At 71.8% G+C, this 60,722-nt stretch overlaps 7 protein-coding genes across 11 annotated transcripts; 4 read left to right on the forward strand and 3 right to left on the reverse strand.

Moving 5' to 3' along the window:
* The first annotated feature begins 4,105 nt into the window (after nt 1-4,105).
* On the forward strand, nt 4,106-11,333 carry SLC5A6 (solute carrier family 5 member 6). 4 transcript variants are annotated; one of them, XM_062571255.1, is made up of 17 exons: nt 4,106-4,176; nt 6,440-6,620; nt 6,817-7,295; nt 7,427-7,492; nt 7,579-7,630; nt 7,740-7,807; nt 7,877-8,031; nt 8,132-8,272; nt 8,365-8,494; nt 8,596-8,684; nt 8,762-8,874; nt 8,959-9,026; nt 9,150-9,236; nt 9,324-9,487; nt 9,572-9,675; nt 9,780-9,901; nt 10,914-11,333. In XM_062571255.1, the coding sequence occupies exons 3-17, from the start codon at nt 6,966-6,968 to the stop codon at nt 11,097-11,099; spliced, it is 1,875 nt and encodes a 624-aa protein (XP_062427239.1). In that variant the 5' UTR covers nt 4,106-4,176; nt 6,440-6,620; nt 6,817-6,965; the 3' UTR covers nt 11,100-11,333. The 4 variants fall into 4 exon arrangements, with proteins under 4 accessions (XP_062427239.1, XP_062427237.1, XP_062427240.1 ...); XM_062571253.1 differs by having other exon boundaries at nt 9,324-9,675; XM_062571256.1 differs by lacking the exon at nt 8,132-8,272.
* Nucleotides 11,334-11,447: 114 nt separating this feature from the next.
* Nucleotides 11,448-12,734, reverse strand: TCF23 (transcription factor 23). Its single transcript, XM_062573137.1, has 2 exons — nt 12,417-12,734; nt 11,448-11,753 (listed from the first exon to the last, which is right to left on the reverse strand). The coding sequence occupies exons 1-2, from the start codon at nt 12,732-12,734 to the stop codon at nt 11,631-11,633; spliced, it is 441 nt and encodes a 146-aa protein (XP_062429121.1). The 3' UTR covers nt 11,448-11,630.
* Nucleotides 12,735-16,376: 3,642 nt separating this feature from the next.
* On the forward strand, nt 16,377-20,154 carry PREB (prolactin regulatory element binding). Of its 2 annotated transcripts, XM_062571257.1 has the most exons (9): nt 16,377-16,524; nt 17,687-17,882; nt 18,033-18,244; nt 18,472-18,552; nt 18,642-18,766; nt 19,121-19,294; nt 19,365-19,437; nt 19,638-19,797; nt 19,934-20,121. In XM_062571257.1, the coding sequence occupies exons 1-9, from the start codon at nt 16,390-16,392 to the stop codon at nt 20,026-20,028; spliced, it is 1,251 nt and encodes a 416-aa protein (XP_062427241.1). In that variant the 5' UTR covers nt 16,377-16,389; the 3' UTR covers nt 20,029-20,121. The 2 variants fall into 2 exon arrangements, with proteins under 2 accessions (XP_062427241.1, XP_062427242.1); XM_062571258.1 differs by lacking the exon at nt 19,638-19,797 and having other exon boundaries at nt 19,934-20,154.
* Nucleotides 20,155-21,542: 1,388 nt separating this feature from the next.
* CGREF1 (cell growth regulator with EF-hand domain 1) lies at nt 21,543-23,150 on the forward strand. The gene is made up of 5 exons (XM_062573138.1): nt 21,543-21,587; nt 22,034-22,131; nt 22,541-22,611; nt 22,699-22,823; nt 22,902-23,150. Exons 1-5 carry the CDS (start codon nt 21,543-21,545, stop codon nt 23,148-23,150), a joined length of 588 nt encoding a protein of 195 aa, XP_062429122.1.
* Nucleotides 23,151-23,984: 834 nt separating this feature from the next.
* On the reverse strand, nt 23,985-30,504 carry KHK (ketohexokinase). The gene is made up of 7 exons (XM_062573139.1): nt 30,383-30,504; nt 29,428-29,562; nt 29,009-29,081; nt 27,085-27,231; nt 24,399-24,487; nt 24,166-24,323; nt 23,985-24,079 (listed from the first exon to the last, which is right to left on the reverse strand). Exons 1-7 carry the CDS (start codon nt 30,502-30,504, stop codon nt 23,994-23,996), a joined length of 810 nt encoding a protein of 269 aa, XP_062429123.1. The 3' UTR covers nt 23,985-23,993.
* A 4,031-nt stretch (nt 30,505-34,535) lies between these two features.
* LOC134138949 (cGMP-dependent protein kinase 1-like) lies at nt 34,536-43,961 on the forward strand. The gene is made up of 19 exons (XM_062573140.1): nt 34,536-34,855; nt 35,863-36,029; nt 36,505-36,618; nt 36,707-36,812; nt 37,461-37,524; nt 38,127-38,204; nt 39,027-39,115; nt 39,718-39,783; nt 39,893-39,940; nt 40,258-40,302; nt 40,914-41,052; nt 41,142-41,272; nt 42,337-42,426; nt 42,495-42,636; nt 42,723-42,886; nt 42,958-43,074; nt 43,542-43,604; nt 43,685-43,760; nt 43,875-43,961. The coding sequence occupies exons 1-19, from the start codon at nt 34,536-34,538 to the stop codon at nt 43,959-43,961; spliced, it is 2,106 nt and encodes a 701-aa protein (XP_062429124.1).
* Nucleotides 43,962-44,043: 82 nt separating this feature from the next.
* EMILIN1 (elastin microfibril interfacer 1) lies at nt 44,044-59,377 on the reverse strand. The gene is made up of 8 exons (XM_062573346.1): nt 59,094-59,377; nt 54,323-54,448; nt 52,473-52,687; nt 51,062-52,393; nt 47,519-47,626; nt 47,383-47,400; nt 46,508-46,642; nt 44,044-45,395 (listed from the first exon to the last, which is right to left on the reverse strand). Exons 1-8 carry the CDS (start codon nt 59,243-59,245, stop codon nt 45,064-45,066), a joined length of 2,418 nt encoding a protein of 805 aa, XP_062429330.1. The 5' UTR covers nt 59,246-59,377; the 3' UTR covers nt 44,044-45,063.
* Between the last annotated feature and the right edge of the window lie 1,345 nt (nt 59,378-60,722).

A 60,722-nucleotide genomic window follows, 5' to 3' on the forward strand; every position in this document is an offset into this window, starting at 1 on the left:
AGTTCTCAAGCCACCTCACTGGCTGCTCATCTAGCCTGCACTTCCTGGGCTGGCCCAGGAGGATGTTATGGGAGAGCGTGTCCAAAGCTTTGTAGAAGTCAAGGGAGACAATATCCACTGCACCCCCCTCATCTATCCCGTCAGTCACAGAAGGCTTTCAGATTGGTTAGCATGCTTTGCCCTTGGGAATCCACCATCTTGCAAGGACCTGTCTGTAGTGGCTGCACAGGGAGCTAGGCTGCAGCAGCCCTAAAAAAGGCAAGAGGCTCGATCACTACTCGCTCTCTTAAATGTGGGCACCATCGCAAGTTTGGGGCCTGTAGCAGAGGGCCCCTGGAGTGAAATTCAGTGGAGCGCACATTAGAGGTATGCATCTACACCTGAACTAATCACCCAAATTCTCCCTTAGTATCAGTGGGGGAGGGGAACAATTTAGGTCAAATGAGCTTCATACTATCACTCTCAGACATCAGAGACAGCATGCCTCAGGTGTCTGCCAGGATGAAACATCCATCAGTGCTCCTCAGCCTAGGCTGACTTGGCAGACAGTGGTGATCTGCACAATGAAGTCAGCGTGACGTCAGAGCTCCAATGCTCCCTGGTTCATGATGTGTGAAGGGAGGGGTCCTTGCTCCCAAGGGATGAGAAGAATCAACTCCTTTGTCTCCAGTAAAGAGGAGATGGGACAGTGTCCACTGCCAGGGACAGTTCTTCTCACATTCATGTCTTCCCTCCTCCTGCCCTAGATCTTGTTCTGGGGACTCAGGGACCTGAAGAGAGTGAACCTCGCTCAGGTGGACCGGCCCCGTGTGGATATTGAGTGTGCTGGAAAGGGAGTCCAGTCAGCCCTCATCCAGAACTACAAGAAAAACCCCAACTTCAGCACTTTGGTCAAGTGGTTTGAAGTGGTGAGTATTCCCTCTGCCCTCTGAGCCCTTGGCCAAAATCCTGACTTTCCCAGAGCCCAGATTGTGGCTGTTGGGCCCTTGCTTGAGTTTCCCCACAATAATGAAGGAAGTGAGCTCCAGCCTAGCTGGTGATCATCTTTTCCTGACGGCAGTAAGAGGACTGGAGCAACTCTTAGATGAGCACTTGAACGTGCTCTGACCATTGAACTCCCGAGCCTGTGATAGTTCCAGACACCCGGCATATCTGATGGACTGAGGTGTCTGTCCTAGTTCTCCACCTAAGACTAACGTGGAGAACAATGTGCACCAGCCCAGACTACAAAATTCTGGTTCCTTGCATAGCCACAACACCTCAGTGAGGCACAAGCAGAGCAAACCAGGAGGAGGCAAAAGCTAGTAGATCTGGCTGAAGGGCATGTCACCTCCTCGGACACACAGCGAGTGATCTTCGATGTTGTCCAGCTAAAGGGTGTTCCTTTATATGGAGTGCAACTTTGATCGAACTTGAGAGATTGGGGTTACTCCCCCCTGCTTACATGGAGAAGGCAGAAGACCTTGGTCCTAATAAGTCAGCGGAGAGAAAGAGAGAAGACAGGAGATGTCTTTTTGACATCTCAGTCTGGTTTCTGCTGCAGATCTCTGTCTAGAGAAACCCATTTCTTTGCAGAGAAGCCAAAGGAGACAGTGGTCTGTCAAAGAAGACTGGGCCTGGCATGGGTCAGCCCAGACAAACACCCCAGGTGAGGACATGGGTTAGCAAAAGGCAGGACTTATCCCTGGTTTAAATTGCCTCCCCATGTTTTGGAGGTAAAAAAATATATATAGCCACATGGCTATGGCCAGATAGGGCCAGCTGGTCTCAGGGATGGACATTAAGAGCTGTCCCTGACTTCTTCATTAACATGGACTGGGATGATGCATCTTGTCTTCTTCCAACAGGCCACAGACCTGCACCCAGCTGACATCAATGGGAAAGCTGATCCCTACATTGCCATCAAGCTGGGGAAGACAGACATCAAAGACAAGGAGAACTACATCTCCAAGCAGCTGAACCCTGTCTTTGGAAAGTGAGTTGTCCCAGCCCGGTTACCTGTTTGCACCCTGAAGAGTGAGCTAAGCTCACCAGCCCTGGGACCTCCACCCCAGGCATCCCACAGCCACAGCCTGGGGTCAAAAGAGGGGACCAATCACACTGAGCTTTCCTTGCCTGCAGTGTAGGTGTCCAGGTGTCCTCATTTAAGGCATCTGCCCTTCTCTCTCAGCAATCTGGTCAACACTGTTAAGAGTGTTTAGGAGAGAGACATAGCTGATCAAGATGGACACCTACTTTAGGAAACATTAGGCCTGGACACAATCAACAGCATCACCTGGCTCTCCAGAGACACACAAACTGAGTTTCAGGGCTATTGGGAAGCCGGGTCAAGCAATCATCACAATCCATCTCCTCTCTAGGGCTGCTGGTTCCAAAACAGTCCATGCAGAGAACTAGTTACAACACTAAGCTGAACGTACTGCAGTAGCACATGCAACTAAACACTCTGCAGACACTGGAGTAGACCCACCTCACCCTTCCATTTGTCTTCAGCACCATCTAAAGCCTTCAGTGACTACAGCCTCTCCTCCCTCTCCACCTGCTTTCTCTTGTCATAGGTCCTTTGACATTGAAGCCACCTTCCCTATGGAGTCCATGCTGACAGTGGCTGTGTATGACTGGGACTTGGTGGGCACCGACGACCTCATCGGAGAGACCAAGATTGACCTGGAGAACCGCTACTACAGCAAGCACCGAGCTACTTGTGGAGTGTCACAGACTTACTCCATGTATGAACAAAGCTCTCCCTGCACAACCTCATGCCTGGACCCATCTCAGTCTCATCTTCCATCCTAGGCCTCGATCTCCTGTAGGAATCTCCCTCTTTCACTGCCTGCTGATGAGGGAACCTGTGTTGTGCCCTCATTCCTAACATGGGCTTTGGGACCAGCACCCTAGGGTAGCAGCAGAGCAGGTTGTAAGCAGGAGCAAGCAGAGGGCAAGGACAAAGGGGCTGAGGGCCATTGGTAGGACTGAGCATAGAAGTGAAACCATTGCTGGGCCAAGGCAGCAGAGCTTAGCCTCAGTAGTCAAGCAGAGTGCAGCGGGGATTGCAGGTCTGGAGCTGTGCAGAGTAAAGGGCCTGGGGTGGAAAGGTATTGGTAAAGCGTAGAGTTGGGGCCCAGAGGGCCCTCTCTTGCTCTGAGGTTTCCAGCCTGGAGCCTCACATCCTTCTCCTATGAATCCTGGGTCCTGAGGGGCGGCAGCATTTGCCTTCCTGGCAGATGGAAGCAAAATTACAGCTTCCTCCCAATCTTGCTACTACTTCTCTGACCTTGCCCTCTTGTTCATGGAGGAAAGGCAAAAGGCACAAACGGAAACATAGACAGGTCCATCTGAACATAACTAAACAGGCTACCCAGAGAGGTTCTAGAGTGTCCATCCCCGGGGAGCACTGTCGGGCTTCCACCTGCCCGGGCACTGGGCCGGGCCCTCAGGCAGCAGCCAAGATCCCACAGGGAGCTGCGGTGATCAGAGCAATTAGCTAATTCCTGAGAAGTGCCAGGGCAGGCGACACCTGCCCGGGGCCCCCAGGAGAGGCAATAGCTGAGCCATTAACCGCTGCAGGCGAAGCCTGACCGCAGGGACACCACAGGAGGGGGGTGGGAGGGCTCAGCCAAGCCACAGCCCCCCGGGGCGGCACAGAGGCTCCCCACGGGCGTCCAGCCCCGCAGCGCCAGGGGAAGGGGGTGCTCCCGGAGCAGGCATCCCGGGACACCCCTCCGAGGAGCCAACGGGCCCCTCGCGTGCCCGCGGCAGCCCCGGGGCGCCCTATGGACTCTGCGGGCTGGGAAGGGGCCGCGGGCTGCCAGGCGTAGCGGAGCAGCGTGCCTGGGTCGCCGTGACCTGCCGGGCGGGTGCCGCGCTCGCCGCCGCCCTCGCCTCCCGCCCTCACAGTCGCCTCCCGCCTCGCTGCGCCCCGTGACCCCGGGGTCACCAACGGCCGCCGCCACGTGCAGCCCTGACGTGATGGGGAGAGGGGCGGGGCGCCGAACACGCGGGAAGGCGCAGCGCCGCTACTGGCGGCGGCTCCTGACATCATCAAGGCGCGCGGGGCAAGGGCGGAAGCGTTGCGCACAGGGCTGCGGCTGCCCTTTCGCTGACGTCATCAGTCCGCGCGGCGGCACATGGGCCGGGAGCCGCCGCCGCTGCCGCGCCACGCGCCGCGGCCTCCCGGTGAGCGTCGGCTCGGGGGGGGCTCCGGGCCCCGGGCCGGGGTCACCGAGAACGTGGGGGCGGCAGAGCCGGGCCTGGCAGCGGCACCGTGACACCGCGGGATGGGGGAGCCGGGAGCCGGGATCCGAGCAGGGGACACCGGGGACACGAGGGGACAGGAAGGCAGGACCTGGTCCTGGGGACACGGCACGACACGAGGGAACAGGGCGGCAGGGCCTCGAGCAGGGGACACTGGGGGGCACGAGGGGACAGGGCTGCACGGCCTCGAGCAGGGGACACTGGGGGGCACGAGGGGACAGGGCTGCAGGGCCTCGAGCATGGGACACGGGGGGGCACGAGGGGACAGGGCTGCAGGGCCTCGAGCAGGGGACACTGGGGGACACGAGGGGGCAGGGCTGCAGGGCCTCGAGCAGGGGACACTGGGGGACACGAGGGGACAGGGCTGCAGGGCCTCGAGCAGGGGACACGGGGGGACACGAGGGGACAGGGCGGCACGGCCTCGAGCAGGGGACCTGGGGGGCACGAGGGGACAGGGCTGCACGGCCTCGAGCAGGGGACACTGGGGGGCACGAGGGGACAGGGCTGCACGGCCTCGAGCAGGGGACCTGGGGGGGCACGAGGGGACAGGGCTGCAGGGCCTCGAGCAGGGGACACTGGAGGGCACGAGGGGACAGGGCTGCACGGCCTCGAGCAGGGGACACTGGGGGGCACGAGGGGACAGGGCTGCACGGCCTCGAGCAGGGGACACTGGGGGACACGAGGGGACAGGGCTGCAGGGCCTCGAGCAGGGGACACGGGGGGACACGAGGGGACAGGGCGGCACGGCCTCGAGCAGGGGACCTGGGGGGCACGAGGGGACAGGGCTGCACGGCCTCGAGCAGGGGACCTGGGGGGGCACGAGGGGACAGGGCTGCACGGCCTCGAGCAGGGGACACTGGGGGGCACGAGGGGACAGGGCTGCACGGCCTCGAGCAGGGGACCTGGGGGGGCACGAGGGGACAGGGCTGCACGGCCTCGAGCAGGGGACACTGGGGGGCACGAGGGGACAGGGCGGCAGGGCCTCGAGCAGGGGACACTGGGGGGCACGAGGGGACAGGGCTGCAGGGCCTCGAGCAGGGGACACTGGGGGGCACGAGGGGACAGGGCTGCACGGCCTCGAGCAGGGGACACTGGGGGGCACGAGGGGACAGGGCGGCAGGGCCTCGAGCAGGGGACACTGGGGGGCACGAGGGGACAGGGCTGCACGGCCTCGAGCAGGGGACACTGGGGGGCACGAGGGTACAGGGCGGCAGGGCCTCGAGCAGGGGACACTGGGGGGCACGAGGGTACAGGGCGGCAGGGCCTCGAGCAGGGGACACTGGGGGGCACGAGGGGACAGGGCGGCAGGGCCTCGAGCAGGGGACACGGGGGCTCACGAGGGGACGTGGCTGGAGGACGGGGCAGCGTGGGGACACTGGGGTCGGGGACGCCGGGCAGCGGTCCTTGGGCTGCAGGCCCAGCAGAGCAGGCGCTGGGGGGCAGGCGCCGGCGGCCCCGTGTTTAGTCTCTGGGATGGGGCGTGCAGGCGACCTTGGACCCTGCCCGGGCGCCGCGGCGGCACGCTGCCCTCTCACCGCCTTCCTTCATTCCTTTCCCTGGCAGCGGAGCGGGGGGCCCCTGGGGCCCACGCAGCCGCCCCGCTCCCGCCAGCGCCCGCGGTGAGCTGGCCCGCGAGCCGCGGCGCCGGGGGGGCAGGGGCAGGGGCCGGGCGTAATCCCCATGAGCATGCCGCAGGCATTCCTCCGCGGATCAGGGCAGGCGGCAGAGCCTGGTCCCCGTCCTCCCCCGCACACCCGGCAAGGACCGCGCAGTGCCGGGGCAGGGCCGTTCGCAGGGGCGGCCGTGTTGGGTTTGGCTCCGCAAGCCGGTTCTGCCGGACTCGGCCGGACCGGCTCGCACCCGGAGCAGGGGCGGCCGTGTTGGGTTTGGCTCCGCCAGCCGGTTCTGCCGGACTCGGCCGGACCGGCTCGCACCCGGAGCAGGGGCGGCCGTGTTGGGTTTGGCTCCGCCAGCCGGTTCTGCCGGACTCGGCCGGACCGGCTCGCACCCGGAGCAGGGGCGGCCGTGTTGGGTTTGGCTCCGCCAGCCGGTTCTGCCGGACTCAGCCGGACCGGCTCGCGCCCGGAGCAGGGGCGGCCGTGTTGGGTTTGGCTCCGCCAGCCGGTTCGGCCAGGCTTGGCTGGGCCGCGCGGTGCCGACGTCCTGGGCGAGCCTGTTTTTGCAGCCGTGCCCTTAGTGTTCGTTGGAGCGAGCTCCCGTTTGCCTTGGATCCGGGGAGTCTCGTGGGTGGGGGCTGCCCTTCCCGGTCGGTCGGCAGGAGCCCGGCAGGAGGAGGCGTTGGAGCTTGACGGAGAGCGCCAGGAGCCGGGCGCCCAGCCCCGCGCCGAGAGGGCGGACGGATTGAGGTGACGTTCCCCTGCCCCGCCTGCCCCCCCGCCGCCAGGTCCTTGAGACGGGCTGAGCTTGCACAGGCGAGCGAAGGTCCCGGCGCCGGCGCCTTCCAGCTCCTGGTCCAGGCCCGCGCGGCGGAGCCGCGGGCAGCGTGTCCCCCGCGCTTATCCCGGCCGGCGCCACCTGACCCTCCTCTCCCTTCTCTTGCAGCTCGGAGCTCCAGCGAGATGCCGGCTCGGACCCGCTCCCGGGGCGGCTGTCGGGGCTCGGCGTGCCCATGAGCCGGGCAGCGAGCGTGCCGGGCGGGTGGCCTGGTGGGAACAGGTCCGGCCGCAGAGCTGCAGCGGGACGCGCTCGCCATGGAGTTCACGGTGATCGACTACATCATCTTCGGGCTGCTGCTGGTGCTGTCGTCGGCCATCGGGCTGTTCTACGCGCTTAGCGGGGGCCGGCAGCGCACCGTGCAGGAGTTCCTCCTGGCGAACCGCAACATGGGCTTCCTGCCCGTGGCCCTCTCCTTGCTGGCCACCTTCCAGTCGGCCGTGGCCATCCTGGGAGTGCCGGCCGAGATCTACCGCTTCGGCACCGAGTACTGGTTCCTCGGCTGCTCCTACTTCCTGGGGTTGCTCATCCCGGCGCACGTCTTCATCCCCGTCTTCTACCGCCTGCAGCTCACCAGCGCCTACGAGGTGAGCCGGGGCACGGCCGCCTCCCCCGCCGTGCAGCCGTGCCGGCGACGCGGGGGACGTCCCCGCTGCGCGTGGCGGTCCCCGCGGGCAGGGGTGGGACAGGTCCCCTGAGCCCGTCTCCGCCCCGGCAGTACCTGGAGCTGCGCTTCAACAAGGCCGTGCGCATCTGCGGCACCGTCACCTTCATCTTCCAGATGGTGAGCGGGGCAGGCGGCGGGGAGGCGGCGCGGGGGGGGGGGGGCTCGCGGCCGCCCCGGCTCTGCGAGCGCTGCTCTCCCCGCAGGTCATCTACATGGGGGTGGTGCTTTACGCGCCCGCGCTGGCCCTCAACGCAGGTAAGGGAGGGACGGTCTCACCCGACCCGCTGGGAGCCCCCGGGGAGGGCGCGCGGGGGGCTGCCGCTGCGCAGGGCCGCTGCTCGCTAACCGCCTGCTCCGCCGCCAGCGACGGGCTTCGACCTCTGGAGCGCGGTGCTCACCATGGGGCTGGTCTGCACGCTGTACACCACGCTGGTGAGTCCCGCGGGGGCCCGGGCGCGGTGCCGCCGGCCCCCGCGTGACGCGGGCGCTGTCCCTCCGCAGGGTGGGCTGAAGGCCGTCATCTGGACCGACGTCTTCCAGACGCTGGTGATGCTGGCGGGGCAGCTGGCCGTGATCGTGGTGGGCGCCCGGCGGGTGGGCGGCATCGGCCGCGTCTGGCGCCTGGCCGACGAGGAGGGCAAGATCTCCGGCATCGAGTGAGCGAGCCCGGCGCCGCGTCGGGCTGGGCGGCGGGGCGCGGGCAGGGGGGTCCGTCCTCGCGCTGCGGGGCGCGCCGTGACGCCCGCCTGCCCGCAGCCTCAACCCCGACCCCTACGAGCGCCACACCTTCTGGACCCTGGCCTTCGGGGGCGTCTTCATGATGCTGTCGCTCTACGGGGTGAACCAGGCCCAGGTGCAGCGGTACCTGAGCTCCCGCAGCGAGAAGGAGGCCGTGCTGTGAGCGGGGCGCAGGAGCGGGGCGGGAGCGCGCGGGCGCCGCGCCGCCGCCCCGGCCTCACCGCCCCGTCGGCCGCCCCGCCTGCCCGCAGCTCCTGCTACGCCGTCTTCCCCTGCCAGCAGATCGTGCTCTGCCTCAGCTGCCTCACCGGCCTCGTCATGTTCGTCTACGACCGCGAGTACCCGCTCGCGCCCGCCCACAGCCAGGCCACCCCCGACCAGGTGGGTCTCGCGCGGCGGCGGCGGGCGCGCGTGCGGGGCTCCCCGCGCCCGGGGCTCCCCCCGAGCCCGCCTGCGCCCGCTCCCCTCCGCCCTCTCTGCAGATGGTGCTCTACTTCGTCATGGACGTGCTGAAGGACCTGCCGGGGCTGCCGGGCCTCTTCGTGGCCTGCCTGTTCAGCGGGTCGCTGAGGTGAGCCGCGGGCCCCGCCGGCCCCCCGCCCGCGGCCGCCGGCCCCACTCCGCCGCCTCCCTCCGTCTCCCTTCCAGCACCATCTCCTCCGCCTTCAACTCGCTGGCCACGGTCACCATGGAGGACCTGCTGCGGCCCCACTTGCCCGGGCTGTCGGAGTCGCGGGCCACGCTGCTCTCCAAGCTGCTGGGTGAGCCGGCGCGGCGGGGGGCGGCGGGGGGCGGCGGGGGCCCCGCTCCGCGCTCCCTCCTCACCCCGGCTCGCCTCTCCGCAGCTCTGGGCTACGGGCTGCTCTGCCTCGGCATGGCCTACGTGTCCTCCATGCTGGGCCCCGTGCTGCAGGTAGGGCGGGCGGGCGGGCGGGGGGCCGCGGCGCGGGCTCCCCCGAGGGGCCCGGGGCTCAGCGGCGCCGGCGTCTGTCTGTCCATCCCCCCACCACCACCACCACCACCACCACCCCGGCAGGCGGCCATCAGCATCTTCGGCATGGTGGGCGGCCCGCTGCTCGGCCTCTTCAGCCTCGGCATGTTCTTCCCCTGCGCCAACGCCACGGTGAGCGGGGCGCGGGGCGGCGGCGGTGGTGGTGGGGCCGCGGGCCGCGCGGGCGCCGCCGTCAGCGCCCCGTGCCTTCCCGCGCAGGGTGCCGTCGCGGGGCTGGCGGCCGGCCTGGCCATGGCTTTCTGGGTCGGCATCGGCAGCCTGCTGCAGAGCGCGCGGGCGCCCGCCGGGGCCCTGCCCTCCAACGGCACCGCCGTCCCCGCCGCCGGCAACCTCACCGCCGGGCTGGCGGCCGCGCTGCACAGGTGGGTCCGCGCCGCCGGCGGAGTCGTGGGGAGGGGGGGACGGGGTCGGCCGTGGGGCCCCCTCGCAGCCCGCTCTCCCCGCAGCCCCACCGGCCTGGAGAAGTTCTACAACCTCTCCTACATGTGGTACAGCGCCCACAACTCCACCACCGTCATCGTCGTGGGGCTCCTCGTCAGCCTGCTCACCGGTGAGGGTCCCGGGGGGCCGCGCTCTCGGGGGGAGGCTGCGTGGCCACGGGGGCCGCGCGTCCTGGGGGGCTGCCGCCGTCTGCTGCCCCCCTCTGCCCCGCAGGCCCCACGCCGGGGGAGGCCGTGGATCCCCGCACCATCTACCCCGTGCTGCCTCGCCTCTTCTGCTGCCTGCCCCAGAAGTGCCGGGACAAGCTGCGCTGCGGGGTGGGCTCCGCTGCCCAGGTGAGCGCCGGGGGCCCCCGCGCCCCCGTCTCCCTCGCCGGCATCCCCGGTGCGGTGCAGCACAGCCCTGCGATCGCCACCGTCCCCGGGAGCGGCCCCGCTCCGTCCCCGGTGCAGCACAGCCCTGCGATCGCCACCGTCCCCGGGAGCGGCCCCGCTCCGTCCCTGCGGCCCCACGGCCCCCAGGAGCAGCACTGCTCTGTCCCCAGTGCAATGCGGCCCCACGGCCCCCGGGAGCGGCCCCGCTCCATCCCTGCGGCCCCACGGCCCCCAGGAGCAGCACTGCTCTGTCCCCAGTGCAATGTGGCCCCACGGCCCCCGGGAGCAGCCCCGCTCCATCGCTGCGGCCCCACGGCCCCCGGGAGTGGCCCCGCTCCGTCCCTGCGGCCCCACGGCCCCCAGGAGCAGCACTGCTCCGTCCCTGCGGCCCCACGGCCCCCGGGAGCGGCCCCGCTCCGTCCCTGCGGCCCCACGGCCCCCAGGAGCAGCACTGCTCCGTCCCTGCGGCCCCACGGCCCCCAGGAGCAGCACTGCTCTGTCCCCAGTGCAATGCGGCCCCACGGCCCCCAGGAGCGGCCCCGCTCCATCCCTGCGGCCCCACGGCCCCCAGGAGCAGCCCCGCTCCATCCCTGCGGCCCCACGGCCCCCAGGAGCAGCACTGCTCTGTCCCCAGTGCAATGCGGCCCCACGGCCCCCGGGAGCGGCCCCGCTCCATCCCTGCGGCCCCACGGCCCCCAGGAGCAGCACTGCTCTGTCCCCAGTGCAATGCGGCCCCACGGCCCCCGGGAGCGGCCCCGCTCCATCCCTGCGGCCCCACGGCCCCCAGGAGCAGCACTGCCCTGTCCCCAGTGCAATGCGGCCCCACGGCCCCCGGGAGTGACCCCGCTCCATCCCCGGTGCAGCACAGCCCTGCAATCACCACCGTCCCCAGGAGCAGCCCTGCTCCGTCCCTGCGGCCCCACGGCCCCCGGGAGCGGCAGCCCCGCTCCCTGCCACGGCGCTCTCTCCGCAGGAGGCTGACGGCACGGAGCTGCCTGCGGACTCCTTGGTGAAGCGCAGCAACGGGATCCCCAATGGCCCCGCCAGCGATCTGGCCCCCGTGGGGGTCCCCAGGCGGGAGGAGGAGGAGGGGGAAGGACAGGGCTACATCCGCATGGCCGGGGCTCCTGCCTACGCCGTGCAGGAGACGTCCTTCTGAGCCTGCCGCCCCCGTGGGGCTCTCGCCCGACACCGGAAAGCACCAGGTGGCCGGGCAGGGGCTGGGTCCCTGCCCAGGGGGCTGCCCCACGGCGCCGGCCCGGCGCCGGCACCGCAGCGCTGCGGACCCCTTCCTCCCCGGCTCCGCCGCGGCTCCGGGACCACAGTTTGGGGCAGGGCCGCTGCTGCCCGCAGCCTCCGCCGTTCCTCCCTCCCAATAAACGATTCCCGCGCAGGTGTCGCAGCCGCCGCGCCGAGCCCCCTCCCCGCGCCGCTCCGGCCCCGCGGCCTTGGCCCTCCCGAGCCCCCCGGGCCCGGCGCTCTCCGAAAATAGCAGCAGGGAGGCGGCTGGATTTACGGCGCCGGCCTTGGCCTCGGCCCCGTTCCCAGGGGCCGGGGGAGCCGGCGCCGGGGCTGCTCGCGGCACGGCTGCGCCCCCGCCGCGCGGGGAGCGGGGCCGGCGCCGGGCCGTGCGCAGCATTTATTCGGGGCGGGGGGACGGTCCCGCAGCGGCGAGGGGGCAGCTGTCGGGTCACGCGGTGCCACCCCACCGCCCATCGGCACCGGCGTCCGTGGGGCCGCCCGGGGCCGCGGGGGGGTCGGGAGCGGGGCCCCCCCAGGGCCCGGCGTAGAGGCGGGAGCGCATGGGCCATTTCTGCGGGAGAGGGAGAGGGGTCGGGCTGGACGCGGCCCCTCGGGTGCCCCACGCTGCGGGCACCAAGGGGCTGCGACGCCAGAGCGGGGGTGGCGCTGGGGGCTGCAGGGACCTGCTGGCAGCGCACACTGGGGGACTGTGGGGACGGGCTGGCAGCATGTACTGGGGGCACTGGGCACTGCAGGGACCAGCAGGCAGTACACACTGGGAACACTGGGCACTGCAGGGTCTGGCTGGCAGCACGCACTGGGAGCACTGGGCACGGCAGGGACAGGCTGGCAGCACACACTGGGGGCACTGGGCACTGCGGGGACCAGCAGGCAGCACACACTGGGGGTATGGGGACTCTAGGGACCTGCTGGGAGTATGTGCTGGGCACGTGAGCGCTGCAGAGACGGGCTGGCAATGCACACTGGGGGAACTGGGCACGGCGGGGACAGGCTGGCAGGATGCACTGGGGGCACTGGGCACAGCGGGGACGGGCAGGCACTGGGGACATGGGCACAGTGGGGACAGGCTGGCAGTGGGCATGGAGGGGCACTGGGCACGGCGGGGACAGGCTGGCACTGGGGACACTGGGCACTGCAGGGACGGGCTGGCACTGGGCGCTGGGGGCACTAGGCACGGCGGGGATGGGCTGGCAGCGGGGGCGCCGGCGCTCACCCTCACGGGGTGCAGCAGGCGGTGCCCGGGGGGCGGCGGGCCGCGGCCCAGCGCCTGGCCGAGCTGGGCGATGTAGCTGGTGGCCAGGAGGAGCACGTCGAGCTTGGAGAGCTTGGTGCCAGGCGGCACGGCGGGCAGCGCCGCCTGCAGCGAGAGGAAGGCCCGGCGCAGGGCGCGCACGCGGCTCCGCTCCCGCGCCGCGTTCCCGGGGCTCGGCGGCCCCGCGGCGCCCTGCGGCCGAGCGCCGTGAGCCGTGAGTGCCACCGGCCCCGGCCCCCGGCAGGCAGCACCCGCGGCCCCGTGGTGCAGCACCCGCATCCCTACGGTGCAGGACCCATATCCCAGCAGTGCAGCACCTACATCCCTGCGGTGCAGGACCCATATCCCAGCAGTGCAGCACCCACATCCCCGTGGTGCAGCACCCGCATCCCTGTGGTGCAGGACCCACATCCCCACAAGGCAGCACCCATATCCCCGCAATGCAGGACCCACATCCCCATGGTGCAGCACCCGCATCCCTGTGGTGCAGGACCCACATCCCCACAAGGCAGCACCCATATCCCCGCAATGCAGGACCCACATCCCCATGGTGCAGCACCCACATCCCTGTGGTGCAGGACCCACATCCCCACAAGGCAGCACCCATATCCCCGCAATGCAGGACCCACATCCCCATGGTGCAGCACCCACATCCCTGCGGTGCAGGACCCACATCCCCGTGGTGCAGCACCCATATCCCTGCGGTGCAGGACCCATATCCCAGCAGTGCAGCACCCGCATCCCCGCGGTGCAGGACCCACAGCCCGGTGGTGCGGGACCCGCATCCCTGTGGGACAGCAGCTGCATCTCGGCGCAGGCATGCAGCGGTGAAGGGCTCAGCGCAGCGCGCGGTGCCAGGCAGCGCCACACAGCACCTCAGGGTCCCGCCGCCAGCTCTTACCCGTCCCGCCGCCGGGGGGCTGCTCCGCGGGGCGCTGGGGCGGGGGGCCCTGCCCGCGCCCCCCGGCCGGCCTCTCCGGCAGCGCGCGCCGGCCCGCGCCGGGCTCCGCGCGCCTCTGCCGCCCACGGCCGCGGGGGAGCCGCGCTCGGCCGCCGGCCCCGCTCCGCGCCGGCCAGCCCGGGCGCTCTCCGCCATGCCCGTGCCGCCGGGCAGCCCCTGCCCATGGGCTCCGGCGTCCGCGAGGAGCCGGGGGTCCGGCAGCCCCGGCGCCCCCCCCGCCGCCGCCCGGGGCCGGCGCGGCTCAGCCCGCAGCCTTATCTGGGCCCGCGTCTCGCCTCCCCCTCCTTGGCACTCGTGCACGGGATGAGCGGGAGGATACGAGCTGTCCCAGCCGGAGCCTCCCCCGGCCCGCGGCCCGCCGGCCGCAGCGCTGCGCTCCCCACCGGCGCGGGCCCGGCACCGTGGGGCACCCGCACGGGATCGGCCACGCGCAACGCAGAGCACATGCAGGCGATCGGGCATGCAGGGTGCAAGGTCCCACATGGGGTCAGCCATGCAGGGTGCGAGGTCCCACACAGGATCAGCCATGCATGGTGCAAGGTCCCACGCAGGATCGGGGCATGCACGGTGCAAGGTCCCCACATGGGATCGGGGCATGCACAGTGCCGTGGGGCACCCGCACGGGATCAGCCATGCACAACGCAGAGCACATGCAGGAGATCGGGCCTGCAGGGTGCAAGGTCCCACGCAGGATCAGCCATGCAGGGTGCAAGGTCCCACGCAGGATCGGGTCATGCACAGTGTAAGGTCCCCACATGGGATCGGGGCATGCACAGTGCCGTGGGGCACCCGCACGGGATCGGCCATGCACAACGCAGAGCACATGCAGGGGATCAGGCATGCAGGGTGCAAGGTCCCACACGGGATCGGACATGCAGGGTGCAAGGTCCCACACGGGATCAGCCATGCGCGGTGCAAGGTCCCACACGGGATCGGACACGCCTGGGGCAGGGCACCCGCGTGGCACGAGGCCATGCACAGGACAAGGCCGCCTGCAGGGGCTCATGCATGGGCACGTGCCCACGTGCCCCACAGGCCCCCAGCCGCCGTGGGGTGGCAGCCTGGTGCTGGCAGCACCCACACCCTGCTGTTGCCCACAGCCCGGCTCTGCGGGCGCCCCAGGACCCCCCTGCACCCGCCTCCCCAGCCCCCGGTGCCGAGCGCAGGGAGCAGGAGGGGGCTGAGGCCCCCGGGGGCTGCGGCGAGGAGGGAGCTGGGGGAGGCAGCACGCGGAGGCCGGCGAGGGGGCCCTGCCCCGGCCCGGCAGCGAGGCGCGGGGGAGGCCGGGGCCGGTGGGGCCGGGCTGGGGCTGCACGGGGACCGCGGCGGTGCCGAGCCCCACAGGAGCCCCGGCGTCCACAGGGTGCCCATTGCGCAGGGAGGGCGCACGCCCATTGCCCCGTGGTGCTGTGCACGTGGTTCTCGGTTGCACACGGGTGCTCTGAGCACACGGGGGTGTGCACTGCACAGGGATGGCACGTGCACTGCTCCGTCGTGCAGGACACGGTGCAAACAGGATGCTGTGCTGCACATGCAGAGCTTTGTCACACGGAGGCTGCACGTGCAGGGTCCCATCACACAGGGTGCTGTGCACACCCGTTGTCACACTGCCTAGAGGTGGCACACGCGAAGCCCCCTTGCACAGACGTGCTATGTGCAGGGCAGCTGCTTGTGTGGAGTCCTCGTGCACAGGGGTTGGATGCACATTCCCCGTTGCACGATTCCCATTGTATGTGGTTGCGGGAGACACCGCACTGCACTACAGCTGCACATGCACAGCCCCATTGCATGGCACTTGCACACACACATACTGCTGGTTGCATAGTTGCTGTACACACAAAATCCTGTTGCATGGTGCTTGCACACACCCACTGCCTGCTGCAAAACAGTTGTACACGCACTGCCCTGTTGCATGGCACCCGCACAGCCGCATCGCATAGTGCTTGCACACACACAACACCCTGGTGCGCAGTGATTGCATGCACATTACCTCATTGCACAGTGCTTGCACATATGCCACCCCGTTGCACAACTATTATATGCAAACTGCCCCTTTGCACAGTGGTTGCACATGCCCATTGCTCATTATATGGAGGTTGCACACACACTGCCCATTGCATTGCACATACCCACTGCCCGCCGCACAGTGCTTGTACACATGCACTGCCCATTGCACACGCATAGCGCAGTTGCACAGCAGTTGCAGACACGCCCCCCTTTGCACACGCCCACTGCCCGCTGCGTGGCGCGTGCACACACGCACTGCCCGTTGCACACGCATAGCGCCGTTGCACAGCGGTTGCAGACACGCCCCCCCCTTTGCACACACCCACTGTCCGCCGCGCGGCGCGTGCGCACACGCACTGCCCGTTGCACACGCATAGCGCCGTTGCACAGCGGTTGCAGACACGCCCCCCGCTTTGCACACACCCACTGCCCGCTGCGTGGCGCGTGCACACACGCACTGCCCGTTGCACACGCATAGCGCCGTTGCACAGCGGTTGCAGACACGCCCCCCTTTGCACACGCCCACTGCCCGCTGTGTGGCACGTGCACACACACACAGCCTGTTGCACACGCATAGCGCCGTTGCACAGCGGTTGCAGACACGCCCCCCCCTTTGCACACACCCACTGTCCGCCGCGCGGCGCGTGCGCACACGCACTGCCCGTTGCACGGCGGTCGCGCCCCTTTCCCTGCCCCCCTCCCGCTGCGCATGCGCGGCAGTGGGCCGGGGCCCCGGTTCGGCGCGGAGGGGGCGGGGCCGTACGCGGGGGGCGGGGCCGCACGCGGGGGGGGCGGGGCCGTACGCGCGGGGGCGGGGCCGCGCGCGGGGGCGGGGCCGTACGCGCGGGGGCGGGGCCGCACGCGGGGGGGCGGGGCCGTACGCGCGGGGGCGGGGCCGCGCGCGGGGGCGGGGCCGGCGCGGTGACGCGGCGGCGCGCGCGGGCGCTGACGTGTGCGGGCGCAGCCATGGCGCCGCGGCGGCCGGCCGAGCTCTACCGCGCGCCCTTCCCGCTCTACACGGTCCGCGTCCACCCGCGGCGCCCGCTCGCCATCACCGCCGGCGGCGGCGGCGCCGCCAAGACCGGCATCCGCAACGGCGTGGTGCGGCGCCGCGCCGGGCCCCGGGGCCGGGGGTGTCACGGGGAGGTGGGGGGGGGGCTCCGGGGCCTGGGGGCGTCGTGGCGATGTAGGGCCTGGGGGGGCTCAGGGCATGAGGGGGGCCCTGTTTCGGGGGGTCATGGGGATGTTGGGGGTCTCAGGGGCTTGGGGAGTCCCAGAGGTTGGGGGGGGGATCATGGGGATTTGAGGGGGCTGAGGGGAGCCTCGGGCTGGGGGGGTCGTGGGGATGGGGGAGGGGGCGGGGGGGCAGAGCTTGAGGGGGATCCTGGCGATGTGGGGGTGCCTGCAGACTGGGGGGGCCCAGGGACTGGAGTGGGGGGTCCTGGCAGCCCCCCCTGGATGTGGGGGGGCTTGGGGACTGGGGTGGTTCTAGGGGGGAGGGCCCCGAGATTGAAGAGGGTCATGGGGATGAGTGGGGGGAGCCTGGAGGTTGAGGGAGGTCATGGGGATGTGGGGGGGAGCTGGGGAGGGGGAGGGTTATGGGGATGTAGGGGGGGGCCTGGGGACTGGAAGGGACCATGAGATGAGAGCTGTCATGGGGATGTAGGGTGCCCACAGGTGGAGTAGTGTCACGGGGCTTGGGGGGCCCGTAATGCTGTGGGGGGCCCCGGCCCAGGGGGGAGGTCATTGGGCTGGGGGTAGCTTGGAGACTGGTGATGTGCGGTGGGGGGCCGGGACCAAGAAGGGTCATGGGGTAGTGGGTGTCCTGGGGCTGGAGGGTGAGCTGGGGGTTGTGGGAGGGGGCTGGGATTGGGGGCATCAGTGGCCTGGTATGGGGCCCTAGGAGATGGGGGGGGGGCTGGGATTGGGGGGGGGGGATCAGTGGGCTGGTAGGGGGTCCCAGGGGTTGGGGGGTCATGGGGCTGGTGGGAGGCCCAGGGCCTATGTGGTATCACTGGACTGGGAAGGTCTTGGGTCTGCGGGGCCAGGTGGCTGTGGAGTGGGGCACTGTGGGGTCTCCGGGGGTGGAGTGGGGCTGGGGGGGGGGTGATGTGGGGCCAGGGGGACCCAGGGGTGGGCTGCCCAGGTTAGGGGTCAGGAGTTGCCATGGGGACAAGGCCTGGTGGGCACGAGGGACATGGGGGGCTGGGGGTGCTGCGCGGAGGCGGGGGTCGGCGTGCGAGGGCCCCGCTCTGTCCCGCAGCACTTCCTGCAGCTGGAGCAGATCGGGGGCCGGCTCAGCGCCTCCCTGCTCCACTCCCACGACACCGAGACCCGGGCCACCATGACCATGGCGCTGGCGGACGACATCATCGCCGCGGGGCAGGACGCCACCTGCCACATCCTGCGCTTCAGCCTGCAGGCGCCCGAGGCCCGGGGCGGCGCAGCCGGCCGGAGCGGTGAGACCCCGCTTTCACCCCGGCTGGGGCCGCAGCGCCCGCGGCGGGCCGGTGGGAGCAGCGCCGGAGGGGCCCCCGGCGGCCCTGCGCCCCCCTCGTCGGCCGGGCTGCGGGGCGGCGGGAGCTGTGTCAGTGCCCTGCCTCCTGCAGGCGGCGGGGAGAAGGGGCCTCGGAAGCGGAAGGGCCCCAGCCCAGCGGCGCAGGGCGACACGCAGAGCCAGACGCGCGAGGTGGCCGTGGAGACCCTGCACAGCGTCCGCACGGATTTCAGCCCCGACGCCCTGCAGAAGGCCGTTCGCTTCAACGCCGACTGCTCCCTGCTCGTCACGGGCGGCGCTGACGGCTTCCTCCGCCTCTGGGAGGTAGGGCCGGGCCGGGGAGCTGCAGCTGGCCCCGGCGGGGATGTGGCCCGGGGGGCAGGCTGCTCTGAAAGGTGCGAAAACAGGAGCTGCCGCGTTCCTGTGCCCGTGTGGATTTGCGGCACCTTCCCTGAGTGACTGCGGCTGCCACGTCTGGGGGAGAGCCTGGGGGGCCCCCGCGTAGCCCTGACCCACAAGCCGTGGGTCTGATGCCTGCTCTGCCTTTGCAGTTCCCCAGCATGAAGAAGGCGCTGGAGTTCAAAGCCCACGATGGGGAGATCGAAGATATTGCACTGGGCCCCGACAACAAGGTGAGAAGCAGCTGCTGGGAGGAGGCGGGCGGTTCCCACCAGCCCCGCTGTGACAGCCGTCCTGCAACACGCGCTGTCTCTGCGTGCAGGTGGTGACAGCAGGACGGGACTTCCAGTGCTGCGTGTGGCAGCGGGACCAGCTGGTGACGGGGCTGCGCTGGAACGAGAACCTGCCCGGCATCCCAGACAGAGCTTACCGCTACCAGGCCTGCAGGTGAGGGCAGGGCCGCTGAACAGCGCTGGCATTTCTCGCAGCCCGGGCCGTGCCCTGCGGAGAGGAGATTTCCCCCGTCAGCTCCAGGCTGCGGGTAGAAGCCTCCCTCTGTTGGGCGTTGGAACGGGGCAGGGCCCAAGTCTGGGTTTGGACTTGGGGTCGTAGAAGTGGGAAGTGAGTGATGCAGGACATGGGCTGACTCAGTCCTCGACAGCCCCCTGACCCGTCCCAGGAGAGCGGGGTGGTGGCAGCAGCGCTGGATGCAGGGCTGAGACACCCTGCCCGCCACCGTGCAGCTGGGGGCGGTGGGGAGGGGCGACACTGGCCGTGGGGACTGAGCCAGCCCTCTCGCAGGTTCGGGGCTGTGGAGGACAACGCTGGGGCACTGCGGCTCTACACGGTGCAGGTGCCCCACAAGCGGGAGCGCCGCCCCCCACCCTGCTACCTGACCAAGTGGGACGGGAAGAGCTTCCTGCCGCTGCTCACCCGGCCCTGCGGCAACGAGGTGGTGTCCTGCCTGTCCGTCAGGTACGCCGCGAGGGGCGGCGGGCGCCGGGGGCTGCTCGGGCCCGGCGCTCACTGTCCCCCGCCTCTGCAGCGATTCAGGCACGTTCCTGGGGCTGGGCACCGTGACCGGCTCTGTTGCCATCCACATTGCCTTCTCGCTGCAGGTGAGCCTGCGCGCGGGGCCCGCGCGGCTTCCAGGCTGGGCTTCTCCTGGCTCTGCGGCAGCTGCCTTGTTTCAGCCCGGAGACCGCGCAGACGGGGCGCGGAGGGCAGCGGGGCTCAGCCTGCTGCCGCCTGCCCTCCCCGCAAAGGCCCGGCTGCTTCGGGCTCCCCCCGACCCTGCTGCCCGCCCCCTTCCCCATAGAGGCTCTACTACGTGAAGGAGGCGCATGGCATCGTCGTCACCGACATCGCCTTCGTGCCCGAGAGCCAGCCCGGGCGGGAGCTGCTAGCGGGGAACGAGGCGGCGCTGCTCAGCGTGGCCGTCGACAGCCGCTGCAAGCTGCACCTGCTCCCCAGCCGCCGTAGGTGCCGGGAGCTGAGGGGCACCCGCCGCTCCGAGCCCGGAGCGCTGCGCCTCCTCCAGCACGCGTTGGCGCGGCGCCTGGGTGCCGTGGGGCTGCAGCCCGCTCCTCCCTCGGCCCTATCTCTCCTCCGCAGGCTCCCTCCCCGTCTGGCTGTTGCTGCTGCTCTGCGCTGGACTCATCGTGGCCGCGATCCTGCTGCTGCAGCTCGCCTTCCCCGGCTTCCTCTAGGCTGGCCAGCCCCCCTCTCCTGCGGCCCCCGTGCCAGGACTGACGGCAGGGCTGGCCCTGGCCCCCCGGGGGGGGCGGCTGGCTGGCCGCGTGCCCCCAGCGCGCCAGCCCACCCCAGCGGGACTGTGAAGCAGAGCGGGGACTGCATGGCTGAGGCCTCGGGCCCTGCCACCCCCGCTGGCATTGGGGGAGCGGGACGAGGTGCGCCGGGGTGCTGGGCCCCAGCTGAGCGGCACTGTGCTGGGCCGCAGTGCGGCGCAGGGCTGGGCCCCGGGGAAGGAGCGGGGCCCTGCCGGCTGCTGCCGGGTCTACCCCTCTCCCCCGCCGCTGCCATTAAAGCTGGAGCGCAAAGACAGTGCCGTCCCTCCCTGCGCTCGTGGGCTGGGGCGGTTTCACGCTGTGGCAGCTGGAGCAGTTCAGCGCGGGCGCGGGGAGCACCGTGCTCGGCGCTGCCGCAGCCCTCGGCCGCCTGGCTTGGCTGCTGCTGCGCTCCGAGGCGGTGGTGGCGGTGAGCTGGGCAAAGGCGCGATGCACGCCGGTCTCCGGCACTGGGAAGAGGCCCCCAGGGAGCCTGACGCGTGCCGCCGCCGCCGCCTTGCACCGGGGCCCGTGGCTGGCGCGCTGCGGCCGGGCAGCGGCGGGCTCGGGGCTCGGGGCTCAGGCTGCTCCGCTCCGCGGGGGCCGGTGGCTCAGCAGCGGCTCGGCGCGCCTGGAGCCCCGGGAGCGGCGGGACGGGACCGGGGAGGAGAGGGGGCAACGGCGGCCACGCCCCCGCTCCGCCTGGCCCCACCCACCTGAGTGACGACACTGGCTAGGCCGCGCCCCCTGGCCCCGCCCGCCTGGGTGACGACACTAGCTCGGCCCCGCCTCGGGCCGGGCGCGTGTGGCTGCGGCGGCCATCTTGGTTGCGGGCAGGGCGCCGTTAACCCCCGCGCGCAGGGACGGAGCCGCGTGGCGGGGCCGGGACTGCTGCACCGGGCGGCGGGGCGAGGTGGGGCCGGGCCGGGCCGGGCCGGGCCGGGCCGGGGGTTTGCTCGCGTGCAGTGCAGTCAGGGTGCAGCGTGTGTGCGTGCAGGGCAGGGTGCTCTGTGCGTGTGTGAGTGTGCGCGCAGCGTGGGTGTGCAGTGTGCACCTGCGACACGCGTGTGCGTGCAGGGCAGGGTGCTCTGCGCGAGCGTTCACGCAGTGTGCGTGTGCACTGTGTGCAACACACGTGTGCGTGCAGGGCAGGGTGCTGTGCGAGTGCGCGTGCAGCGTAGGTGTGCAACGTGCGCCCCCGTGCGCCACGCGCGCGCGGGGCGGGACGCGGTGCCCGCGCGTGCTGCGCCCTGCGGCGTGGCGGCAGCGCGCTGCCAGCGTGGAGCTGCCGCGCGGAGCCGCCCGCGTGGGGCCGGGGAGCGCGGGGCGGCGGCCGTGCCACGTCGCCCGGATCCAGCCCACGGCGGCCCCGGCTCGGCTCGGCTCGGCTCGGCTCGGCTCGGCCCGCGGCGCCGCGCTGCAGCCCGGGTCGCAAGATGAGGAACCTGCCCGTGGCCCTGCTGGCGCTGCTGCTGCCGGCGGTGCGCGCTGCCCCCCGGGACGGGCCGCGCCGGTGCGAGCGGGTCTGGGGGCGCGGGCACTGACGGGGGGCATGGCACAGATGGGGGGTGCAGGCACAGATGGGGGCACGGGCATAGATGGGGGGGCGTGGGCACAGGTGGGGGCGCGGGCAGACGCAGGGTGCATAGGCACATATGGGGCGCATGGGCACATATGAGCATACCTACGGGGTGCATGGGTACAAATGGGTGCATGGGCACATATGGGGTGCATGAGCACAGACACACTGCTTGGGCATGTATGGGGCATGTGGGCACGGAGGGGTGCAGGGGGGCACGCAGCGTGGGGCAGCCGCAGAGCGGGTCAGGCGGGAAGCACGGTGTGGGGTGGCTGCAGCAGGGTGGGGGGCACTGCAGGGGTTCCAGTTGTGGGGCAGAGGGTCCCCTCGCTGCCCCCCACCCCACAGGACTCAGGTGTCCTCATCCTGGCCAGGCTGGACCCTGCCCCGGCGACGGGGCTGGATCCCGGCGAGGACCCGCTGAGCCCGGAGGGCCCCGTGCTGTGGTGAGTCCCGGCCCCTCAGGAGCCCCACGGCAGGAGCAGTGGGAGGGGGGCAGAGGAGGACGGGTAGGGGAGAGCCTGCCTGACCAGGGGGCTGGGTGCCCCGGGGCCAGCCATGGGGCAGGCGTGGAGCTACCCTGGGGCTGGCCATGGGGCGGGAGCAGGGCTGTGCTGGGGCTGGCCATGGGGCAGGGCCAGGGCACTCTGGGACTGGCTATGGGGCAGGGGCAAGACACCTTGGAGCTCACTGTGCGGCAGGGGCAGGGCACCCCGGGGCAAGCCGTGGGGCAGAGGCAGAGCTGCCCTGGGACTGGTTGTGGGGCAGGGCACCCCGGGGCCAGCCGTGGGGCAGAGGCAGAGCTGCCCCAGGGCCGGCTGTGGGGCAGGGTCCGGCAGCGCGTGCCGCCCCCAGGCTGCTGCGCAGCGCCGCGGAGCGCGTGGGGCCGCCGGAGCCGGGCGCCGCCGAGCTCACGCGGGAGCAGGGTAAGGAGCCGCGGCGGCATCGGGGCCCGGCCACCGCCATGGGGCAGCGCCCCATGGCCCGGCCCCACGGCCCCGTTCCGCCCGCAGCTCTGCTCTACTTCTTCGCGCTGCACGACCACGACGGCAGCCGGCGCCTGGACGGGCTGGAGCTGCTGCAGGCGCTGAGCGAGGCGCCGGCGCGACGGGACCCGGCGCACCCAGCCCCCGACACGGTAGGTCCCGGCGCCCCCCCCAGCCCGGCCCCCCGCCCGGCCCCCCCCCGGCCACCCCGCTGACCCCCATCCCCACAGGCGGCCGCGCTCGTGGACCGCATCCTGGAGACGCGGGACCTGGACGGCGACGGGCTGCTGGACCCCGCCGAGCTGCTGCTGCCGCCGCCCGGCGGGGCCCTGGGCGCCCCAGAGGTGCCGGCGGGGGCCGGCGCGGCCGCGGGCGCCGTGGGGCCCGAGCCGGGCGCGGAGCTGAGCGAGCTGGGGCAGGGCCCGGAGCTGCCGGCCGGCGCCGCTGCCCCAGAGCACACGGACACCGGGGGGATCTAGGCCGTGGGCGGCTCCGGTACGGCCGCGCCTGCGCCCCCCACGGACACCTCTGTGGGGCCCTGGTGTGCAGGGCGCCAGCATGGCGCACGGTGATGGTGCAGTGCAACACGCAGCGCGCGACGCTGGCACAGTGCCGATGCAGCGCGCAGCGCAACGCGTGGTGCTGCCACAGCACATGGTGCTGGCGCAGTGCAGAGTGTCAGTGCGGTGCACGGCGCAGTGCAACGTGCAGTGCTGCTGCAATACACGTTTACACGGTGCCAATGCAGCGCACAGCGCAGTGCAACGCGCAGTTCTGGTGCAGTGTATGGGGCTGGCACAGGGCACAGCGCCGATGCAGCGCACAGCGTGGTGCAATGCTGGCGCAGTGCGCAGCGCCGACGCAGTGTCCGGCGCAGTGCAATGCGCAGTGCAGGTGCAATACACGCTGCTGGCAGGATGCACAGCACTGGAACAGTTCCCTGCGCCCCTGGCAGCCCCAGCCCACCCCACAGCCGGCCCCGGGGTGCGCTGACCCATGGCTCCGTCGCAGGCCACCCAGCCTGCTGCCGAGGCCAAGGGCTGGACAGGAACCGCATCACCCCAGCACTGGGGCGAGCCCCACGGCGTGGCTGCAGCAGGGCTGCCCTCCACCGTGCCCGGTTGGGGGCGGGGGGGGGGGGGCGCGGGGCTGGGGAGCGCCGTGGGGCTGGAGCGCCGCGCCGGGACACGTGCCGTCAGCCCCGTAACGCTCAGCAGGATGGAGACACGCACAGCGCCGCCAGCCCGGGCTCGCCTCGGCGCCGCCGGCGCGGCGTGCCGGGACCCACCGCCGCTGCCGCTGCCGGGCGGGCGTTTATTGGCTCACACGATGCCGTCGTAGCCCTGCACGCCGCACTTCCTGCCGGCCACGCGGCACCCGAACGTGATGGCTTCCTGCAGGCTCTGCCCTGCGGAGCAGCGGGGCAGCGGTGCCGTGAGCCAGGCCGCGGCGTCGGCCCCCAGGACCTGCCCCCTGCCCCCCCGCCGGCGCTACCTTCGGAGAGGGCGAAGATGACGGCGGCGTTGAAGGTGTCCCCGGCCCCCAGCGTGTCCACCACGGCGTCCGGGGGGAAGGCGTCCGAGTGCACCAGCTCCCCGCCGGGCCCCACGGCGTCGGCCCCCGCCTCGGCCCAGGCGCACACGAGCGTGGCCCTGCGCGGGACGGGCGGGTCGGGGACGGGCTCGGCCCCGCGCGCCGCCTCGCCCTCCGCACCCCCGGCCCCTTACCCGCGCCGCACGCGGGCCCGCAGCCCCCGCACGGCCTCGGCCGCCGAGCCGTAGCCCAGGTGCTGCGCCACGTCCTTGCTGACGAAGACCTGCCGGGAGGGAGAGCGGGCTGGGACCGGGCAGCACCGCCCGCGACCCCCGGCCCTGGGGACCCCCAGCCCTGGGATCCCCGCCCCCCCCAGGACCCCCATTCCTTGAATCCCTGCTCCCGGGACACGGGACCCCCCCAACCCTGGGGACCCCCATCCCTGGGATCCTTGACCCCATCCCTGGGGACTCCAGCCCTGGGATCCCTGCCCCCCCCCCCAGGACTCCCATTCCTTGAATCCCTATTCCCAGAGATGCGGGACCCCCCAGCCCTAGGGACCCTTGACCCCAGTCCTGGGGACCCTTATTTCTGGGATTCCCTGACCCCAGCCCCAGGACCCCCATTCCTTGAATCCACATTCCTGGAGATGTGGGACCCCCCCCATCCCTGGGGACCACCACCCCAGGACCCCTAACCCGCACCTCTGGGACCCCCAGCCTTAGGATCCCCATCCTTGAAGGCCCCTGACTTCACCCAGGAACCCCCCCCACACACACACAGAAAACACATCCCTGGGTGAACCCCATCCCCGAGATCCCTGACCCCCACCCACGGGACCCCCATCCCTGGGGACTACCACCCCTGGGACCCCTAACCTCCACCCCTGGAGACCCCCATTCCTGCAATCCCTGACCCCCACCACCGGGCCCTCCATCCCTGGAGACCCCACATCCAGGACTCTCACCACTGAGACCTCTGCCCCACAGCCCCAGAACACCCCATCCCTGAGATCCCCATCCCTAGGGACCCCCCACACCCAGGCAACTCTGACCCACAGCCCCAGGAAACCCTATCCCTGTGGACCCTCCACTTCGGGACCCCACCCCACCCCCACTACCCCAGAGACCCCCATCGTGCTCTGGGACCCTGGCCCGCAGCCCCAGGACCCCCAACCTGCCCCCCTGGCCTGCCCTCGACCACCCCTTGCCCCCAAGGCAGCCCCTCACACCCCTCTGGTATTCCTTGGCCCAGCCCCACAGCACTCAAACCCCACCACGTCCTGCAGACCCATCCCCCCCCCCCCAAGCCCCACACTTCAGCCCCAGGCCCTCCCAGCCCCACACCTCAGCCCTGAGCCCTCCTAGCCCCACACCTCACACCCCAGGCCTCCTCAGCCCCACACCTCAGCCCTGGCCCCCCCCAGCCCCACACCTCAGCCCCACACTCTCCCAGCCCCACACCTCAGCCCTGCCCCCCCCCAGCCCCACACCTCAGCCCCACACTCTCCCAGCCCCACACCTCAGCCCTGGGCCCCCCCAGCCCCACACCTCAGCCCCACACTCTCCCAGCCCCACACCTCAGCCCTGGGCCCCCCCAGCCCCACACCTCAGTCCCGCACTCTCCCAGCCCCACACCTCAGCCCTGGCCCCCCCCAGCCCCACACCTCAGCCCCACACTCTCCCAGCCCCACACCTCAGCCCTGGGCCCCCCCAGCCCCACACCTCAGCCCCACACTCTCCCAGCCCCACACCTCAGCCCTGGGCCCCCCCAGCCCCACACCTCAGCCCCACACTCTCCCAGCCCCACACCTCAGCCCTGGGCCCCCCCAGCCCCACACCTCAGCCCCACACTCTCCCAGCCCCACACCTCAGCCCTGGGCCCCCCCAGCCCCACACCTCAGTCCCGCACTCTCCCAGCCCCACACCTCAGCCCTGGCCCCCCCCAGCCCCACACCTCAGCCCCACACTCTCCCAGCCCCACACCTCAGCCCTGGGCCCCCCCAGCCCCACACCTCAGCCCCACACTCTCCCAGCCCCACACCTCAGCCCTGGGCCCCCCCAGCCCCACACCTCAGCCCCGCACTCTCCCAGCCCCACACCTCAGCCCTGGGCCCCCCCAGCCCCACACCTCAGTCCCGCACTCTCCCAGCCCCACACCTCAGCCCTGGGCCCCCCCAGCCCCACACCTCAGCCCCACACTCTCCCAGCCCCACACCTCAGCCCTGGGCCCCCCCAGCCCCACACCTCAGTCCCGCACTCTCCCAGCCCCACACCTCAGCCCTGGCCCCCCCCAGCCCCACACCTCAGCCCCACACTCTCCCAGCCCCACACCTCAGCCCTGGGCCCCCCCAGCCCCACACCTCAGCCCCACACTCTCCCAGCCCCACACCTCAGCCCTGGGCCCCCCCAGCCCCACACCTCAGCCCCACACTCTCCCAGCCCCACACCTCAGCCCTGGGCCCCCCCAGCCCCACACCTCAGCCCCACACTCTCCCAGCCCCACACCTCAGCCCTGGGCCCCCCCAGCCCCACACCTCACACCCCAGGCCTCCTCAGCCCCCAGCCCCACACCTCAGCCCTCGAGCTCTCCAGACACCTCCCGCCCCGGGGGCGGGGTGGAGGCGGAAGCCCCGCCCCCTCCCTGTCGCCAGGTCCAATCAGCGCTCCGGGCCCCGCCTCACAGACCAATCAGCTGCGACCCGCCCGCCCCCCCGCCGCTGAGCGCGGCCCCCTGCGGGCGCGTGGCACCATGGAGGCGGCGCCCGCGGGCAGAGCGGCGGCGGCGGCGCCCGCGCGGCCATAGAGAGGCGCGAGGCGATGGCGGCGGCGGCGCTGGGCCGGGCCGGGCCGGGCCGGGCCGAGCCGAGCCGGGCCGTACCACGTCGCCGTGCCCGAAGAGCTGGAACATCTCCTCCCGCGGCTTCTCCACCTCCACCGAGGTGCGCACGCGCTGCGCCGGCGGCTGCGCCCGGTTGTGCTCCTCCACGCGCCGCATCATCTTCACCTGCTCCGACGCGTTCCGGCCCTGCGGCACCGGCACCGGCGCCGTCACCGCAGGGCAGGGCGCCGCCCGGCCCCAGGGCGCCTCCGCCGAGCCTGGCGGCCGTCGGTGGGCCGGCACTGCACCGCACTGCACGGCATGGCACTGCACGGCACGGCACGGCATGGCCCTGGTGGCCTCCACTGAGCCTGGCAGTGCTGAGTGGGGAGGCACTGCACAGCACTGCACGGCATGGCACTGCACGGCACGGCACGGCATGGCCCTGGTGGCCTCCACTGAGCCTGGCAGTGCTGAGCGGGGAGGCACTGCACAGCACTGCACGGCATGGCACTGCACGGCACGGCACGGCATGGCCCTGGTGGCCTCCACTGAGCCTGGCAGTGCTGAGCGGGGAGGCACTGCACAGCACTGCACAGCATGGCACTGCACTGCACGGTACGGCATGGCCCTGGTGGCCTCCACTGAGCCTGGCAGTGCTGAGCAGGGAGGCACTGCACAGCACTGCACAGCATGGCACTGCACTGCACGGCATGGCATGGCCCTGGTGGCCTCCACTGAGCCTGGCAGTGCTGAGCGGGGAGGCACTGCACTGCACTGCACGGCATGGCACTGCACGGCACGGCACGGCATGGCCCTGGTGGCCTCCACTGAGCCTGGCAGTGCTGAGCGGGGAGGCACTGCACAGCACTGCACGGCATGGCACTGCACGGCACGGCACGGCATGGCCCTGGTGGCCTCCACTGAGCCTGGCAGTGCTGAGTGGGGAGGCACTGCACAGCACTGCACAGCATGGCACTGCACTGCACGGCATGGCATGGCCCTGGTGGCCTCCACTGAGCCTGGCAGTGCTGAGCGGGGAGGCACTGCACTGCACTGCACAGCATGGCACTGCACTGCACGGCATGGCATGGCCCTGGTGGCCTCCACTGAGCCCAGCAGTGCTGAGCGGGGAGGCACTGCACAGCACTGCACGGCATGGCACTGCACGGCACGGCACGGCATGGCCCTGGTGGCCTCCACTGAGCCTGGCAGTGCTGAGTGGGGAGGCACTGCACCGCACTGCACGGCATGGCACTGCACGGCACGGCACGGCATGGCCCTGGTGGCCTCCACTGAGCCTGGCAGTGCTGAGTGGGGAGGCACTGCACAGCACTGCACGGCATGGCACTGCACTGCACGGCACGGCACGGCATGGCCCTGGTGGCCTCCACTGAGCCTGGCAGTGCTGAGCGGGGAGGCACTGCACAGCACTGCACGGCATGGCATGGCCCTGGTGGCCTCCACTGAGCCCGGCAGTGCTGAGCAGGGAGGCACTGCACAGCACTGCACAGCATGGCACTGCACTGCACGGTACGGCATGGCCCTGGTGGCCTCCACTGAGCCTGGCAGTGCTGAGCAGGGAGGCACTGCACAGCACTGCACAGCATGGCACTGCACTGCACGGCATGGCATGGCCCTGGTGGCCTCCACTGAGCCTGGCAGTGCTGAGTGGGGAGGCACTGCACAGCACTGCATGGCATGGCACTGCACTGCATGGCATGGCATGGCCCTGGTGGTTTCCACTGAGCCCAGCAGTGCTCAGCAGGGCTGCACTGCACAGCATGGCACCACACTGCATGGCATGGCTTGGCCCTGGTGGCCTCCCCTAGGCCTGGCAGCGCTCAGCAGGGCGGCACTGCACAGCACAGTGCAGCACTGCATGGCCCAGCCCCACTCCTCCCCCCAGGCTTGGCCTGCCCCGCTGCGGGAGCCGGGCCTGCCCCGGCCAGGTGCTGGGCTCAGCACTGCCCCCCGGCCTCACCTCCCAGTGGATCCATTTGTACTGGGAGAGGTCAACCTGCTCGAAGTCGCGGGCCGTCACGTCGGGCAGGTTCCTGCGGCGCGAGCAGGGCAAGGAGCAGGGGTCAGACGAGGGTGGGGGAGCGGCTAGCCCCGGCGCCGCGGCCCGGGGCGGGCAAAGGGCAGCGCCAGGGGCTGCGGCGGCCTCGACTCTGCCCCGGGAGCAGAAGTCCCGGCGGGGCCGGCTGCAGCCAGCGCCGGGTGAATGATTAACAGTGCAGCGGGAGGCCCTGCGGCAGGCTCCCAGGGGCAGCGCGCCGCCCCACGGGCTGGTTGGGGGGCGATCGGGAGAGATTGTGCGTGCAGAATCACGGAGAAAAGGCGGGGGGCAGGAGGGGGGGATCAGCCGATGAGCCGCGCCGGCAGCATCGCCGCCCTTACGTGTCGTAGAGCACGACGGTCCGCGAGCCGTTGGCGGCGCTGACGACGCAGCAGGCGCACGGCATGTCCCCCCGGGGCTGCCAGGCCGCGTGCGCCAGGTCCACGCCCCGGCGACGGAAATCCGCCACCACGAAACTTGCCGGCGAGGGAGAAAGAGGGGGGGGGGGCGTCAGCGCCCGGGCACCCCGGTGGGAGGGAGGCGCCGAGCTGCGGGGCCGGGCGGCACGGCCGTGGCCGCCGGCGGGGCGGAGACGCCGGGCCCCCACTTACTCGGCGGCGTGCCCGGGCGCCAGGGAGCCCATGAAGGCGCAGGGGGCTCCCAGCAGGGCCAGCACCGTGCAGGAGTTGGAGGCGTTGCCGCCCCGCTGCCATCGCTGCGACACGCACCTGCAACGCACGCGCGAGGCTGCACTGCGCCGGCACTGCGCCGCGCCGGCGAGGCGCCGCACCGGTGCTGCGCTGCGTGGGCGCTGCATCGCACGGGTGCTGCTGCACCGCATGGGCGCTGCACTGCACCGCACGGGAACTGCACTGCACGGGCACTGCACCGCGTGGGTGCTGTGCTGCACAGGCGCTGCACTGCACCGCATGGGCACTGCACTGCACGGGGGCTGCACCGCATGGGCACTGCACTGCACGGGTGCTGCGCCGCACGGGCACTGCACCGCACGGGCACTGCACCGCACGGGCACTGCACCGCACAGGCACTGCACCGCGTGGGTGCTGTGCTGCACAGGCGCTGCACTGCACCGCATGGGCACTGCACTGCACGGGGGCTGCACCGCATGGGCACTGCACTGCACGGGCACTGCACCGCATGGGCACTGCACTGCACGGGCACTGCACGGGCACTGCACCGCACGGGCGCTGCACCGCACGGGCACTGCACTGCACAGGTGCCGCGCCGCACGGGCGCTGCAGCGGCAGAGCCCCGGCGGCGGCGGGGCGGCCGTACCTGGTGTCGGTGTCCTCGGCGGGGTAGGTCTCCACCACGCTGATGATGTCCAGGCAGACCAGCCCCACGCACAGGATCCGCTTCCCGGCGGCGGGTGCGGGCGGCGGCGCCGGCGCGGCCATGGTGCCCCCGGGGCTCGGCGCTGCCGCCGCCGCCGCCGCCGCCGCCGCGCCCCGCCCCTCCCCGCGCCGCAGCCAATCGGGGCGCGCCGCCGCCCGCGCCACGCCCCCCCAGGGCGGCTGAGGGGCGGGGCGCGGAGCGGGGCAGGCCACGCCCCCGCGCGGAGGCCACGCCCCCGGCAGGGCGGGGCCGGAGCGCGACGGCAGCGTGTTGTGCACGCGCTGCGCGTGCACTGACCGTGCACCGGCGCTGTGCACGCGCGCCGCACACTCCCGTGCCGTGCATGCACACTGCGCGTGCACTGACCACACACCAGCACTGTGCACGCGCGCCGCACACTCCCGCGCCGTGCATGCACACTGCGCGTGCACTGACCGCGCACCGGCGCTGTGCACGCGCGCCGCACACTCCCGCGCCGTGCATGCACACTGCGCGTGCACTGACCGTGCACCGGCGCGGTGCACGTGCGCCACACACTCCCGCGCCGTGCATGCACACTGCGCGTGCACTGACCGCGCACCGGCGCTGTGCACGCGCGCCGCACACGCGCTGCACGGTGCATGCACACTGTGTGTGCACTGACCACACACCAGCACTGTGCACGCACGCCGCACACTCACGCGCCGTGCATGCACACTGCGCGTGCACTGACCGTGCACCGGCGCTGTGCACACACGCCGCACACTCCCGCGCCGTGCATGCACACTGCGCGTGCACTGACCGCGCACCCGCGCGGTGCACGCGCGCCGCACACTCCCGCGCCGTGCATGCACACTGCGCGTGCACTGACCGCGCACCAGCACGGTGCACACGCGCCGCACACTCCCCTGCCGTGCATGCACACTGCGCGTGCACTGACCGCGCACCGGCGCTGTGCACGCGCGCCGCACACGCGCTGCACGGTGCATGCACACTGTGTGTGCACTGACCACACACCAGCACTGTGCACGCACGCCGCACACTCACGCGCCGTGCATGCACACTGCGCGTGCACTGACCGTGCACCGGCGCTGTGCACACACGCCGCACACTCCCGCGCCGTGCATGCACACTGCGCGTGCACTGACCGCGCACCCGCGCGGTGCACGCGCGCCGCACACTCCCGCGCCGTGCATGCACACTGCGCGTGCACTGACCGCGCACCGGCGCTGTGCACGCGCGCCGCACACGCGCTGCACGGTGCCTGCACGCTGTGCGTGCACTGACCGCACACCAGCACTGTGCACGCACGCCGCACACTCACGCGCCGTGCATGCACACTGCACGTGCACTGACCGCGCACCGGTGCGGTGCACACACACTGCACACGTGCTGTGTGTGCACTGACACACCATGCACACTCAGTCAGTGTGTGGCCACTGCGGCCTCTCCCCCAGTGCCCCTCGCACACTGGTGCTCCTGGCATGACAGGGCCGTGGCCAGGTGGGTTACTCGAGGCTCCGTGAGAACCGGCCCAGCTGGCACAGCACAACACATCAGGCTGGGGCCAAGCGTGGTGCACGCACACACATCCTGCATTGCTCACACACTGCTTGCACCTGCACCCCTTGCATGCACAGGCACTGCTTGCACGCTTGATTCACATGCACACTGTTCTCGCACACTGCTTGCATGCACACCACCACACCACTCCCAGGCATGCCTGTCACATGCACACTGCTTGCCCACCCCTCTCGCTCACGCTATGCTTGCACAGGCATCGGGGCGGGAGCTGGCAGCTGGGACGGGGTCGAGGCTGCTGGAGGGTCCAAGGTCGGCCACGCTGGCGCAGGGCTGGCCCCAGGAGGCGGCCGGGCCAGGGGCCGGGGGTCGGGGCAGCCCCAGGGAAGGGACCAGCCCCAGCACAGGTTGCTGCAGCCATTGCAGTCCTGGGGAGCCTGGAGCCACCAGGCATGTCTGGGACACATGGTGATGGGGGGGGGCGCAGGCGAGTGGCAGGTGGGGTGAGGAGGGGGAGGCCGAGCGGTGTGATGGGGCGAGAGGTGCAGTGGGACAAGAGCAGCAGGGGAGTGAGAGGAGCACTGGGGTGAGCAGTGCAAAGGGTGAGCAGTGCAAAGGGTGAGCATTGCAGTGGAATGATGGTACAGCGCAGGGCTGAGCAACACGATGAGGAGAGCAGTGCACCGGTGGAGCAGTGCAGTGGTGGAACAGTGTGACAGGGTGAGCAGTGCAATAGTGGAGCAGTGCGGTGGGTGAGTGGTGCAGTAAGTGGCCAATGGTGTGAGCAATGCGGTGGGTGAGCAATGCAACGGTGCAGCAGTGCAGTGGTGTGAGCAGTGCAGCGGTGTTAGCAGTGCAACTGTGGAGCAGTATAGTGGTATGAGCAGTGCAATGATGGAGCAGTGCAGTGAGTGAGCAGTGCAACAGTGCAGCAGTGCAGTGGTGTGAGCAGTGCAGTGGTGTTAGCAGTGCAACTGTGGAGCAGTATAGTGGTATGAGCAGTGCAATGATGGAGCAGTGCAGTGGAGGAGCAGTGCAACGGTGGAGCAGTGTGGTGGATGAGCAGTGCAATGAAGCAGTGCAACGGTGGAGTGTTGCAGTGAGCGAGCAGTGCAACAGTGGAGCAGTGCAGTGGTGGAGCAGTGCAATGCACCCCTCCATGTCCCAGTGCCGCAGCCCCTTGCCCCGGCCAGCCGGCCCCGGGCGCTGCCAGGCCGCAGGTGCCCGGGCGCAGGCGCCGCTGCGGGCAGGGGCGGGCCCCGGTGCTGGTTAATGTGTCACGGGCCGGGCGCCGTGGGGCTGGCGGCAGGACGTGGGACGTGGCACGTGGGGTGCAGGCCCATCACCAGCCCGGTGCCAGAGGTAGGGCGGTGGTGCTGCGGGGCAGGCGGCGGGGGGCCGGGGCCCCTCCGGGCGCCGCAGCGGGGGCAGCAGGGTCAGTGAGCGCTGCAGAAGCTGCAGGTGCAGTGGGCGCAGCGGGCGCAGTGCACGCAGCGGGCGCAGCAGCACAGGAGCCGGCAAAAGCGGGCACCCCCGACCCCCCATGGCACCCGCGGCGCTGGCCTCCCCGGGGGTCCCAGTGCCTTGGGAGGCCGGGGGGGCTGGACGGGCTCGGTGCCGTGCCACACTGTGCCGTGCCGTGCCACGTCGCAGCACAACCTTTGCCCAGGAGCGGGGTGAGCCCATGCCGGGCGGTGCAGGGCCTCGCGCAGCACCGCACCGCAGCACAGCCAGGGCTGCCCGGCCCCACCAGCGGTCACAGATCTACTGGGCCCCACGGCGCTGGCCCGGCCCCCCGGTGCAAGGGAGCAGCAGGGCCAAGGTGCCATGGCGAGGACAGAGCAGCCGGTGCCGCCGGGCTCCCCGGCCGTGCTGGCCCAGCCACGCAGTGCAGCCACAGTGCAGTGCAGAGGTGGGCTGTGCAGTGCGGGGGCAGTGAGGCAGTGCCAGGCTGGGCAGTGCTGTGCCATGCAGTGCAGGGGCAGCAAGGCAGTGCCAGGCTGGGCAGTGCTGTGCCATGTAGTGCAGGGGCAGTGGGGCAGTGCCATGCCATGCAGTGTGGGGGCAGCGAGGCAGTGCCAGGCTGGGCAGTGCCAAGGCAGTGCCATGCCATGCAGTGCGGGGGCAGCGAGGCAGTGCCAGGCTGGGCAGTGCCAAGGCAGTGCCATGCCATGCAGTGCGGGGGCAGCGAGGCAGTGCCAGGCTGGGCAGTGCCAAGGCAGTGCCATGCCATGCAGTGCAAGCGCAGCAAGGCAGTGCCAGGCTGGGCAGTGCCAAGGCAGTGCTATGCCATGCAGTGCGGGGGCAGCGAGGCAGTGCCAGGCTGGGCAGTGCCAAGGCAGTGCCATGCCATGCAGTGCAAGCGCAGCAAGGCAGTGCCAGGCTGGGCAGTGCCAAGGCAGTGCTATGCCATGCAGTGCGGGGGCAGCGAGGCAGTGCCAGGCTGGGCAGTGCCAAGGCAGTGCCATGCCATGCAGTGCGGGGGCAGCGAGGCAGTGCCAGGCTGGGCAGTGCCAGCAGTGCCGTGCCATGCAGTGCGGGGGCCGTGCAGTGCGGGCAGTGGGGAACGCCCCCTTCCTCCCCGCAGCGCGGCATGGACGAGCGGCTGCGGGAGCTGCGCCTGCGGGAGGAGCGGGCCTTCCTGCGGAGCGTGGCGCAGGGCGGCCGCCCGCCCCAGCCGGGCGAGGGCTCGCCGCCCCACGGGACCGGCACCGGCTGCCCGGCGCCGCCGCCGCCGCCCGCCCCGGCACAGCCCGTCTCGGTGGGCGCCGGGCAGCGGGAGCCCCCGGCGCCGCGGCGCGACTCCACGGAGGAGCCCTGCGGCCGGCGGGGCAGCCGGGCGCAGCCCATCGTCCCCGAGCCCCTCGCCACCGACGCCGAGCTCTGGGCGCCCGCGGCGCCTGCCTCACCCAGGTACAGTGGGACCGGCCCGTGGGGACACTGTGGGAGCAGCACGGGGTGCAGCATGGCGTGCAGTGCAGGGTGCAGTGCAGGGTGCAGTGCAGGGCACAGCGCAGGGCAAAGCACAGGTGCAATGTGGGGTGCAGTGCAGGGCGCAGCGTGGGGATACAGCATGGGGCACATTACAGGTGCAGCAAGGGATGCAGCACGGGGTGCACTGTGGGGCACAGTGTGGGTGCAGTGTGGGGTGTAGTGCAGGACACAGAGTGGGGATGCAGCATGGGGTGCATTGCAGGGCGCAGCAAGGGATGCAGCACAGGGTGCAATGTGGGGTGCCTTGCAGGGCGCAGCAAGGGAGGCAGCATAGGGTGCAATGTGGGGCACAGCACGGGCATGACGTGGGGTGCAGCACGGGCGCAGCGTGGGTGCGACATGGGGCACAGCACGGGGTGCAGCACGGGGCATAGTGCAGGTGCAACGTGGGGTGCAGCACGGGCGCACTACGGGGTGCAGCACGGGTGCGACGTGGGGCGCAGCACAGGCACAGCGCGGGCGCGACGTGGGGCGCAGCACGGGCGCAGCGCGGGTGCGACGTGGGGCACAGCACGGGGTGCAGCACGGGGCACAGTGCGGGTGCGACATGGGGTGCAGCACGGGCGCACTACGGGGTGCAGCGCGGGCGCGACGTGGGGCGCAGCACGGGGTGCAGCACGGGGCATAGTGCGGGTGCGACGTGGGGGGCAGCACGGGCGCACTACGGGGTGCAGCGCGGGCGCGACGTGGGGCGCAGCACGGGCGCAGCGCGGGTGCGACGTGGGGCACAGCACAGGGTGCAGCACGGGGCACAGTGCGGGTGCGACATGGGGTGCAGCACGGGCGCACTACGGGGTGCAGCACGGGTGCGACGTGGGGCGCAGCACGGGCGCAGCGCGGGCGCGACGTGGGGCGCAGCACGGGCGCAGCACGGGTGCGACGTGGGGCGCAGCTCGGGCGCAGCGCGCGTGCCGGTCGCCGCGCAGGGACCGCAGCCTCATCGCCGAGGCGGTGGGCCGCAGCGCCTTCCTGCGGCGCCTGGGCCAGGGCTGCCCGCAGGCGCTGGCGCAGAGCTTCGCGCCGGTGCGGCACGGCCCCGGCGACACCGTGCTGGCCGAGGGCGACGAGGGCACCGCCATGTACATCGTCGCAGGTGAGGGCGCGCGACACGCCTGGGGTAAGTGTGCACGGGCGGGCACGCGCTCGCGCGGGCGTGCGAGCAGCTCGGCTTATGCGTCTGCACGTGTCCACATGTGTGCCCACGAGCGTGGGGCTGTGCCACACGTGTGCCCACGCTGCCCAGGGGGAGCGTGCACGTGCAAGGCTGTGTCACGTACGCACCTGTGCACAGCCAGGTGTGCGTGCACGTGCGCGTGTGCAGGGCAGCCTGCCCAGGGCTCCCTGAAGCTGCGTGACACGCATGCACAGGGGCGTGTGTACGTGCGCGTGTGCACAGGGATGCAGGGTGAGTGCACAGGTGCGTGGTGCATGTGCACAGCAGCGCAGGGTGCATGTGTGCGCATGTGCAAGGCTGGGTGCGTGCGTGTGCAGATGTGCGGGGTGCGTGCGTGCGCAGGCACGCGCGGCGCGTGTGACCGCGTGCGCCCCCGGGGGCCGTGTCGCCGCAGAGGGGCAGCTCAGCGTGAGCCAGCGCGGGCGGCCGCTGCGCACGCTGGGGCCCGGCGACGTCTTCGGCGAGCTCGCCATCCTCTACCACTGCAAGCGCACGGCCACCGTGCGGGGTAAGGGCCGCGCGCGCCCCGCTGCCGCCCCCGGCGGCCCGCGAGCCCCACGGCCGGCGGGCGCCGCGCCGACGCCGCCTCTCCGCAGCGCTCAGCGCCGTGCGCCTCTGGGCCATCGACCGGCAGCGGTACCGCGCCATCGCCACCAGCAACGCCAAGCAGCGGCGCGCCGAGATCCTGCGCTGCCTGCGAGCGTGAGTGGCGCCCGGCTGCCCCGGCCCCGTGCCCGTGCTCGTGCCCGTGGCCGTGGCTGTCCCCGTGGCCATGGCTGTGGCTGTCCCCATGCCTGTGACCGTGGCCGTCCCCGTGCCCATAGCTGTCCCCGTGTCTGTGGCTGTGCCTGTGGCCATGCCCGTGGCCATCCCCATCCTCGTGGCCGTCCCCGTGCCCGTGGCCATACCAGTGGCTGTGCCCATGGCCATGCCCATCCCCGTGGCCGTGCCCGTGGCCATGCCTGTGGCCGTGCCTGTAGCCGTCCCAGTGGCCGTGGTCATGGTCATGCCCATCCCCGTGGCCGTGCCCGTGGCCGTCCCCGTGGCCGTGGCCATGCCCGTGCCCATGCCCGTACCCGTGGCCATCCCCATGGCCGTGGCCGTGCCCGTAGCCGTCCCCGTGGCCGTCCCCGTGCCTGTGCCCGTGCCCGTGGCCATGGCCATCCCCATGGCCGTGGCCGTGCCCGTAGCCGTCCCCGTGGCCATGCCCGTGGCCATGGCCATGGCCGTGCCTGTGTCTATGGCCATGCCCATCCCCGTGGCCATGGCCGTGCCCGTAGCCATCCCCGTGGCCGTGGCCATGCCCGTGCCCGTGCCCGTGGCCGTGCCCAGCGGCCCCTCTCGCCCCAGGGTGCGCTGGCTGCAGGGCCTCTCTGACACCCACCTCTCCAAGCTGCTCGACGCCATGGAGGAGGTGAGTGTGCAGCGCGTGTGAGCGTGCACACGGCTGTGAGCATGCCCTGCACGTGAGCACGCATCCGTGTGAGCGTGCATCAGCGTTCACTCACCCGTGAGCGTGCACCTGTGCGTGAGCATGCACACGGGTGCACGCATACGCCGTGCGTGAGCATGCACCCGTCTGAGTGTGCACCCATGCATGAGCATGTACTTGTGTGCGAGTGTGCACACAGCTGTGTGCATGCAGTGTGCATGAGCATGCACCCATGTGAGTATTCACTCATACATGAGTGTTCACTCACACGCGAGCATGATCCCACACATGAGCAAGCACCTTGCGCAAGTGCACCCATGGGTGAGCGTTCACCCACGTGAGTGCACGCCCACGTGGGAGCGGGCACGTGGGTGTGAGCACGCACTGCGCATGAGTGCACCCACACGTGAGCGTGCACTCACACATGAGCATGCACTGCGCATGAGTGCACCCACACGTGAGCGTGCACTCACACACGAGCACGCACCTGCGCGTGAGCGTGCAGCCACGCGGGAGCTGGGCCGGGGGGCCGGGCGGGAGCGGGGCCGGCCCCACGGCGCTGCCCGGCGCCCCCCGCCCCACAGCGCACCTTCGCGCCCGGCCACGTCATCATCCGCGAAGGGGACGAGGGGCAGAACTTCTACATCGTCCTGCAGGGAGAGGTGGGCGCAGCCGCCGGGCCCTGCCCCACACCGGGCCCTGCCCCACACCGGGCCAGGCCCTGCCCCACACCGGGCCCTGCCCATGCCCTGCACCATGCCCTGCCCCACACCGTGCCATGCCCTGCCCCACACCAGGCCCTGCCCATGCCCTGCACAGTGCCCTGCCCCACACCGGGCCCTGCCCATGCCCTGCACCGTACCCTGCCCCACATGGTGCCAGGCCCTGCCCCATACCAGGCCCTCCCCATGCCCTGCACTGTGCCCTGCCCCACATGGTGCCAGGCCCTGCCCCACACCGGGCCCTGCCCATGCCCTGCACAGTGCCCTGCCCCACATGGTGCCAGGCCCTGCCCCATACCAGGCCCTGCCCATGCCCTGCACAGTGCCCTGCCCCACATGGTGCCAGGCCCTGCCCCATACCAGGCCCTCCCCATGCCCTGCACTGTGCCCTGCCCCACATGGTGCCAGGCCCTGCCCCACACCGGGCCCTGCCCATGCCCTGCACAGTGCCCTGCCCCACATGGTGCCAGGCCCTGCCCCACACCGGGCCCTGCCCATGCCCTACACCATGCCCTGCCCCACACCATACTGGGCCCTGCCCCATACCAGGCCCTGCCTATGCCCTGCACCATGCCCTGCCCCATGCCGTGCCATGTCCTGCCCTAGACTGTGCCGGACCCATGCCCTGCACCGTGCCCTGCCCCCCACCATGCCATGCCCTGCCCCACACCGTGCCATGCCCTGCCCCATACTGTGCCGGGCCCATGCCCTGCACTGGGCCGTGCCCCACTCCGCGCCGTGTCCGCCTGCCCCACGCCGCAGGTGCGGGTGAGCCGGGAGGTGGACGGGAAGGAGACGGTGATCCGGGTCCTGGGCGCCGGCGAGCACTTTGGGGAGATCTCCCTGCTGCGGTGGGTGCCCGTGCCCCCTGCACGCGTGCCTCTTGCACACCGGTGCCCCTTGCACACATGCGTCTCGCATGCCAGCTCCGTGTGCACGTGTGCCTCTCCTGTGCCCGGTCCCCTTGCACACGTGCCTCTTCCACAATGGCATGTGCCTCTTGTCCGACAGCTCTCCTTGCACACGTACCTCTTGCACACCAGCTCCCCTTGCACACGTACCTCTCACATGCCATTCCCCGTGCACATGCACCTCCTGCACGCTGTTCTGCTTGCACACATGCCTCTCGCACACCAGCTCCCCTTGCACACGTACCTCTCACATGCCATTCCCGTGCACATGCACCTCCTGCACGCTGTTCTGCTTGCACACATGCCTCTCGCACACCAGCTCCCCTTGCACACGTGCCCCTCACGTGCCGTTCCCCGTGCACATGCACCTCCTGCACACCGTTCCACTTGCACGCGTGCCTCTCGCACACCAGCTCCCCTTGCACACGTGCCCCTCACGTGCCGTTCCCCATGCACATGCACCTCCTGCACGCCGGTCGCTTGCACGCGTGCCTCTCTCGTGCCGGCTCCCCGTGCACACGCAGCTTTCCTCCTCGCCGCAGGAACGTCCGCCGGACGGCGTCGTGCCAGGCGCAGGGCGAGGTCACCTGCATCACGGTGGCCAAGGAGTGAGCGAGCGGCGGGGGCCGTCCGTGCCCGCTCCCTCCCCCCCCCCCGGAGCGGAGCGGAGTGGGGCCGCGCGTCCTCCCGCCCCACTGAGCTAGCCTCTGCCCCCAGGGACTTCCTGGAGATCAGCCCCTTCTGCCCCAGGCAGCACTCGGAGCCGTGAGTGCCCCCAGCCCCACCGCGAGCCCCCAGCCCCACGGAGCCCCCAGCCCCACCGGGAGCCCCCAGCCCCACAGTACACCCCCCCGTTCCTCAAGGAACCCCCCCCACCCCATGGAAACCCCCATTGCCCCTGGGAACCCCCTGCCCCCCGAAATCCCCAGCCCCATGGGAGCCCCCAGCCCCCTGCATGCTGGCGCCTGCCCCAGCCCTGGAGCCACCGCCGTGGGGCACAGGAGCCATGGGGCGCTGTGCAGGCTGCCCCAGGGCTGAGCCGGGTGCAGGGCCACGGGCACCCACAGCTCTTGGCACCCCAGAGAGGCATCGGGCACGGAGGGGCCGGAACCAGTGGATCCCGAGCAGTGAGTGTGGGATGAGGATGGGATGGGAACAGGGATGGGAACAGGAATGGGGATGGGGATGGGATGGGAAACAGGGATTGGGATGGGGACAGGGATGAGGATGGGGATGGGGATGGGATAGGAAATGGGGATTGGGATGGGGATGGGGACAGGGATGGGGATAGGATGGGGACAGGGATAAAGATGGAGATAGGGACAGGGATGGAAATGGGGATGGGGATGGAAATATGGACAGGAATGGGGATGGGGATGGGGATGGGGATGGGATGGGATGGGAATGGAGATGGAGATAGGGATGGAGATGGGGATGGAGACATGAACAGGAATGGGGAGGGTGATGGGAGCAGGGACGGGGAATGGGATGGAGCTGGGGATAGGGATGGGGATGGAGACATGGACAGGAATGGTGATCGGAGCAGGGGCGGGGAGGGAATGGGGCTGGGATGGAGACAGGATGGGGACACAGAGGGGCACGGGGACAGGGCTGGGCAGGGACAACTCTCCCTGTCCTGGGCTGGGACGCGGCGCGCGGCCGGAGGGGGCCGGGCGGCAGCAAGCCGCTCGGCGCAGTACGCACCGCGGCTCCGGCGGGGGGCTCACGGCCCCGGCAGGGCCCCGGCGTGCCCGGGCCCGGCGCAGCCGCCCGCCCCGGCGCGGCTGCAGGAGCTGGTGCCCGTGCGCTACGAGGACGGGCCGCAGCGGGGCTGCAACGTCGTCCTGGGCACCGGCGGCTTCGGCCGAGTCGAGCTGGTGAGAGCCCGAGCGTCCGGCCACCCCCCGCCTCCCCCCACGGCGCCCGGCCCCACGGCACCCAGCCCCACGGCGCCCGCGGTGCCCAGGTGCGGTGTGGGGAGCGGCTGTTCGCGCTGAAGCGGATCCGCAAGGACTGGGTGGTGCGGACGCGGCAGCAGGAGCACGTGCGCACCGAGAGGCAGGTGCTGGCGCAGAGCCGGAGCCCCTTCGTCGTGGGGTGAGCCCGGGCGGCGCACGGGGCGGCAGTGCGGGGCGTCTGGCCACGGCCTGGCACTGCGGCGCCAGCGCGGGGTGGCAGTGCAAGGGACAGTGCAGGGCACCATTGCAGGGTGGCAGTGCAGGGTGCCAGTGCAAGGGACAGTGCAGGGTGGCACTGTAGGGCATCATTGCAGGGTGGCAGTTTGGGGTGGCAGTACAGGGTGCCGGTGCGGGGTGCTGGTGCGGGGTGGCAGTGTAGGGTGCCAGTGCTAGGAACAGTGCAGAGTGGCAATACAGGGCATCATTGCGGGGTGGCAGTGCAGGGTGGCAATGCAGGGTGCTGGTGCAGGGTGGCAGTTTGGAGTGGTAGTGCAGAGTGGCAGTGCGGGGTGGCAGTGCAGGGAGGCAGTGCATCATTGCAGGGTGGCAGTGTGGGGTGGCAGTGCAGGGCATCATTGCAGGGTGGCAGCGCGGGGCGGCAGCGCGGGGCGGCAGTGCGGGGGTGGCAGTGCGGGGCGGCAGTGCGGGGCGGCAGTGCGGGGCGGCAGCGCGGGGCAGCAGTGCAGGGTGCCAGTGCGGGGTGGCAGCGCGGGGCGGCAGTGCGGGGTGGCAGTGTGGGGCGGCAGTGCGGGGCGGCAGTGCAGGGCAGCAGTGCGGGGCGGCAGCGCGGGGCAGCAGTGCAGGGTGCCAGTGCGGGGTGGCAGCGCGGGGCGGCAGTGCGGGGCGGCAGCGCGGGGTGGCAGCGCGGGGCGGCAGTGCGGGGCGGCAGCGCGGGGCGGCAGCGCGGGGTGGCAGTGTGGGGCGGCAGTGCGAGGTGGCAGTGCAGGGTGGCAGTGCGGGGTGGCAGTGTGGGGCGGCAGTGCGGGGCGGCAGTGCAGGGCAGCAGTGCGGGGCGGCAGTGCGGGGTGCCAGTGCGGGGTGCCAGTGCGGGGCAGCAGTGCGGGCAGCAGCGCGGGGCGGCAGTGCAGGGCAGCAGCGCGGGGCAGCAGTGCGGGGCAGCAGTGCAGGGCAGCAGTGCGGGGCGGCAGCGCGGGGCGGCAGTGCGGAGTGCCGAGCTGCCCGCCGACAGCTCTGCGCCGGCAGGTTCTTCGGCTCCTTCCGGGACGGGCAGTACGTCTACCTGCTGCTGGAGTTCTGCCAGGGCGGCGAGCTGTGGACCAAGCTGCGCGAGGTGTACGGAGCCGGGGCCGGGCCGGGCCGGGCCGGGCCGGGCCGTGCCCACCGCCGCCCCCGCCTTGCAGGCGCTGCTTCGAGGAGCCCACGGCGGTGTTCTGCTCCGCCTGCGTGGTGGAGGCCCTCGAGTACCTGCACGGCCACGGGATCGTCTACCGCGACCTCAAGCCCGAGAACCTCATGCTGGACCAGCAGGGCTACGTCAAGCTGGTACCGGGCGCGCGGCAGCCCCGGGCACCCGGCGCGGGGCGGCAGGGCCGGGCGGGGGGGCCGGCTCAGGGCTCCTGCACCCGCAGGTGGACTTCGGCTTCGCCAAGGTGCTGGCGCGCGGGGAGAAGACCTACTCGCTCTGCGGGACCCCCGAGTACCTGGCGCCGGAGATCCTGCGCCAGGAGGGCCACGACTTCGCCGTGGACTTCTGGATGCTGGGGATCCTCATCTTTGAGATGCTGGTGGGCAGGTGAGGAGGGGTCCCCCCCGGGCCGGGGCGCCGTGCCGCGCCGCGAGGCCTCACCCGCCCGCCTCCCGCAGGCCCCCCTTCCACAGCGCGGAGCCCCAGAAGATCTACAGCCGCATCCTGGACGGCGTCTTCTCCTTCCCCGCCTTCCTGAGCGAGGCCGCCTGCTCCCTCATCACCAAGCTGTGCAGGTGCGGGGCGGGCAGGCGCCCGGCGGCGCTCGGCCCTGCTGCGCGTCGGGCGCATGGGGAGCGCCGGGGGGCACAGGGCGCCCCTGGGGTGCCCTGGTTTGCATCGGGTCTGCTCAGCGCCATGGGGTGCACTGGGGCACCTGAGAGGGGGTGTCGAGCTCCCTGGCATGCATTGGGTACATGGAGCACCCTGGCATGCATCGGGTACCCTGGGTTGCATTGGGTGCATGGGGCACCCTGGGGTGCATTTAGCACCCTGGCCTGCACGTGGCACCCTCGGGTGCACCGAACACCCTGGCATGCATGTGGCATCCTGATGTGCATGGGGTGCCCTGGGGCACCCTGGGGTGCATGGAGCACCCCGGCATGCACGGGGCACCGCGGGGATTGTGGGGCACCCCCGGGGCGCGTGGGGCACCCCGGGGCGCAGCAGACCCCGGCCGACGCGGCCGCGCTCTCCGCTGCAGGCGGCGCCCGGGGCAGCGCCTGGGGAACACGGCCAGCGGCATCCGCGGCATCAAGAAGCACAGGTGTGTGGGGAGGTTTTTTTTTGGGGGGGGTCCCCCTGGTGGCCCCGGCCCCCCCCCCCCCGGCTGCACTCTGCCCGCAGGTGGTTCGCGGCGCTCAAGTGGAAGAAGCTGCTGCAGCGGCAGCTCCCGGCGCCCACCCGGGCGCTCCTCAAGCAGGTGGGACCGGGGGGGGGGGGCCGGGTCGGGGGGGGGGGGGTGCACCGCCGTGGGTGCCCCCGCGGGGCGGCGGGGCCCAGCCGCGCTCACCCCGGCCCCCCCCCGCCCCCCCAGGGTCCCCCCTACGCCAACTTCAAGCGGGTCTCGGCCGAGTGGGCGCCGGCGCAGGACGAGCTCTCGGGCTGGGACGAGGATTTCTGACGCCCCCCCCACGCCCCCCCACGCAGCCCCCCGCCCGCGCGTGGGGGGGCAATAAAGCGCCGCCGGGGCGGGAGGCGCTGGGTAGAAAAACCCGGTGCCGCGTCTTTATTCGGAGGCGGGTTCGGGGGTGGGGGGCGGCGTGGGGCCGGGGGCGGCGCGTGGCAGCGTGGGGGGGCGGGGGGTGCCGATAAATAACGGGGCCGAGCCGGGAGGGGGGCGGCCGTGGGGGGGGGGGGGGGCGAGCCGGGCCGGGGCGGCGTCGGGGGAGGGGGGGGGTCCGGGGGACTGTGTCGGGGGTCCGGGGGTGCCATCGGGGGGGTCCTGGCGGGGGTACCAAGGGGGGGGTCCCCGCAGGGGTCCCCCGGGGGGGTTCCCCAAGGTGGGGTTCCAAGGGGGTCCCCAAGGAGGTTCCCGAGGGTTCCCTGGGGGGTTCCCCGAGGGGGTCCCCGGGGGGGGGGGGTCCCAGAGTGGGTCCCCCGGGAGTCCCCAAGGGGTCCTCGAATGGGTCCCTGGGGGGATCCCTGGGGAGTCCCCGAGGGGGCTCTCGGGGGGTTCCCTGAGGGGGTTCCCGAGCGGATCTCTTGGGGGGTTCCCTGGAGGGTCCCCCGGGGGTCCCAAGGGGGGGAGTCCCAAGGAGTTCCCTGAGGGGGGTCCCAAGGGGGCCCCCGAGGGAGTTCCCAGGGGTTCCCCAGGGGGTTCCCCGAGGGGATCCTCGAAGGGGTCCCTGCGGGGGTCCCCTGGGGGTCCCCAAGGGGGTTCCTGGGGGGTTCCCTGGAGGGTCCCTGGGGGGTCCCAAGGGGGGGAGTCCCAAGGGGTTCCACGAGGGGGTCCCCGAGCAGGTCCCTGGAGGGATCCCCAAGGGGGTCCTGGAGCAGGTCCCCGGGAGGGGGGTCTCTGGGGGTTCCCCAGGGGGGGTCCTGGAGCAGGTCCTCGGGGGGGTCCCTGTGGGGTTCCCCGGGGGGGGTCCTGGAGCGGGTCCCCAGGGGGGTCTCTGGGGGGTTCCCCAGGGGGGGTCCTGGAGCAGGTCCTCGGGGGGGGTCCCTGGGGGGGTTTCCCGGGGGGGGTCTTGGAGCGGGTCCCAGGGTGGTTCCCCGGGGGGGCCCTAGGCGTCCTGGGTGTCGTAGAGCAGGGCGCCGCTGAAGACGGTGAGGGGCTCGTCGGGGGCGTGGGCCAGGCGCCCCGTCACCAGGTCCACGCAGAGCGTCTCGCCTGCCTCCAGCGGCAGCACGAGGCTGAAGACGCCCAGGGCGCCGGGGCTGGGCTGCCGCGCGGCCACGGGCTCGTTCTCGAGCGCCTCGGGCTGGTAGCCGGCCGAGTCGAGGCGGGCGATGCCCTGGTTGGAGCGCGACAGCACGGCCTCCAGCCTCCCGCGCCGGTGCCCCGTCAGGATGACGCTCACCAGGTACCGCCCGCGCACCGGCGCCGTGAAGGTGCCTGCGGGGGCGGCCGCGTCAGCCCTCCGCCCCGCGGGGCCGCAGCGCCCGCCCGGAGCCCCCCGCTGCACCCCCGGCGCCCCCCCCGCTGCACCCCCGGCACGTACACTGCACCCCCAGCACGAACACTGCACCTCCGGAGCACCCACACTGCACCCCCAGGATGTACACTGCACACTGGAGCCCCCCCGCTGCACCCCCAGAGCCCCCCAGGCAACCCCAGCACCCACACTGCACCCCCAGGGCGTGTGCTGCACACTGGAGCCCCCACACTGCACCCCCAGCACGTACACTGCACCCCCAGGGCCTGTGCTGCACCCACACTGCACCCACACTGCACCCCCAGAGCACCCAAACCGCACCCCCAGGGCCTGTGCTGCACCCCAGAGCACCCACACTGCACCCCCAGCACATACACTGCACCCCCAGAGCACCCACACTGCACCCCCAGGGCCTGCACTGCATCTCCAGAGTACCCACACTGCACCCCCAGCACGTACACTGCACCCCTAGCACATACACTGCACCCCCGGAGCCCCCACACTGCACCCCCAGCACGTACACTGCACCCCCAGGGCCTGTGCTGCACCCCCAGAGCCCCCACACTGCACCCCCAGCACGTACACTGCACCCCCAGGGCCTGTGCTGCACCCCCGGAGACCCCACACTGCACCCCCAGAGTCTGTGCTGCACCCCCAGAGCCCCCACACTGCACCCCCAGGACATACACTGCACCCCCAGGGCCTGTGCTGCACCCCCCAGGCAAACCCCAGGACCTACAGTGCACCCCTGGAGCCCCCCATGCACCACCAGGGCCTGTGCTGCACCCCATGATTTGCACTGCACCCCTCGCCACTGCTTCCCTGTGCCCAACACTTCGCCCATGCCCCTGCAGCCCCCATCCTGCCCCACAGCCCCCACTGCGGCCCTGCCCTTGCCCCCAGCCGCCGTCCTGCCCCATCGCCCCCAGCGCAGCCCCCACCCCTCCCTGCAGCGCCCACTTCAGCTCTCAGCCCCACTGCAGCCCCTGAGCTGCCCCGGCGGGTGGCGTGGGGCGGCGTGGGGCGCCATGGGGTGGCGTGGGGCGGCGTGGGGCGCCATGGGGCGGCTCACCCGTCTCGGGGTCGTAGGCGCCGCCGTCGTTCACCAGGACGCGGTCGAAGGGGATGGTGCCGGGCTCGGCGTGCTGCGCGCTCAGGGCGGCCGAGAAGGCGACGTGGGGCACGAGCGCCGGCTCGCCCGGGGCGCCTGCGCGGGGGTCAGCACGGCCGGCCCCCGCCCCCCCGCTGCCCCCGCCCCACAGCCCCCCACGGCCCCCCCGCTGCCCCCCGCCCAGAGCCCCCCACAGCCCCCTCCACCTGCCCCCCGCCCAGAGCCCCCCACAGCCCCACCGCTGCCCCCGCCCCACAGCCCCCCACGGCCCCCTCCACCTGCCCCCCGCTCAGAGCCCCCCACAGCCCCCCCGCTGCCCCCGCCCCACAGCCCCCCACGGCCCCCTCCACCTGCCCCCCGCTCAGAGCCCCCCACAGCCCCCCCGCTGCCCCCGCCCCACAGCCCCCTCATGGCCCCCTCCACCTGCCCCCCATCCAGAGCCCCCCAGAGCCCCCTCCACCTGCCTCTGCCCCCCACAGCCCCCTCCGCCTGCCCCCCACCCAGAGCCCCCCAGTCCCCTCTGCCTGCCCCTGCCCAGAGCCCCCCCTCCGCCTGCCCCCCACCCTGCAAGCCCCTTACAGCCCCCACTGCCTGGCCCCCGCTCCAGAGCCCCCCCAGAGCCCCAGAGCTGCCCTCACCCCAGAGCCCCTACTGCTGCCCCCGCCCTGCAGCCCCCAGACCCCCCCACCACCACCTGCCCCCCCCCGCCATGCAGCACCCTCATTGGCACCCCCCTGCCCCTGCCCCAGGTATCCCCAGCCCCTTGGTTCCCCCCCACCCCAGCTCCTCTGCCCCACATACCCCCAGCCCCCCAGAGACCCCCGCCCCAGCCGTACCTCTCTCTCCGGGCAGGCCTGCGGGGAGGAAGAGGAGGGTGATGCTCAGCAGGTCGCAGAGGGGCTGGGGGAGCCCCCGCACCCCCCTCCCCCCTGCCGTGGGGCAGCCCCGCTGCAGCAAGGGGCTGCTCCTTACCTTGGGGCCCCACGGGGCCTCGTTCGCCGTCCTTGCCGGGGGGCCCCACAGGGCCAAGGGGGCCCATCTCACCCGGGGGGCCGGCGGGGCCCGGGGGGCCGGGGGGGCCTGCGGAAAGGCACCGAGAGCTGGCGCCGCGCACGCCCCGCAGCCCCACAGCCCCCCGGCCCCACAGCCCCCTGGCCCCATGCACCGCAGCCCCCCACAGTCCCCCAGCCCCCCGGCCTCCTGCACCGCAGCCCCCCACAGCCCCACAGCCCCCCGGCCCCACAGCCCCCCGGCCCCATGCACCGCAGCCCCCCACAGTCCCCCAGCCCCATGCACCGCAGCCCCCCACAGTCCCCCAGCCCCCCAGCCCCCTGCACCGCAGCCCCCCACAGCCCCACAGCCCCCTGGCCCCACAGCCCCATGCACCGCAGCCCCCCACAGTCCCCCAGCCCCGTGCACCACAGCCCCCCACAGTCCCCCAGCCCCACAGCCCCACAGCCTCGTGCACCGCAGCCCCCCCACTGCCTGGCCCCACAGCCCTCCGGCCCCGTGCACCGCAGCCCCCCACAGTCCCCCAGCCCCATGCACTGCAGCCCCCCACTGCCTGGCCCCACAGCCCTCCGGCCCCGTGCACCGCAGCCCCCCACAGTCCCCCAGCCCCATGCACTGCAGCCCCCCACTGCCTGGCCCCACAGCCCTCCGGCCCCTTGCACCGCAGCCCCACAGCCCCATGCACTGCAGCCCCCTACTGCCTGGCCCCACAGGCCCCCGGCCCCGTGCACCGCAGCCCCCCACAGTCCCACAGCCCCACGCACTGCAGCCCCCCACTGCCTGGCCCCACAGCCCTCCGGCCCCGTGCACCGCAGCCCCCCACAGTCCCCCAGCCCCATGCACTGCAGCCCCCTACTGCCTGGCCCCACAGCCCTCCGGCCCCGTGCACCGCAGCCCCCCACAGTCCCACAGCCCCATGCACTGCAGCCCCCCACTGCCTGGCCCCACAGACCCCTGGCTCCGTGCACCGCAGCCCCCCACTGCCTGGCCCCACAGCCCCCCAGCCCCGTGCACCGCAGCACCCCACAGTCCCCCAGCCCTCCGGCCCCGTGCACCGCAGCCCCCCACAGTCCCCCAGCCCCACAGCCCCATGCACTGCAGCCCCCCACTGCCTGGCCCCACAGCCCCCCGGCCCCTTGCACTGCAGCCCCACAGCCCCATGCACTGCAGCCCCCCCGCCACTGCCCGGCCCCACAGACCCCTGGCTCCGTGCACCGCAGCCCCCCACTGCCTGGCCCCACAGCCCCCCGGCCCCATGCACTGCAGCCCCCTACAGCCCCATGCACCGCAGTCCCCCGGCCCTGTGTCCCCATGCACCGCAGACCCCCACCGCCTGCCCCCCACAGTCCCCTGGCCCCGTGTCCCCATGCCCCTGTGCACCACAGCCCCCCACTGCCTGGCCCCACCAGCCCCCCCGGCCCCGTGTCCTCAGGCACCGCAGCCCCCCCCCCCAAGCCCCACAGCCCGTGTCCTTGTGTCCCTGCACACCGCAGCCCCCCACCACCCGGCCCCCCGGCCCCATGGCCCCAAGCCCCATCCCTGCAGCCCGTGTCCCCGTGTTCCCATCCCCACAGCGCCCTATGCCCTAACTCCCCACTCCCACACCCACATCCCCTGCCCTCACGTCCCCACGCACCCCGTGTCCCCATGCCCCACATCCCTGCCCCTGCTGCTTGTGTCCCCATCCCTGTGCATCCTCCACAGCCTGCATCCCATGTCCCTACACCCGCCATCCCCACACCCACGCCCTATAGCCATGTGTCCCTATGCCCTATGTCCCCACGTCCCCATATCCCCATGGCCGCACGCCCCTGCCCATGTCTCCATCCCCACACACCAATGTCTCCATCCCCATGCTCTGTGTCCCCACATCTCCATCCCCATGCCCGTGTCCCCATGTCTCCATCCCCACACACCAATGTCTCCGTCCCCATGCCCTGTGTCCCCACATCTCCATCCCCATGCCCCTGTGTCCCCATGCCCCTGCGTCCCCATGTCTCCGTCCCCACACACCAATGTCTCTGTCCCCATGCTCTGTGTCCCCACATCTCCATCCCCATGCCCCTGTGTCCCCATGTCTCCATCCCCACACACCAATGTCTCCATCCCCATGCTCTGTGTCCCCACATCTCCATCCCCATGCCCCTGTGTCCCCATGTCTCCATCCCCACACACCAATGTCTCCGTCCCCATGCCCTGTGTCCCCACATCTCCATCCCCATGCCCCTGTGTCCCCATGCCCCTGTGTCCCCATGTCTCCACCCCCACACACCAATGTCTCCGTCCCCATGCTCTGTGTCCCTACATCTCCATCCCCATGCCCCTGTGTCCCCATGTCTCCATCCCCACACACCAATGTCTCCGTCCCCATGCCCTGTGTCCCCACATCTCCATCCCCATGCCCCTGTGTCCCCATGTCTCCATCCCCACACACCAATGTCTCCGTCCCCATGCCCTGTGTCCCCACATCTCCATCCCCATGCCCCTGTGTCCCCATGTCTCCACCCCCACACACCAATGTCTCCATCCCCATGCTCTGTGTCCCTACATCTCCATCCCCATGCCCCTGTGTCCCCATGTCTCCATCCCCACACACCAATGTCTCCGTCCCCATGCCCTGTGTCCCCACATCTCCATCCCCATGCCCCTGTGTCCCCATGCCCCTGCGTCCCCGTGTCTCCACCCCCACGCACTGTCTCCGTCCCCATGCCTTTTTGTTCCTGAATGTCCTGTGGCCCTGTCCCCATGTCCCCCTCCCTATGCACCAATGTCCCCGTGCCCTCATGTCTCCACGTCGCTATGTCCCCATGCCCCTACGGCCCCACGTCTCTGTTCCCAGATAATAATGTCCCCGTGCCCCTGGGCCCCCATGTCCCCAAGCCTCCCTGTGCCTGAATGTCCTGTGAATCTGTACCCCCATGTCCCCTTCCCCATGCACCAATGTCCCCATCCTTCAATGTCCCCATGTGCCCCTGCCCTGTGCACCAATGTCCCCATCCCTGTGTCCCCATGCAGCAATGTCCCCATCCCCATGTCCCCTTCCTCATGCAGCAATGTCCCCATCCCCATATCCCTGAGCACCAATGTCTGTGTCCCCATGTCCCCTTCCCTGTGCACCAGTGTCCCCATCCCTGTGTCCCCATGCACCAATATCCCTGTCCCCATGCCCCCTTCCCTGTGCACCAATGTCCCCATCTCCACGTCCCCATGCATCAATGTCCCTGTCCCCATGTCCCCTTCCCCATGCAGCAATGTCCCCATCCCCATATCCCTGTGCACCAATGTCCCTGTCCCCATGCCCCCTTCCCTGTGCACCAATGCCCCCATCCCTGTGTCCCCATGCACCAATGTCCCTGTCCCCATGCCCCCTTCCCTGTGCACCAATGTCCCCATCTCCACGTCCCCGTGCACCAATGTCTCCATCCTCCTGTGCCCCCTGCCCCGTGCACCGATGTCCCGGTCCTCCCCCGCCCCCCGCCCCAGCGTCCCCGTCCCGGTGCGCACCGGCGGGCAGGCGCTGCGCGAGGCTCTGCAGCTCCCCGCGGAGCTGCTGCAGGCTGGCGTTGAGGGCGCCGAGGCGGCGCGGCAGCTGGGCGTCCAGCGCCTTGTCGAGCAGGGCGCCGTGGGTGCGCGCCGTGCCGTTGAGCTCCCGCACGGCGCCCCACAGCCCGGCCACGTGGCGCCCCAGCCCCTCGCGCAGCCCCCGCAGCCCGCCCGCCACCGCCGCCAGCTGCTCGCACGCCTCCTCCAGCTGCGCCAGCCGCCGCCGCGGCCCGCCGCAGCCCGCCGCCGCCGCCGCCGCCGCCGCCTCCCGCGCCAGCCCCGCCAGCCGCTCCTCGCCCTCGGCCGCCCGCTCCGCCGCCGCCGCCGCCGCCTTGTCCAGCTCGGTGGCCAGGCGGGCGGCGGCGGCGTCCAGCTGCTGGATGTCGGTGCGCTGCCGCTCCACGGCGTCCTGCAGCCCCTGCACCGTGCCGTTGAGCCAGCTGAGCCCCAGCACCGCCTCGGCCAGCTCGTCCTGCAGCGCCTGCAGCTCCGAGGGCCGCCCGGCCACCGGCAGCACGCCGAAGCCGTCCAGCCGCTCGGCCGAGCCGTCCGCCCAGGCGGCGGGCTCCGTGGGCGGCGGGGCGCAGGGCCGGGCGCAGGCGCTCAGCGCCCGCAGCTCGGCCTCCAGCCGGGCCAGCCGCTCCCGGCGCTCCTCGTCGGCCCCGGCGCACGGCCCGCCGCAGCGCGCCAGCCGCCCCTCCAGCTCGGCCAGCCGGGCGCCCCGCTGCGCCCCGCTCTCCTCCAGCGCCTCCAGCGCCCGGCTCACCGCGCCGGCCGGCTGCAAGGCCTCCAGGCGCCCCTGCAGCTCGTCCAGGCGGCGGGACAGCTCCGGCGCCGGCGGCGAGCCCGTCCCCGCCGCCTCCAGGCGCCGCTCCAGCTCGGCCAGGCGCCGGCGCAGCGCGTCCAGCGGCGCCGCCGCCTCCGGGGCCAGGCGCCCGCTGAGGCTGCTCACGTGCCGCTGCACCGTCTCCACCGCCTCCCGGTTGCGCCGGTCCACGGAGGCCACCAGCTCCTCCAGCGCCCGCATGCGCTCCCGGTCCTCGGCCAGCTGCCGGCGCAGCCCCTCGGTGCCGGCCACGCAGGCGTCGCAGGGCTGCTCGGGGCGGCGCTCGGGCTGCGCCGGCGCCCCGGCCGGCCGGGCGCGCTGCTCCAGGCGCTCGAGGCGCCGGCGGAGGTCGCGCAGCGCCTCGCCGGGGGGCTCGGCGCCCGGCCCGCCCCGCAGCTCCTCCAGCTGCCCGCTCAGCCGCCGCGCCGTCTCCTCCAGCCGCCGCAGCCGCTCCGCCTGCCCGCCGCCTGCCGGGGCCACGGCGTCAGCCCCGCCGCCCCCGCCACGCCCCCCCCCGCCGCCCCCCGGCCGCCCCCCGGCCGCTACCTTCACCCCCCAGGCCGCTGAGCGGGTTGCCGAAGCCGGAGAGCGTGGGGCGGCCGGGCTGGGGCCGGGGCTGGGGGCGGCTGGTGGGCGGCGGGGCGCCCGGCGGCGGCCCCTCGGCGCAGTCCTCGCCCGCGTAGCCCTGGCAGCAGCGCCACTCCAGCTCCGACACCGTCTTGTAGGCCACCTTGTAGCGGGGACGCAGGAAGCTGCGGTACCTGCGGGCGCACGAGGAGCGCTGCAGCGCGGGGCACGGCGCTCCGCTGCACCGCACTGCGCTGTGCCGCACTGTGCTGCGCTGCACTGCACTGCGCTGCGCTGCGCTGCATTGCACTGCGCTGCATTGGCCTGTGCTGCACTGCATTGCGCTGCACTGCGCTGCACTGTGCTGCGCTGCACTGCATTGCACTGTGCTGTGCTGCACTGCATTGCACTGCGCTGCGCTGCATTGGCCTGTGCTGCACTGCATTGCGCTGCGCTGCGCTGCGCTGTGCTGCGCTGCACTGCATTGCACTGTGCTGTGCTGCACTGCATTGCACTGCACTGCGCTGCATTGGCCTGTGCTGCGCTGCATTGCACTGCGCTGTGCTGCGCTGCACTGTGGTGCATGGGCCTGTGCTGTGCTGCATTGCACTGCACTCTGCTGTGCTGTGCTGCATTGCACTGCGCTGCGCTGCCCTGCGCTGCACTGCCCTGCGCTGCGCTGCACTGCGCACTGCTGGCTGCACCACTCCCCCCTGCCACTGGCGGGCTACACTGCAGGATCCAGCGGGGGCGCTGCTGTGGGGCTGCTCGGCACTGTTCTTTGGGGGAGGGAGGCTCTGTCCCAGCCCCTGCTCCTGCCCGTGCCTTGCACTACGCTGCCCTGTCCCACGCTGCCCTGCACTGCCCCACACTGCCCCAAGCTGCCCTGCACTGCCCCAGGCTGCCCCGCACTGCCCCACACTGCCCCAAGCTGCCCTGCACTGCCCCACACTGCCCCAAGCTGCCCTGCAGTGCCCCAGGCTGCCCTGCACTGCCCCACACTGCCCCAAGCTGCCCTGCAGTGCCCCAGGCTGCCCTGCAGTGCACCAGGCTGCCCCAAGCTGCCCTGCAGTGCCCCAGGCTGCCCCGCACTGCCCCACACTGCCCCAAGCTGCCCTGCACTGCCCCACACTGCCCCAAGCTGCCCTGCACTGCCCCAGGCTGCCCCGCACTGCCCCACACTGCCCCAAGCTGCCCTGCAGTGCCCCAGGCTGCCCTGCACTGCCCCATGCTGCCCCATACTGGCCACCCGTGCCCTGCACTGCCCCGGGTTGCCCCACACTGACTTGGTGCCCCTGCAGCCTAGCACTGCCCTTTGCTGCCCCACACCGCCCTACATTGCCCTGCACAGCCCTGCATTGCCCCACACTGCCCCACGCTGCCCCAGTGCCCCGCGCTGCCCCATGCTGCCCCAGTGCCCCACATTGCCCTGTGCTTCCCCACGCTGCCCCAGTGCCCCACGCTGCCCCAGTGCCCCACGCTGCCCTGTGCTTCCCCACGCTGTCCCAGTGCCCCACGCTGCCCCAGTGCCCCACGCTGCCCTGTGCTTCCCCACACTGTCCCAGTGTCCCACGCTGCCCCGCGCTGCCCCAGTGCCCCACGCTGCCCTGTGCTTCCCCACGCTGTCCCAGTGTCCCACGCTGCCCCATGCTGCCCCAGTGCCCCACGCTGCCCTGTGCTTCCCCACGCTGTCCCAGTGCCCCACGCTGCCCCGCGCTGCCCCAGTGCCCCACGCTGCCCTGTGCTTCCCCACACTGTCCCAGTGCCCCACGCTGCCCCGCGCTGCCCCGGCGCCCCGCAGCCCGGTGCCCCCGGTCCCCCGCACTCACGCCAGGACGCGGGGGCACTGGAGCTGCCCCCAGCCGCACGGCTGGTAGTCGGGCTTCACGTAGCTCTCGACGCCGTCCTCCACCACGCAGCTCACGCTGCGCGTCACCACGAAGGCGCACCAGTTCCTGCGGCACGGCACGCACGGCTCTGGCACGGCACGGCACGGGACGGCACGGCGCGGCTCCGCTCCGGCACAATGCAGCACGGCATGCACGGCTTCGGCACGGCATGGCACGGCGCGGCTCCGCTCCGGCACAGCACAGCACGGCACGGCACGCATGGCACGGCGCGGCTCCGCTCTGGCACGGCACAGCACGGCACGGCACGGCGCGGCTCCGCTCCGGCACAGTGCAGCACGGCATGCACGGCTCCGGCACGGCACGGCACGGCGCGGCGCGGCTTCGCTCCGGCATGGCACAGCACAGCACGGCACGGCACGGCGCGGCTCCGCTCCGGCACAGTGTAGCACGGCATGCACGGCTCCGGCACGGCACGGCGCGGCGCGGCTTCGCTCCGGCACAGTGCAGCACGACACGCACGGCTCTGGCATGGCATGGCGTGGCTCCGCTCCGGCACGGCGCGGCTCCACTCCACTCCGGCACGGCACGGCACGCCACAGCACGGCTCCACTCCAGCACGGCGGCACCCCCGCGGCACCCTCCCGGCACGCATCCGGCTCCCTTCCAGCACCCAGCTCCCTCCCCACGCACACCTGGCGCACACCTAGCACATACTCAGATCCCCCCGTGCACACACCCGGCGCACACCCGGCGCACACCCGGCGCATACTCGGATCCCGCCCTGCATCCAGCCAGCGCACACCCAGCACACACCCTACACACACCCGGCGTACACCCGGTGCATACTCAGATCCCCCCCCTGCGCACACCCTGCCCACACCCAGCACATGCCCTGCGCACACCCCACGCACACCCGGCACGTACTCAGATCCCCCCCCTGCGCACACCCTGTGCACACCTAGCACACACCAAGAACACACCCAGCGCACACCCCACGCACACCCGGCACGTACTCAGATCCCCCCCTGCGCACACCCCGCACACACCAAGAACACACCCGGTGCACACCCCGCCCACACTCCACACACGACCTGCACGCACCCTGTGCACACCCAGTACACACCCGGCGCACGCCTAGTGCACACCCGGAGCACACCCTATACTCATCCAGCGCACACCCGGCGCACACCCCACTCCCCCCGTCAGGCACCGGCGCTCGCCCAGCCCCACCAGTAGCGGCTCAGAGCCGCCAGGTCCGTGCGCTGGATCCTGCCCCACACCGCAGCCCGGGCCCGGCCCCAGCAGCACCGGGGCCGCTGACCGCCCCGGGGTGCACAGGATCCAGAGCGATTCTGACCCCCACGTGTGGGGCAGGATCCCCCTGGCTGGGGGTGGCAGTGCCGCAGTCCAAAATCTGGAGCCCAGCACCTACATGTGCCCCAAACCCAGCCCCAGAGTGCACCAGCCCCACATCAAGGGCCCTGCCCAGGCACGCACTCAGCCCCTTAGGACGCAGCCCCAGCTCGGACCCATAGGATGCAGCCCAGCCCGGACCCATAGGACACAGCCCCACCTCAGACCCATAGGATGCAGCCCAGTCCAGACCCATAGGACGCAGCCCCACCTCAGACCCATAGCACACAGCCCAGCCCGGACCCATAGCACACAGCCCGGACCGGACCCATAGGACGCATCTCCAGCCCAGACCCATAAAAAGCAGCCCACCCCGGACCCATAGCGCACAGCCCCAGCCCAGCCCCGTAGGACGCAGCCGAGCCCGGACCCATAGCGCACAGCCCCAGCTCGGACCCACAGGCTGCAGCCCAGCCCAGACCCGTAGGACGCAGCCCAGCCCAGACCCATAGGACGCAGCCCCAGCTTGGAGCCATAGCACAGAGCCCCAGCCCAAACCCATAGCACACAGCCCAGCACGGACCCATAGCACACAGCCCCAGCTCAGACCCACAGGCTGCAGCTCCAGCCCGGACCCATAGGACGCAGCCCAGCCCAGACCCATAGGGCACAGCCCCAGCTCAGACCCATAGCACACAGCCCAGTCTGGATCCATAGGACGCAGCCCCAGCTCGGACCCATAGCACACAGCTCAGCCCAGACCCATAGCACACAGCCCCAGCCCAGACCTGTAGGATGCAGCCCAGCCTGGACCCATAGGACACAGCCCCAGCTCGGACCCATAGGACGCAGCCCAGCCCAGACCCATAGGACACAGCCCCACCTCAGACCCATAGCACACAGCCCAGCACGGACCCATAGCACACAGCCCGGACCGGACCCATAGGACACAGCTCCAGCCTAGACCCATATGACGCAGCCCACCCCGGACCCATAGCACACAGCCCCAGCCCAGACCCGTAGGACGCAGCCCAGCCCGGACTCATAGCGCACAGCCCCAGCTCGGACCCACAGGCTGCAGCTCCAGCCCGGACCCATAGGATGCAGCCCAGCCCAGACCCATAGGGCACAGCCCCAGCCCAGACCCATAGCACACAGCCCAGTCTGGATCCATAGGATGCAGCCCCAGCTCGGACCCATAGGACACAGCCCAGCCCAGACCCATAGGACACAGCCCGCCCCAGACCCATAGGGCACAGCCCCAGTCCAGACCCATATGATGCAGCCCAGCCCGGATCCACCGCACACAGCCCAGCCCGGACCCATAGGACACAGCCCCAGCTCGGACACATAGGACAAAGCCCCAGCCCGGACCCATAGGACACAGCCCCAGCTCAGACCCATAGGGCACAGCCCCAGCTCGGACCCATATGATGCAGCCCAGCCCAGACCCATAGCACACAGCCCCAGCCCAGACCCGTAGGATGCAGCCCAGCCCAGACCCATAGGACACAGCCCCACCTCAGACCCATAGGGCACAGCCCCAGTCCAGACCCATAGGACACAGCCCCAGCTCGGACCCACAGGCTGCAGCTCCAGCCCGGACCCATAGCACACAGCCCCAGCCCGGACATGTAGGACAAAGCCCCAGCCCAGACCCATAGGGCATAGCCCCAGCCCAGACCCATATGATGCAGCCCAGCCCGGACCCATAGCACACAGCCCAGCCCGGACCCATAGGACACAGCCCCAGCCCAGACCCATAGGACAAAGCCCCAGCCCAAACCCATAGGGCACAGCCCAGTCTGGACCCATAGGACGCAGCCCCAGCTCGGACCCATAGGACACAGCCCAGCCCGGACCCATAGGGCACAGCCCCAGCTCGGACCCACAGGCTGCAGCCCAGCCCGGACCCATAGGACAAAGCCCCAGCTCGGACCCATAGGGCACAGCCCCAGCTCGGACCCATAAAACACAGCCCAGCCCAGACCCATAGGACACAGCCCAGCCTGGATCCATAGGACGCAGCTCCTGCCCAGACCCATAGGATGCAGCCCCAGCCCGGACCCATAGGACACAGCCCAGCCCAGCCCCATAGCACACAGCTCCAGCCTGGCCCCATAGCACGCAGCTCCAGCCCGGACCCATAGGATACAGCCTCAGCCTGGCCTCATAGCACACAGCCTGGCCCGGACCCATAGCACACAGCTCCAGCCTGGCCCCATAGCACACAGCCCCAGCCCGGACCCATAGCACAAGCTCCAGCCTGGCCCCATAGCACACAGCCCCAGCCTGGCCCCAAAGCACGCAGCTCCAGCTCAGACCCATAGGACACAGCCCCAGCCCGGCCCCATAGCACACAGCTCCAGATCAGTCCCGCAGGATAAGTCCCGGCCCCACAGGATGCGTCCTGGCCCCCAGGACATGTCCCGGCCCCCCAGGACTTGTCTCATCCCCCCCCAGGGCCCCGCTCGCTCCCTCGGCCCCACTGGATCCCGGCTCCCCCCGGGATTCCTGCTGCGGCGCCGCCCTGACGCCGGGGTGACGGCCCCACGCTGCCCCCGCCCCTCCCGGCCCCCCAGCGCCCAGCCCCTGCACGCACCCACGCCTGCGGCCAGTGCGCCCCACGGCGAGCCCCGCCATGCAGCCCCCCCGTGCAGCCCCAGGCGTGCAGCCGCCTGCACAGCCCCCTTCCCAGCCCCACACGTGCAGCCTGCTGCAGAGCCTCTCAGTGCAGCCCCCTGCGCAGCCCCCCCTGCTGCAGCCCCCTGCGCAGCCCCCCACGTTCAGCCCCTGCCCAGCCCCACGCGTGCAGACCCCTGCATGCAGCCCCACGCCTGCAGCCCCCTGCGCAGCCCCCTCAGTGCAGCCCTATCCCTGAGCCCCCCGTGCACCCCCATCCCTGACTCCCCACGTGCACCCTCGAGGCCGGGCTCCCCCACGGGTGCCCCCGTCCTGACCCCCCACGGGCGCCCTCGAGGCCGGGCTCCCCCCCCTGTGCACCCCCATCCCTGAGCCCCCCCGTGCACCCTCGAGGCCAGGCTCCCCCACGGGTGCCCCCGTCCCTGAGCCCCCCGTGCACCCCCGTCTTGACCCCCCACGTGCACCCTCGAAGCCGGGCTCCCCCACGGGCATCCCCGTCCCTGAGCCCCCCATGCACCCCCATCCTGACCCCCCACGGGCACCCTCGAGGCCAGGCTCCCCCACGGGCGCCCCCATCCCTGAGCCCCCCGTGCACCCCCGTCCTGACACCCCACGGGTGACGCCCCCAGCCCGGCCCCCCCCCGGCGGGGCGCCCGAGCGGGTCGGGACGGGTAGGGACGGGACGGGACGGGACGGGTCGGGACGTGGCACGTGCCGGCGGCGGCCCGCCCGGACGCCGGGGCCCCTCTCCTACCTGTGCCGGCCGGCGGCCCGGGCGCCGCCGTGGGCCGCGGCCTGCGCCGGGCTCAGCGGGGCGGCCCCCCCGGTGTAGAGGCTGTACCGGGGGGGGAAGTTGGCGGCCAGGGCCTGGGCGGCCAGCAGGCACGGCCAGAGCCAGGGGGCCATGCTGGGCGGCGCGGCGCGGCGCGGCACGGCGCGGCACGGCACGGCGCGGCGCGGCACGGCACGGCCCTGCTCAGGAGCGCATGGCGCGTCCCGTCGCGGCTCCGTCCCTCCCGGCTCTGCGCGGCTCTGCCCTCCCCTCGGCCGGCCCCTCGCCGCCGGGGCCGCCCCGGCGCTGCCCGCCCGGCCCCACGCCGGGGCTCCCCGGGGCCCCCCGCTCCCCGCCCGGCTCCCCCCCCCCGGCGCGCCCCGGCCTCGGCCGGGCACCGCCGCGCCGCCCCGGCCCCCGCCGCCACCACCGCCGCCACGCACATCTGCTTCTCGTTAGGCCGGGCGGCAGCAGGGCCGGCGGCAGGACGGGGAAAGCCAGAGAGGCCGGGCAGGGGGCCAGCGCTGCGGAGCCGCCGGCGCGGCCGGGGCTGCGGCTCGGGGCGCCTGCCGCCCTGGGCACGCCGCCGCCACGCGGGGAGACTGCCACGCGGGGACACTGCCACGGAGGGACACTGCCACGTGGGGACACCGGCACACATGGGCACTGCCACGTGGGGACACTGCCAGTGGGGAGACCGCCACGCAGGGAGACTGCCACACGGGAACACTGCCACGCGGGGACACTGCCACATGGGGAGACCGGCACACATGGGCACCGCCACGCAGGAACACCACCACACGCAGCCCTGCATGGCCCCGGCCCTGTGCAGCTCCCGGCCCCTACACGGCTCCTGGTTCCTGCACGGCCTCGGCCCTGCACGGCGCCCGGCTCCTGCACGGCTCCCTGCTCCTGCACGGCTCCCTGCTCCTGCACAGCGCCCGGCTCCTGCACGGCTCCCTGCTCCTGCACAGCTCCCTGCTCCTGCACAGCGCCCTGCTCCTGCACAGCTCCCTGCTCCTGCACGACTCCCTGCTCCTGCACGGCTCCCTGCTCCTGCACAGCTCCCTGCTCCTGCACGACTCCCTGCTCCTGCACGGCTCCCTGCTCCTGCACAGCTCCCTGCTCCTGCACGGCTCCCTGCTCCTGCACAGCGCCCGGCTCCTGCACGGCACCCGGCTCCTGCACGGCTCCCTGCTCCTGCACAGCGCCCGGCTCCTGCACAGCGCCCGGCTCCTGCACAGCGCCCGGCTCCTGCACGACTCCCTGCTCCTGCACAGCGCCCGGCTCCTGCACGGCTCCCTGCTCCTGCACGGCGCCCGGCTCCTGCACGGCACCCGGCTCCTGCACGGCTCCCTGCTCCTGCACAGCTCCCTGCTCCTGCACAGCGCCCGGCTCCTGCACGGCTCCCTGCTCCTGCACAGCGCCCGGCTCCTGCACAGCTCCCGGCTCCCTCCTTGCTCCCAGCTGCCGCAGGGCCCTGGCCCTGCAGGGCACCCGGCTCCTGCACAGCTCCCAGCTCCTGCATCGCTCCCTGCTCCTGCACAGCACCTGGCTCCTGCATGGCTCCCTGCTCCCTCCGTACTCTCTGCTCCTGCAGGGCACCCGGTC

The sequence above is a fragment of the Rhea pennata genome, chromosome 3, assembly GCF_028389875.1.
Source record: "Rhea pennata isolate bPtePen1 chromosome 3, bPtePen1.pri, whole genome shotgun sequence".
Classification (NCBI taxonomy): Eukaryota; Metazoa; Chordata; class Aves; order Rheiformes; family Rheidae; genus Rhea; species Rhea pennata.

Coding starts and splice junctions, on each gene's coding strand:
- SLC5A6 (XM_062571253.1), top strand. CDS start 6,966: ATGGAGTTCACGGTGATCGACTACATCATCTTCGGGCTGCTGCTGGTG. Junction 7,493..7,578: donor TCACCTTCATCTTCCAGATG/GTGAGCGGGGCA, acceptor CTCTCCCCGCAG/GTCATCTACATGGGGGTGGT. Junction 7,808..7,876: donor GCACGCTGTACACCACGCTG/GTGAGTCCCGCG, acceptor GTCCCTCCGCAG/GGTGGGCTGAAGGCCGTCAT.
- TCF23 (XM_062573137.1), bottom strand. CDS start 12,734: ATGCGGGTGCTGCACCACGGGGCCGCGGGTGCTGCCTGCCGGGGGCCG. Junction 11,754..12,416: donor GCCTGCTGCACCCCGTGAGG/GTGAGCGCCGGC, acceptor CCTCTCCCGCAG/AAATGGCCCATGCGCTCCCG.
- PREB (XM_062571257.1), top strand. CDS start 16,390: ATGGCGCCGCGGCGGCCGGCCGAGCTCTACCGCGCGCCCTTCCCGCTC. Junction 16,525..17,686: donor CCGGCATCCGCAACGGCGTG/GTGCGGCGCCGC, acceptor TCTGTCCCGCAG/CACTTCCTGCAGCTGGAGCA. Junction 19,438..19,637: donor ACATTGCCTTCTCGCTGCAG/GTGAGCCTGCGC, acceptor CCTTCCCCATAG/AGGCTCTACTACGTGAAGGA.
- CGREF1 (XM_062573138.1), top strand. CDS start 21,543: ATGAGGAACCTGCCCGTGGCCCTGCTGGCGCTGCTGCTGCCGGCG. Junction 21,588..22,033: donor TGGCGCTGCTGCTGCCGGCG/GTGCGCGCTGCC, acceptor CCCACCCCACAG/GACTCAGGTGTCCTCATCCT. Junction 22,612..22,698: donor CGAGCTCACGCGGGAGCAGG/GTAAGGAGCCGC, acceptor TTCCGCCCGCAG/CTCTGCTCTACTTCTTCGCG.
- KHK (XM_062573139.1), bottom strand. CDS start 30,504: ATGGCCGCGCCGGCGCCGCCGCCCGCACCCGCCGCCGGGAAGCGGATC. Junction 24,488..27,084: donor TCTTCGGGCACGGCGACGTG/GTACGGCCCGGC, acceptor CCCTCCCGGCAG/GTCTTCGTCAGCAAGGACGT. Junction 24,324..24,398: donor CGGGCCCGCGTGCGGCGCGG/GTAAGGGGCCGG, acceptor CGTCCCGCGCAG/GGCCACGCTCGTGTGCGCCT.
- LOC134138949 (XM_062573140.1), top strand. CDS start 34,536: ATGGACGAGCGGCTGCGGGAGCTGCGCCTGCGGGAGGAGCGGGCCTTC. Junction 41,273..42,336: donor CGGAGCCCCTTCGTCGTGGG/GTGAGCCCGGGC, acceptor CTGCGCCGGCAG/GTTCTTCGGCTCCTTCCGGG. Junction 42,637..42,722: donor AGCAGGGCTACGTCAAGCTG/GTACCGGGCGCG, acceptor CTGCACCCGCAG/GTGGACTTCGGCTTCGCCAA.
- EMILIN1 (XM_062573346.1), bottom strand. CDS start 59,245: ATGGCCCCCTGGCTCTGGCCGTGCCTGCTGGCCGCCCAGGCCCTGGCC. Junction 54,449..59,093: donor CGGGCCGCCGGCCGGCACAG/GTAGGAGAGGGG, acceptor GCCGTGCCGCAG/GAACTGGTGCGCCTTCGTGG. Junction 47,627..51,061: donor CGCGCAGCGCCTGCCCGCCG/GTGCGCACCGGG, acceptor GCCTTTCCGCAG/GCCCCCCCGGCCCCCCGGGC.